This window comes from Malus sylvestris, chromosome 16 (assembly GCF_916048215.2).
Source record: "Malus sylvestris chromosome 16, drMalSylv7.2, whole genome shotgun sequence".
Taxonomy (NCBI): Eukaryota; Viridiplantae; Streptophyta; class Magnoliopsida; order Rosales; family Rosaceae; genus Malus; species Malus sylvestris.
The window spans coordinates 5,530,897-5,600,152 of NC_062275.1; the positions used below are offsets into that span (position 1 = coordinate 5,530,897).

General features: G+C 36.9%; 9 protein-coding genes and 1 long non-coding RNA gene across 20 annotated transcripts in view; 6 read left to right on the forward strand and 4 right to left on the reverse strand.

The window, feature by feature from the left end:
• Positions 1–3,418: 3,418 nt before the first annotated feature.
• Positions 3,419–12,360, forward strand: LOC126607484 (paired amphipathic helix protein Sin3-like 4). 4 transcript variants are annotated; one of them, XM_050275087.1, is made up of 25 exons: positions 3,419–3,668; positions 3,777–3,837; positions 3,943–4,075; positions 4,575–4,739; positions 4,854–5,043; positions 5,125–5,223; positions 5,316–5,477; positions 5,589–5,853; positions 6,187–6,323; positions 6,432–6,507; positions 6,584–6,613; positions 6,837–7,114; positions 7,212–7,366; positions 7,706–7,833; positions 7,957–8,211; positions 8,557–9,252; positions 9,397–9,467; positions 9,729–10,379; positions 10,630–10,733; positions 10,811–10,949; positions 11,046–11,198; positions 11,292–11,455; positions 11,536–11,644; positions 11,811–11,994; positions 12,096–12,360. In XM_050275087.1, exons 3-24 carry the CDS (start codon positions 4,002–4,004, stop codon positions 11,961–11,963), a joined length of 4,254 nt encoding a protein of 1,417 aa, XP_050131044.1. In that variant the 5' UTR covers positions 3,419–3,668; positions 3,777–3,837; positions 3,943–4,001; the 3' UTR covers positions 11,964–11,994; positions 12,096–12,360. The 4 variants fall into 4 exon arrangements, with proteins under 4 accessions (XP_050131044.1, XP_050131046.1, XP_050131045.1 ...); XM_050275089.1 differs by having other exon boundaries at positions 12,099–12,360; XM_050275088.1 differs by having other exon boundaries at positions 3,777–3,833.
• Positions 12,361–13,376: 1,016 nt separating this feature from the next.
• Positions 13,377–13,628, forward strand: LOC126608153 (uncharacterized). Its single transcript, XR_007617756.1, has 2 exons — positions 13,377–13,451; positions 13,483–13,628. It is a non-coding gene; the product is annotated as an uncharacterized LOC126608153 (long non-coding RNA).
• Positions 13,563–18,393, reverse strand: LOC126608152 (DExH-box ATP-dependent RNA helicase DExH15 chloroplastic). The gene is made up of 8 exons (XM_050275955.1): positions 17,782–18,393; positions 17,520–17,695; positions 17,293–17,406; positions 17,065–17,173; positions 16,890–16,976; positions 16,622–16,740; positions 16,025–16,205; positions 13,563–15,919 (listed from the first exon to the last, which is right to left on the reverse strand). Exons 1-8 carry the CDS (start codon positions 18,280–18,282, stop codon positions 13,679–13,681), a joined length of 3,528 nt encoding a protein of 1,175 aa, XP_050131912.1. The 5' UTR covers positions 18,283–18,393; the 3' UTR covers positions 13,563–13,678.
• Positions 18,394–19,786: 1,393 nt separating this feature from the next.
• Positions 19,787–23,934, forward strand: LOC126607883 (pyruvate dehydrogenase E1 component subunit alpha, mitochondrial-like). The gene is made up of 8 exons (XM_050275584.1): positions 19,787–20,641; positions 20,743–20,822; positions 21,077–21,154; positions 21,988–22,083; positions 22,192–22,263; positions 22,462–22,515; positions 22,649–22,714; positions 23,538–23,934. Exons 1-8 carry the CDS (start codon positions 19,933–19,935, stop codon positions 23,580–23,582), a joined length of 1,200 nt encoding a protein of 399 aa, XP_050131541.1. The 5' UTR covers positions 19,787–19,932; the 3' UTR covers positions 23,583–23,934.
• Positions 23,935–35,567: 11,633 nt separating this feature from the next.
• On the forward strand, positions 35,568–37,082 carry LOC126608305 (probable galacturonosyltransferase-like 9). The gene has a single exon (XM_050276168.1). The coding sequence runs from the start codon at positions 35,738–35,740 to the stop codon at positions 36,908–36,910; it is 1,173 nt and encodes a 390-aa protein (XP_050132125.1). The 5' UTR covers positions 35,568–35,737; the 3' UTR covers positions 36,911–37,082.
• A 5,232-nt stretch (positions 37,083–42,314) lies between these two features.
• On the reverse strand, positions 42,315–43,320 carry LOC126608329 (germin-like protein subfamily 1 member 1). Its single transcript, XM_050276193.1, has one exon. It carries the CDS (start codon positions 43,317–43,319, stop codon positions 42,660–42,662), a length of 660 nt encoding a protein of 219 aa, XP_050132150.1. The 5' UTR covers position 43,320; the 3' UTR covers positions 42,315–42,659.
• A 1,228-nt stretch (positions 43,321–44,548) lies between these two features.
• Positions 44,549–48,672, forward strand: LOC126607637 (protein WVD2-like 7). Of its 4 annotated transcripts, none has more exons than XM_050275311.1 (9): positions 44,549–44,995; positions 45,145–45,298; positions 45,496–46,176; positions 46,318–46,929; positions 47,060–47,124; positions 47,296–47,374; positions 47,458–47,529; positions 47,714–47,824; positions 48,272–48,672. In XM_050275311.1, the coding sequence occupies exons 2-9, from the start codon at positions 45,257–45,259 to the stop codon at positions 48,299–48,301; spliced, it is 1,692 nt and encodes a 563-aa protein (XP_050131268.1). In that variant the 5' UTR covers positions 44,549–44,995; positions 45,145–45,256; the 3' UTR covers positions 48,302–48,672. The 4 variants fall into 4 exon arrangements, with proteins under 4 accessions (XP_050131268.1, XP_050131267.1, XP_050131265.1 ...); XM_050275310.1 differs by having other exon boundaries at positions 44,551–44,995; positions 45,496–46,188; positions 47,467–47,529; XM_050275308.1 differs by having other exon boundaries at positions 44,553–44,995; positions 45,496–46,188.
• A 115-nt stretch (positions 48,673–48,787) lies between these two features.
• LOC126607636 (formin-like protein 4) lies at positions 48,788–51,601 on the reverse strand. Its single transcript, XM_050275306.1, has 2 exons — positions 50,326–51,601; positions 48,788–50,204 (listed from the first exon to the last, which is right to left on the reverse strand). Exons 1-2 carry the CDS (start codon positions 51,549–51,551, stop codon positions 48,881–48,883), a joined length of 2,550 nt encoding a protein of 849 aa, XP_050131263.1. The 5' UTR covers positions 51,552–51,601; the 3' UTR covers positions 48,788–48,880.
• A 6,778-nt stretch (positions 51,602–58,379) lies between these two features.
• On the reverse strand, positions 58,380–59,757 carry LOC126606426 (two-component response regulator ARR5-like). Its single transcript, XM_050273817.1, has 4 exons — positions 59,445–59,757; positions 59,277–59,356; positions 59,040–59,188; positions 58,380–58,895 (listed from the first exon to the last, which is right to left on the reverse strand). The coding sequence occupies exons 1-4, from the start codon at positions 59,599–59,601 to the stop codon at positions 58,571–58,573; spliced, it is 711 nt and encodes a 236-aa protein (XP_050129774.1). The 5' UTR covers positions 59,602–59,757; the 3' UTR covers positions 58,380–58,570.
• A 7,701-nt stretch (positions 59,758–67,458) lies between these two features.
• LOC126606427 (uncharacterized) overlaps positions 67,459–69,256 on the forward strand; it is a 2,882-nt gene continuing 1,084 nt past the window's right edge. For 3 of the 5 annotated variants that reach the window (XM_050273818.1, XM_050273821.1, XM_050273820.1), the window contains exons 1-7: positions 67,460–67,618; positions 67,927–68,040; positions 68,156–68,274; positions 68,368–68,414; positions 68,517–68,617; positions 68,844–68,931; positions 69,070–69,178. In XM_050273818.1, coding sequence (XP_050129775.1) covers positions 67,517–67,618; positions 67,927–68,040; positions 68,156–68,274; positions 68,368–68,414; positions 68,517–68,617; positions 68,844–68,931; positions 69,070–69,178 — 680 coding nt within the window. In that variant the 5' untranslated portion in view covers positions 67,460–67,516. Of the gene's footprint in view, positions 67,619–67,890; positions 68,041–68,155; positions 68,275–68,367; positions 68,415–68,516; positions 68,618–68,843; positions 68,932–69,069; positions 69,179–69,256 lie in introns of all 5 variants that reach the window. The other 2 variants (XM_050273819.1, XM_050273822.1) reach the window with 2 other exon arrangements.

The window sequence follows — 69,256 nt, forward strand, 5'->3', positions numbered from 1 at the left end:
TGTGAAATGTACCAATTTTTTAAACACTATGGATACATTATTTTGCCATTTATTATTTCTTATTTTTACATAATTTTTATTCATTTATTCAATCAAAATGTTTGAATTTTTTTATTGTAACCGTTTCTAATAGTATTATAATGAAAGATTTTAAATTTATAGGATTATAAATGCCACATCCTGGCCCGGGGCGGATCACTTCCCGGGCCCGCTCCACCATCGTAGCACGATATTGTCTGTTTTGGGCCTCAACCATGCCCTCACGGTTTTGTTTCTGGGAACTCATGAGCAACTTCCCAGTGGGTCACCCATCCTGGGAATTCTCTGGCCTCCTTCTCGCTTAACTTCGGAGTTCCTACGGAACCCGAAACCAGTGAGCTCCCAAAAGGCCTCGTGCTAGGTAGGGATGGGAATATACATTTAAGGATCACTCCCCTGGGCGATGTGGGATGTCACAATCCACCCCCTTTAGGGGCCCGACGTCCTCGTTGGCACACACGCGGCCAGGGATAGGCTCTGATACCAAATTGCCACATCCCAGCCCCGGGCGGATCACTTCCCGGCCCTGCTCCACCACCGTAGCACGGCCCGGGGCGGATCACTTCCCGGCCCTGCTCCACCACCGTAGCACGATATTGTCCGTTTTGGCCTCAACCACGCCATCATGGTTTTGTTTCTGGGAACTCACGAGCAACTTCCCAGTGGGTCACCCATCTTGGAAATGCTCTGGCCTCCTTCTCGCTTAACTTCCGAGTTCTTACGGAACCCGAAGCCAGTGAGCTCCCAAAATGCCTCGTGCTAGGTAGGGATGGGAATATACATTTAAGGATCACTCCCCTGGGCGATGTGGGATGTCACAATAAATCTCATAAAATATCAAACAATTAATGCCAAAATTATAAAAATATAAATATTAATTGTAATACAATGATGTGTACAAAGTCAAGGGACTTTGATCAAACTTTGAATACCATTAAGGTTTTAGTAAAATAATATTAAGGATTAGGGACCGCATCCAAAGTATTCCTTAAGAAAAACTAGTTAATTAAATGATGATTGTGGTATACAATGAGTCTTTCTCCTTCATTTCCTTGGGTTTTGCAAATTTTTCAAATGATGTAGCTGTCCACATCATATGTCACCTAAGATGATATAGAAATGTGATATAACAACATGATATGAATAACATTACTTTTATAAATGAGAGATTTTTAATTCAATTCTCGTTAAATGCGAATTTGATGTCCATGTATACTTGTTGGACTTGTTCCGTATGCCATAAAGCTGCAAAGATGGGCTAGGCTTCTGTACTATCTTAATGTTCATGCAGCCGTATAGCTCAAATACTACTGGACTCGGACAGACAAAATGTGAATTCGTATCCGGATTCGATATTCAAAGCAACAATTTTTGCGAAAACCGCAAACCGAAAACCGAAAATCAAACCGAATTGATTTGGTTTATTTCAGTTCGGACTGGTTTGATTTCAGTTAAATAAACAAAAAATCAAAGCGAACTTAATTAATTTATACTCATTCAGTTCGGTTTGGTTTAGTTTCTGGAATCTGAAAGCAAAATTGTACCAATATTTTCATTCCGGTTGGATTTCTTCAACCGAAATTGTATCCAAATACCCATTTTTATCTTTTATACACCTCTTTTTATTTTCAATCGTCGAATCAAATGAATTGAAAAAGATTACTGGACAAAATTTAACAAAGTGTGTAAAATGTATAGCACTACCCGCGTTATAAAGGAAGGGCTCACGCATTTCCTTATCACGCAAGATCCGAAAGATGGTGAGAGTCTTGCAGAGGAATCAGTCCATTGGGCTTCTTGGTCAAAACAACAATTTTTGCGAAAACCGCAAACCGAAAACCGAAAACCGAAAATCAAACCGAATTGATTTGGTTTATTTCAGTTCGGACTGGTTTGATTTCAGTTAAATAAACAAAATATCAAACCGAACTTAATTAATTTATACTCATTCAGTTCGGTTTTGGTTTAGTTTCTGGAATCTGAAAGCAAAATTGTACCAATATTTTCGTTCCGGTTCGATTTCTTCAACCGAAATTGTATCCAAATACCCATTTTTATCTTTTATACACCTCTCTTAATTTTCAATTGTCGGCTTAAATGAATTGAAGAAGAATACTAGACGAAATTTAACAAAGTGTGTAAAATGTATAGCACTACCCGCGTTATAAAGGAAGGGCTCACGCATTTCCTTATCACGCAAGATCCAAAAGCTGGTGAGAGTCTTGCGGAGGAATCAGAGTCCATTGGGCTTCTTGGTCAATCCATGACTTTCTTGTTGGGCTTTATCCAATTGCCCACTTGAGGCCTTCTTTTCAATGTCAGATTTTTTGTTTCACACTAAACAATTGGATCAAGACAGCAAATCTTACTTCACATGCCAACAGTCAACTACATATTTGAGTTCAGTTTGGATCCTAGGACCCTGTTTGGATGGCATACTTTCTGCTTAAAACCAAAGCACTCTAAGAACTCAGCCCAACCCATCTCAGCCATATATCTTAACACCAACGATAATTTACTTTAAACAAATTTAAACTGCGGAAGATTAGTAGGGAGAAATACATTCACTCTAACAAATATATATGGTAAAAAACCCTAATGGTAATGTCCTCACTTAGCTAAAATACTATGAGAAGGAGAATCCATTAGATTTAAAGATGGTGAAATGGCAAAAACAAGTTCACATTTCTTTTACACCAGAATTCTAATCGATTGCCACTCTTAAAACGCAAACAAATTAATAAAAACAACAACAAAAGACGATAAGCCAATTGGTACCGCGCGTAAGCGCGCGCTAAGAAATTAGTCGTTGTGATATTCCCGCAACGTACAATAAAAACTGACAATTTCAAAGCTAAGCAAAAATAAATAAAACCTAAATCCGAAAAATTAATTCCAAAGCTATATTACATTATTAATTTGTTGGACGCAATTTCATCATAAAAAATCATGATCTAGTTAAAAACCCACTTCCATTTGCAACAACCACTCCCAGAGTCTTACCAAACCGGCAGCACCCATAAATCAAAACTAAAAAAAAAGAAAAAAAAAAAGAGAGAGATCAAAATCTACGTCCTTAGCCCTAACCCTAAATTGCAAAAAAGCAAAATTCAAAATTCCTTGGACATATTTACCCCCAACACCTCCACTTAATCACCCAAATTGCCACCACTATTTTGTGATTAATCCATGCTTTTGAGTAGTTAATCACCTCCTAATCGAGACAAAATCCCTAATATTTCATTACGAGGGAGAGAGTTAACCGGCTACAGCCGGTAAACCATCCCTAACGTGACCGGAAAAGTAACCCCAATTCTTTCATTGTCTCTGTAGGAAGAGAGTGGCGTTTATATCCCTATATTATATAAACCACATTTTCTTAAACTCGTCTTCTCTCCCTCTCTCTTTTTTCTCTGTGTTTTGCTGTTTGTTTCTGGAGAAAGAAAAAAATAAATAAAAACGTAAGGTGAAAAGTTTTATAATCTGGCTTCGTCTTCCCTCGCTGCGGCTTCAGAGAATCACAACAATCTCCGCAGCGAAACGTTTCCTCTGCGTTTTTTGTTCGGAGTTGGAAGAAAAGCTTGTTTTGGAAGAAGACATCGGCTGTTCGACGACTCGACGATCTCTTCGTAATCTTCGTTTCCTGATTTTCTCGGGAAAATTTGAGATATTTGGTCTGAGCATTGCTTTGCCTTCAAGTAAATGTTAATAACTGTGTGGTTTTGTTTTGTGGTTAGGATTTTGGCGTCGGAGAGGTGATCTGCTCGGAGCTTCGGGATTGGAATTCTGGTTGTGTAGGTAGCTTTTCGTCGAGTTTTGCTTTGGAGTTTTTGGTTTTTGGTTTTAGATCTGCTTTGTGCTTGTTGCTTGTGTTTGAATGAGGGAGTTGGTGTTGAATCGCAGTTTGAAGCATGATTTGTGGCTGAGGAGGGGAAGAGTTGGCGGCGGCGGCGACGACGGAGATGAAGAGGTCCAGGGACGAAGTTTTTATGAGCTCGCAACTCAAGCGGCCCGTGGTTTCCGCTCGAGGAGAGCCGTACGTTCTTCATCTCTTGTATTCTCTTCTCATTATTTGTTTTAATTTTGTTTTTGTATTAATTTTTAATTTTTATTTTAATTTCGTGTTTGATTATCCTAGTACATGCTTGTTAATTATGAGATTAAGTTGATTATTGGTCGAATTTTGTGAGTCGGTGCTTGTTGATTTACTGCGTTAATTTTAAAATTAAACGTTTATTTATCAGTTAGAGGCTACGAAATTAACCGGTTTGGCTTGACTTACCGTGGAAAGATCAGTTTTTTGTTGGATTTTCAGACCAATTATCTCTGAAAGTTTCAATCTTACTCAGGTGTGGACTCGGGAGAAACTTAAATTTGAAATACGGATTTTCTTATCTTTCCTTTAACAAAAAAACAAAATTTAGGATGCTGTTTAATTTTACTTGAAAAATTTGTTTTCTGGCGATTGATCTACTGGAAGAGTTCGGGAATTTTGTACGTTAACTAATTTGTAAGTTTCTTTTTCTGCAATGAAGTTCTGGGCAACCCCAGATGATGGCAGCAGCAGCAGCAGCTTCCCAAAAGCTAACAACAAATGATGCCTTAGCTTATCTAAAAGCGGTGAAGGATATATTTCAAGACAAAAACAGGGGAAAATACGAAGAATTTCTTGAAGTCATGAAAGACTTCAAGGCCACAAGGTTCGATCATGTTATATGCTATACTGAAATACTTTACTTGCTGGATGATGGCTTGGTAATTTGCTTATGCGAGCTTGTGTTTACTTGAGTTTTTGTGTGTTGTGTTGATTGTAGAATTGACACTGCGGGTGTGATAGAGAGGGTGAAAGATTTATTTAAAGGGCATCGAGAGCTAATATTAGGTTTCAATACCTTCTTGCCAAAGGGATATGAAATAACCCTCCCACTTGATGATGACCAACAACCTCCTCAAAAGAAGCCTGTTGAATTTGAGGAAGCCATCAATTTCGTGAACAAGATTAAGGTCGGAACATTACTTTGTATCTTAATCTGGCGTTATTGGTTGCTTTAAAGTTTAGTAACCTAATGAATTCTCTACCTGCAGACACGATTTCAAGGCGACGACCATGTTTATAAATCTTTTTTAGACATTCTGAATATGTACAGAAAGGAAAACAAGTCCATCCAAGAGGTTTACCAGGAGGTGTGTTGATACATCTTTTTCGTACCTTATTGCTTAATTTGATGTTGTTCATTTAGTTCGTGTTCTAAAGAATTCACTTTGAACTTCTGCAGGTTGCTGCACTTTTCCAAGACCACCCAGATTTGCTTGTGGAGTTTACCCACTTTTTACCTGATACTACAGGAACGGCTTCCATTCATCCACCTCACAGAAACTCAATGCTTCGGGATAGGAGCTCTGCAATGCCTACTATGCGGCAGATGCATGCAGACAAGGTTTTGTTTTTCCATTCTCACTCTCTCACACCTTTGTATTACTTATTTTTTTTCATATTGATATCTCATTGTTGTTAATGCTAACATCTGGTACACGTGCATTGTTGCCAGAAAGAAAGGACCGTGGGTTCTTATGCTGACCATGATCTCAGTGTTGACCGTCCTGATCCTGACCATGATAAAGCTCTGATGAAAGCAGACAAAGAGCAAAGGAGGCGTGGCGAGAAGGAGAAGGAGAGGAGAGAAGACAGAGAAAGAAGAGAACGGGATGATAGGGATTTTGACCATGATGGCAGTAGAGACCTCAATATGCAGCGTTTTCCCCACAAACAGAAATCTGCTCGTAGGACTGAAGACACTGAACAATTGCAGCCAGGTGGGGAAGGCCATGAAAACTTTGCTGCAAATCTCATTTCATTCTCTTATGATGATAAAAATGATGCAAAAAGTGAGAATTATATGATATTTTTGAACTGATTTACATAATCATTAATGAAAGTTGGTTTTCATCTGGTAATTAATAACTTAATACGTTATAGCAATCTATCTATCAACAAAATTTGATATGTTCGGTTGTTCCTATGTGCGTTTGTGTGTGCATGATAAGGGTCAGTTGTTTCTGCACTTTTTATTTTTAGATGAGCACTTTATTTGCCTGTTTGGTCTACTTCCTCCGGTAGCTTCTTTTACTTATTTTATATCATCGCAGGTATGTACGGCCAGGAGTTTGCTTTCTGCGAGAAGGTGAAGGAGAAGTTACGAAATCCTGAAGATTACCAGGAATTTTTGAAGTGCCTTCATATTTATAGCAAGGAAATTATTACACGCTCTGAATTGCAGTCTTTGGTAAGTTGTATACATGTAAAACTGTATAAACTGTTTTAATTTATTTACCTGTCAAAAGGAAATTTACAGAACACAATCTCTAATATGTATAGATTTTTGCTTGTGTAGGTGGCTGATTTAATTGGAAGATATCCTGAACTTATGGATGGGTTCGATGATTTTTTGGCATGTTGTGAGAAGAAAGGTATTGATCTAATCTATTCTTTTACCTACACTATATATGTGTGATTAACATTATCTAATTGAGTCCTGTCCTGCAGATGGGTTCCTTGCTGGTGTCATGAGTAAAAGTACGTAACATGATTTGTTCCCTTTTTTTGTTCCATATAAGCTAGTTCCTCCTCTTAGTTTATTATAAGAGTTTGGGCACTGGCACAGGCTTCAACAAACCATTTTTTTCTTCTATTTTTTAATTTGATCTGAGGGTTAATTTGTAGGGTTTTTTTTTTTTTTTATATTTTGTCCCTTGTCAATAGACTTGCAAACCAACTATTAATTCTTAATTCATCACAGAATCCTTGTGGAATGAAGGACATTTACCCAGATCAGTGAAGGTAGAAGATAGGGATAGGGATAGAGATCGTGAAAGGGATGATGGGGTTAAAGATAGAGAGCATGAAACTCGAGAAAGAGATAGACTTGATAAAAATGGTGCCTTTGGAATCAAAGAAGTTGGAGGCCAGAAGAGTTTATATAGCAGCAAGGATAAATATTTGGCAAAACCCATTAATGAGCTTGACCTCTCCAATTGTGAGCGCTGCACTCCGAGCTATCGTCTCCTGCCAAAGAACGTATGTGGTGCTTTCTTAGACAATTATCTATTTTTCCCTTTTAAGGAGGTATTGATGCTTTTACTGATATTTCTATTTTTATTTTCACGTCGTGCAGTATCCAATACCTTCTGCTAGCCAAAGAACAGAGCTTGGTTTTGAACTATTAAATGACCACTGGGTATCTGTTACTTCTGGAAGTGAGGATTACTCTTTTAAACACATGCGCAAAAACCAGTATGAAGAAAGCCTGTTTCGGTGTGAGGATGACAGGTTGGTCGAGATTTTTCAGTATCTCGTATGGTTTTCCCATTATTTATTTGTTTTATAGCAACATTAACTCAAGGTGGTTGTTCCCTTCCCACCTCCCTCAAAATTGTATTTATTGTCATCAAGGTTCATGTTGCCATTTTGGCACTTTGGTTTGCTCATTTACTAATAAGGAAACCTCGGGGTTTTTTTGGCATCTCTGTTTTGAGAGGGAAAGATTTGTGGCGTGCTGTTTATTTCTACATTTTGCCCTTCATTACACTACTAATTGCTTGTAAATATTTCCAGCTATTGGCTTTATTGATTTTGGCACTTGGTAATTCATCTTCTTATATTTCTTAGGTTTGAACTGGATATGTTGTTGGAGTCAGTGAACGTAACAACCAAGCGCGTGGAAGATCTATTAGAAAAGATCAACAACAATACAATTAAGATGGACAGTCCAATTCGTATTGAAGATCACTTCACAGGTTATATTCTTTTAATGACTGAATTGAAGATACCTGGTTATGTGATATAAGCTCAGTTGCTGATTTTCATTTTCTTGGGGATATATTTTTGACGGGACTTTTCCCTTTTCTCTTCTTTTCTAGCTCTGAACCTAAGGTGCATTGAGCGATTATATGGTGACCATGGGCTTGATGTGATGGACGTGTTGAGGAAAAATGCTCCACTAGCTTTGCCTGTCATATTGACCCGTTTGAAGCAAAAGCAAGAAGAGTGGGCAAGGTGTCGTTCAGATTTTAATAAAGTTTGGGCTGATATATATGCCAAGAACTATCACAAGTCACTTGATCATCGTAGCTTCTACTTTAAGCAACAAGACACCAAGAGCTTAAGCACAAAAGGTAATTTAAAAATTGAAATCCCATCTTCTATTTCCTTTATTTCTTTGACCGAGAGTTTTTAGTTTTACAAAATTAATAATGGCGGTTATATAGGCCATGATAATAGTAATAACTGTGTATCTTAATTGACTGCCAAACCATCTATGAGATTGAGATCTACACTGTTAATCATTTTATTGGGCAGGTCATGCTATAAATTTACATTAAATAAAGTAGGCTTTCTCTTCCATTTTAGTTTAGAATATTGAGATTCTGTATTCTTCCATTCTTTTACAATTGCTCTTTCCACTTACGGAATTTATTGCTTTCCACTTTCCTCTCATTGATGAGAACAAACTTTTGCAGCCTTGTTGGCTGAGATTAAAGAGATTAGTGAGAAGAAGCGGAAGGAAGATGATGTTCTTCTTGCTATTGCTGCTGGAAATAGACGACCTATTATTCCGAATTTGGAATTTGAGTACCCTGACCCAGAAATCCATGAAGATCTGTATCAACTCGTCAAATATTCTTGTGGAGAAGTTTGCACAACCGAGCAATTGGATAAAGTTATGAAGATATGGACAACTTTTCTTGAACCAATACTAGGTGTTCCTACGCGGCCTCAAGGTGCAGAGGATACCGAAGATGGTGTGAAAGCAAAAAATCTTGCTGTAAAGAGTGGTTCTTTGAGTCCTGGAGAGAGTGATGGTAGTCCTGATGGTGATGCTACTCTGACGAATTCCAAACAGTTGAATTCATCAAGAAATGGAGATGAAAGCATTCAACCTGAACAATCAAGCTCTTGCAGGACTTGGACAGTAAATGGGGCTAATGGGGTCAAAGAAGAAAGTTGTCTCAACATTGATCATGCTGCATGTGAAGGGGATACATTGTACAATACCTCTCGACAAGGTAAAGTGCAGAGTAACACATCTCCAGCTGAGGAAACGTCTGGAGTTGGCAAACAAGACAATTTCAATGAACGATTAGTGAATTCTAATGTATCACTTGCCACTGGGTTGGAGCAAAGTAATGGAAGAACTAATGTAGACCACTCATCAGGTTTGTAGAATGTTATAAACTACTGAAAGTTTTTATCCGTGTTACTTGGACATATTGCTTTGTTATTTATTTATTTATTTCTTACTATTTCTTTCTGAAATTGCAACTAGATTTCTGAAATCCTTTTTTTTTGTTGGTTACTAGGGCATAGTTCTACTCCGTCCAGACCTGGTAATGGCACTGTTGATGTTGGGCTGGAGTTACCTTCATCAGAGGTATGGTTGACGCTATGGTAATACTTTGATGTTTTGAGAACCCTGGTTGATATGGGCATTATGGGTTGTTGGTACATATCAGCTTTTGATTAGTCAATTCCTTGGTTCTATTCACTACTCATGAAATCATGGCCCTTAGACTAGCTACACCTGACAAACTGTTTGCTAGTGGTCTTTCTGGTGGGTCCTGGATATTATCTCTAATAATATTGTCACGGTAAATGTGTGCTGAAGATAATTGTGTTCCTATTTATGTCATAGGGTGGTGATTCTACAAGACCAGGTATTTCCTTAAATGGAGCAGTAGCGGAAGGCGCCGTAGGTCTCAGATATCTTGAAGAGTCTGCTAGACACTTCAAGATTGATAGAGAAGAAGGCGAGATATCTCCAAATGGAGATTTCGAGGAGGTTAATTTTGCAAATTATAGAGAAGCTGGTTCAGAGGCTGTTCAAAAACCAAAGGATGGTACTGTCAGCAGGCAATATCAAGCCAGACATGGGGAAGAAGAAATATGCGGTGGAGAGACAGGTGGAGAAAATGAAGCTGATGCTGATGATGAAGGTGAGGAAAGTGCTCCGAGGTCATCTGAGGATAGTGAGAATGCCTCTGAGAATGGTGATGTTTCTGGAAGTGAATCTGGTGACGGAGAGGAATGTTCTCGTGAAGAGCATGAGGAAGATGGGGATAATGATGAGCACGATACTAAGGCCGAGAGTGAAGGTGAAGCTGAAGGGATGGCTGATGCCCATGATGTTGAAGGAGATGGAATATCTTTGCCTCTTTCAGAACGTTTTCTCTCGACTGTGAAGCCTCTTGCAAAGTATGTTCCTCCAGCTTTACATGACAAGGAGAAGGACTCTCGGATATTTTATGGAAATGATTCTTTCTATGTGCTATTCAGGCTTCACCAAGTAAGGTTCATTTTAAGACAAGTATACAAAAGTGTACATATGTACTGGTGAATAAGGACTCAAGTACTTGTAGTTCAGCCACTAGATCATATATGGATAATAGTGGGTTGTATGTATCTCAGCCGTCCATATCTAGTCTAATGGATTATATGCAAGTACTCTGGTCAAAATATCTATTTTGCGTCTCTGTCTCTTTGAGTTTAGTAGATGTTGATATACGTGTATCCCAACTGTTTCACTTATTTGACAGACCTTATATGAGAGAATACAATCAGCAAAGATTAACTCATCATCTGCTGAGAGGAAGTGGCGGGCTTCTTCAAATGAGACAAGCCCTACAGACTCTTATGCTAGGTAGTTTTGCTTTGGTCTCCTTGTTTGTTCACAATTAAGTGAGTATATATATCCTAACTCCATATTTTATGGTACAGATTCATGAATGCACTTTACAATTTACTTGACGGTTCTTCTGACAATACGAAATTTGAAGATGATTGTCGAGCCATCATTGGGACACAGTCATATCTTTTATTCACATTAGACAAGCTGATCTACAAACTCGTTAAGCAGGTAGATGCCCGTATACGTTATCTTCTTTCTTCAAGTTTCTTTCCCATCTTCCTTTTTTTACCCCAGAAGTTTTGCTTCATTTCCCTTTTTTTCTAGCTCCAAACAGTTGCCAGTGAAGAGATGGACAACAAACTCGTTCAGCTTTATGCATTTGAAAAATCAAGAAAACCAGGAAGATTTGTAGATGTGGTTTATCACGAAAATGCTCGCGTTCTTCTTCATGATGAGAACATTTACCGCATCGAATGTGTACGTCTTTTATGTGACATTCTAAGTTAATACTGTCTACAATTGTAGAATTTCAACTCCTTAAATTAATTATCACTACTTTCCTTGTTGCAGGCATCCTCTCCAACCCGGGTGTCTATTCAGCTAATGGATTTTGGGCATGATAAGCCTGAAATGACTGCTGTTTCTATGGACCCTAATTTTTCTGCGTATCTGCATGATGAATTCCTTTCAGTTCTTCCTGACAAAAAGGAGAAGTCCGGGATCTTCTTGATGAGGTATGTTTGCTATATTTAGGAGTACGGAGTTTTTTAAGTTGAGTTGTTGTGACTATAAATTCTTTGCTTATTTTTTGCAGGAACAAACGTAAGTATGGCAGCGATGATTTGTCTGCTATCTGTGAGGCCATGGAAGGACTAAAAGTCGCTAATGGTCTGGAGTGTAAGATCGCTTACCATTCATCCAAGGTACTTAATTCACTCCTCTGTCTATAATTAGCTAGTTACATTTTTAATACATTATGACGGTAAGTTTTGAATTAAATCGAGCCACTCTTTGAGTTTCCATTTTACGATTAGGTCTGCATTTCTGGCTGTCTGCATCTGTCAATCAATTAAAATTTTGTGTGTATAGGTCTCATACGTTTTAGATACAGAAGACTTTCTGTTTCGGACAAAGAAGAAAAGGAAAAGTTTGCACCAGAACGGTTCATGCCATAACCTGGCTAGGTCTTCTAACGGTTCTAGTAGAGTAGAGCGATTTCAGCGGTTGCTTTCTGGCTCATGATATGCCATGTTTTTACCATCAAGTAAATATGGTATGTGCTCGGTTTTTTAATTGCGATATTTGATACTTCTATCGTTTAAGGAGAGAACCCTGATTAACTATTTGTGACTCTGTTTACATTTGTTTCTCCAGTAGCATTTTGCAAGCATTACATACAGTGGCGCTGGAAACCCGAAAAACTTGAGTCGCTGTAGCGAAAAACTTTTTGTGGAATTACCTTTGTATTCTCATGGACCTGTCTCTCCAACCTAATAAGGAATTGACGAGGGAGGAAGGGGGGATGTGGATCGAAAGTTGTATACTTTTGAGTTGGCACTCCGAGCCCCGTTCGTGTAAATAGAGGTAATTTGTGTTGTAAACTTGGGATTCATTTTATTGATCAATATTTTTTGTTAAATCTTTTGTAATAGCGTATCGGAAGATCTAATTGATTTTACAGGACAGTTAGTGTGTCGCCGGTCGTTAAAATTGCCTGGCCGATTTGTCTTATTTTAGAAGGCCGGCCAACCAGCCTGCCCGATATTTACTTGCAGAAATCCAATCGTAAACTTTCCATTTTTGTGTGTTTATCCAAGCGAGGCGTTGATGAACGAACTCTTTCAATATGTTTAAAGGTTTGTTTGGGAAAGTTTGATAATCATTTCGTCTTTAGTTTAAGGTCTCTGTCGGTGTTTGATTTAAACCTCGTTGAAGGTCTTACCTTAACACTCGATCATGCGAGAGTCGATCTGTCCACCCGACTACATTCACTGGGGTGGGGCGGAGATTGTCCGGGGGAAAATGTCGACAAAATGCATTGTGAAATAGTGATCCAGGAATTTACGACTGTAGACAACCAAATGCATTGTGAAATAGTGATCCAGGAATTTGCGACTGTAGACAATCAATGGTCGTGATAGAACCGGTTATATTATTAATCCTTACGTTGTTTAAAAACATTTTGACTTCCAACTATTTTGGGTGATTCTCTAATTTGGAACTAATACAAACTCCTGAGCGGCCTTTTGCAATGAATAATTCCCTAATTTAGGGGGGATTAGAAGAGGATTTGTTTTTTAAGCAACGATATATTACACTACGAGGGAGGAGAAATAAATTGAAATCGCTCAATGTGGAGAAAATTCATCCCTTCTAATACAGATACGATTGAAATGGACAGGTTTTCAGTATCCATCTTTCTATCTTTTAGTCCGTCATAATTTTTTTTTCCTCACCTCAACGTGCCTTGAAGAAAAGGAGTAATCCATTTCAATTAAACCTGGCATTTTGGATCCGACCCGTTAATATTAGTATTTGGGTGAATGCGTAATGGGTCGGGTTGCTAACAGGTCACTTTGGGTCAACCCGTTAGACCTGTTAGCACCCGTTAGTTGAAGATGTTTTAGTAATTTTAGTAAAGTCTTAACAAAAAAAAAATAAACTCTGCAAAAAAAAAATTAATAATAATAATTGATAACGGATTAAACAAGTGACCCGTTAGCTTAACAGGTCGGATTCGGATGACCCATTAGCTTAACAGGTCGGATAGAACCCGACCCAAACCCGATAAACCCGACCCGTTTACAGGTCTAGTTTCAATCCAATGTAACGTACCAAACGAGCCCTTAATGTTTTTGTTTTGTATTTATTTTTTCAGATGAAAAAGAATGGGAAGGTCTGATACAATGTCATCAGTTGGGTTTACAAGATTCATTCTGTTATAAACATAACGTTATTCATCCAGCCAGCTCACTAATTGGAGGACGGTCCATAATATTTGACGCCGTCTTTGCATTACTCCGCAGTAGCGGATCAATATCCGGCAACTTGGGAATTTGCGCCAGCAGATCGATGGTTCGCCGTAGGAGGCGGGCTAAATCACCCTCGTCCATCGCGCAGTCCATCATGATTTCCCTCCAAGTCAACCCAGAAACCCAGGCTTCAACCATACCTGAAAACTGTGTGTCCAAATAGCAAGGTTTATTTACCCCATGTTTTTCTTGAAGCTCAAGAAAAGAGCTTCTCTGATCATCCAAGAAGCTGACCACGTCGATTACTTTACTCGAAGGTTCGAATATGTAGCTGTTGTTCTTCCAAGGACGAACTTTGATCCCTTCGGATACTAAACTTGCGCAGACGGCAGCAAGTTCTGGGGGCTTCAAACCTATTAAGATTTTGTTTCGAAGAACCATGGCAAGCCAGAGTTCGTTTTCTCCCCGAATGGCAGCTGCTGTTACACCAAGTGGAAATATGACATGGGTATTGATATCCAATGCTCGAGTCTCGTGTATGACATTGCTGATCTGCAAGAACTCCTTCCAACCGGAGGGCTCAATTTGCTCTATTCGATTAGTCAAACGCCTTGCTCTACTCTTTAATCTTTTAATCTTTTCCTCCGTAAACTTGGCCATGTCAACAATTTTCTTGTATTCTCTGAAGCCTTGCGTACGCGAGATCTTCTTCTTCAGACGTGAAACCTTGTTTCTTTGATCTTTGTAACGTTCTACTGCTTCATTGTATGCTTCTGACTTATGCAAAAGCTCGTCATGTTCAGAAAGACTATTCAAGACTGGAACATTCAAACTCCAAGACCATGTCTCAAGAGATCCTTCCATGTTCCAAAAACCGCCGAGTTCAGACTCGGCAAGCTTCTCCCACTTCAGCTCCGTCTTATCCAGAAGCGTGCTCATAATTTCCCGAGGCAAAGCATCTCCTAGCGCTAAAGCAACATTTGGGAAACCCGTCTTATAAACTGTTTTAATCCACTTTTCTGTAAACAAATACCAGGAATTATCTGAACCAAGAGCCACGTAATATGATGGTTCGAAAACCACATTTGGTTCAAACTCACAGGCCACTGCATTTAGTGCAAATGAATCATCAACAGAAACCAAGTGCTTGAGCTTTGAACTGTTGACCGTGTCAACTTTCCCCAAATAAACAGCCGGGATAGACTGTTGAACTCCTTCAGAATCCTTGTACTGCAAGCACAAAAAGGGTAATTGTCCGTTTTCAAACTCCTCTAACAACGGTCGTAGTGAAGACATTTTTTGAGATTCCATTCTTCTTCGAAGTTCGGTCCTCAGTCGTTTCTCTGCTCTTAATTCCTCTTGTAGATCTGCAATCTCCTTATATGCTGGTCCAGATAATATCTTCCTACTCCTTCTATCAATTGCTTCATCGCTAATCTCTGAAGACAGTGTCTCAATCTCTTTTTGAATTCTAGTAAGCTCCTCTTTTGCGGCAATCATAACATTGCTGCCAACATAGTTTCCGAAACTTTGCTCGACTAACTTTCTAGCTTCTTCCAAAGTTCGCCCTGATAGGGAGGCTTCAGTGTCATCTGGTTCATTTGATCTATGAGTAACTTTCGCACCAGCAAGAAGATTCAGCACCATTCCATATGAAGCTGTAAACTGCGAGACCAAAGGTTCAAGTCCAGCAAAAACAATCTTGCAACCTGCTTCAGCGCCTTCATAAGGACTTTGAACAAGCACTACATGACCCTTTTCATCAATGCCTCTACGTCCAGCACGCCCAGCCATTTGAAACAGTTCGTTTGGACTTAATTGGACACGTCCAGTGTCACCTCTTTTGCTGAGGGATGCAATAATGGCTGTCCTAGCAGGCATATTGATTCCTGCAGCAAGTGTTTCTGTTGCAAAGACGACCTTAACAAGCCCCCGCTGAAACAGCTCTTCTATGAATGATTTCCATAAAGGTAGACAGCCAGCATGATGTGCAGCAACCCCATGCAGTAAACCTTTCACAGCAGTCTCCCTGATAGCATCAGGATACTTGATGCGGAACCTCTTCAAGGCTAATTCAACCTCACTCTTCTCACAGTCATCCAAGAGCGTGATATCTTGAACATACTGAACAGCAGCATCACATCCTTTCCTACTAAAAATAAACCATATTGCTGGAAGCATATCCCGAGTCTTAAGTTGCCATAATGTATCGGTAATTTGAGGTACCTAAAAGGAAAATAGTAAATAGTGAACAGGATCAAATCACCGTGTCCCTAGGAAAAGAAAAGGAAACTTGTTCTGGGTCTCACAAGATTAATGCATGAATCATACTTGCGAACGGTGTATTAAGTTGATGTCATTCTTTGACAGTGGTCGTCTAGACATGTTACCATTACTGTCATCATAACTCATCTCATTTCCACGTCTTCTTGAGCCCCTCCTTCTAGAGCCATCGTCTTTGTAAGATTTTGTTCCTGAAGCATTGAGTTGAAGATAATCGACTGACAACCTCCTGTTTCATATAAAGAAAATGTTTATATTATTAGACGTCCATCATATGCTCAAAGGAAAGAGATGCAGGGAAGAAATTCAGAGCGAACAACACAAGAATAAGATTGAATCCAGTTATTGAGTATAAGTGATAACCAAAACATAATATTGGTATATAAGCATATTCCTAACTGGCAATGCAAGTTAAACCTTCAAAAAATTGCATCAACGGAATAACTCTAAATAGCTTAAAGAAGCGAAAGGGGATCTCATAAGAAACCCCAAGCGAAAAACAGCACCTTAAAGCAGTTAGTCCAATCTACTCATGAAAAAATAAATTAAAATGGAAAGGCATCCCTTCTCAAGCTGAACACTAATAAATAAAAAATAACGAACCTCGAATTTACATTGTAAATGAAAAGAATGTACACAAAGTACCTATTCATGTGTTTTCCCGTCTTGTCAAGAAGATGCAACAAAGAAGTCTTTGTCGAGAAATGCCAAGTCAATGGTACTGGACGCTTTGATGAAGTTACCAATTCAGTTTTACCATGAATCTACAAGAGGATGAAAGGAGTATAAAATTGAACCCCGTATATGTCTCCAAATCAAAATGTAAAAGAAATTGTAAAAACAACGTAGGGGGAAGACAATGTAAGATATTTACAGTCTATGTGAGCATCAAATCAACCAAGGACCAAAATACCTGACCAATCCAACCAGCCAATTCATCTGGGTTTGCTACTGTTGCTGACAAACATATGAGTTGAACTTTTTTCGGGCAATATATAACCTGAAATATATGATAAGATTCTATGACTAAACACTACGGTAGCATTACTGGCAGTAAAAGGAGCATCTTGACAACAAACTGCACTTACGATTTCTTCCCACACTGTACCCCGATACATGTCACTCAGATAATGAACTTCATCCAAGACAATGACATCTACGTGAAAAAGTCCGTCCCCAGAAGAAGCCATTCCCACACTGCATCAATAAGCTTAAATGAAATCCCATCCTTAATCCCAAGAATCCACTCGGATGTTGAAATACAAAGTTGAAATCATGAATGCGTAAAAAGGTATTGTGCAAGATACAAAATGTACCTCTGATACAACATGTTGCGCAAGATCTCAGTGGTCATAACTAAAACCTGAGCATCTTTATTTACCGCAGAATCTCCGGTGAGAAGGCCGACATTGTCATCGCCAAAAGTCTCACTGAAATTACAAGAACGCATAAGCTAATTCGATTCAACATATCACAAGTGCATCACCTACATTGTGAAACCACAAAGTCACAAAGCAATTATATTACTCTCAATCTCTCATACCGAAATTCCCGAAACTTCTGATTGGACAAGGCCTTAAGTGGAGTCGTGTAGAACAACCTCCTCCGCCTAGCCACCGTTGCGACGGCGGCAGCTTCCGCTATCAAAGTCTTTCCACTGCTCGTCGGCGCCGATACCACCACCGACGAACCTCTCAAGAACGCTTGTATCGCTAATCTCTATCCAAAATTATTCAAAAAAAATCATTCCAAAATTCATACGAAACATGAAATCTTCAAATGTGTGATTCGAAATTGAAATTCACCTGAAACTTATCGATTCGGAAATCGTAGATAGAAGCGAGCTCGTGGTCATCTATCATTTCCTCGCCGAACACTTTGACTTCGCCGCAGAGCTTCTCCACTCTCTGCCACTTGAACTCCTCCGGCCGAGTCGACGGCTCTGCGTCAGCCACCGAACTCTCAATTTCGTCGTCGCTCTGCTCGAGTCCGTCCGACATGTCCCCAGTAACGTCGTCGTACTCATCCGCGGCAACGTCCTCGTCGTCCTCCTCCTCCTCTTCGTACTCGTCTTCCTCCTCTTCTTCATCCGCATCGTAGAGCTGAGATTTGGCGGGGAAGGCGGAGCTGGGGCGCTGGAATCTGACTCGGAATCGCGGTGAGGTCGGAGAGTGCGCGGGAGGTGGTTTGGGGGAGCAAAACCCTAGGGTTTTGGTGGGGTGGCGGGGGAGGGGATGGGAAGCGCGGCTGAGAGGAAGGAGGCGCGTGAAGATGTCGGAGGGTGTGAGGATGGAGAGAGTGTCCATGGCGGGAGAGAGATTTTTTGGCAAACCACCCTCTCAGTTGAGAGTGATTTGGCTTATCGTTTTAATTGTGGGATATTTCTCGGAGTCGGACAACCACCACACGACGTCGCTTCGGTTCCGTATGCCATTTTTTGTTTAAGTACCGTTGATTTAGACAGTCTGTTGGTTAGTGTGACCGGGAATTTCAAAGTAAGTGAAACCGTTGAGATTTCAAGATGGGCCGACGAATTTCGGCCCAAATCAACCTCCATGGGCTTTGAGATGTTTTTTTAATAAGTGCTTATTTAGAAAATACTTTTATAACTATTAACTCATAAGCTTTTTTAAAATTTTCTGTTGCACGTGATTATAAGCATATAATTTTATTTTTTTTGCCAAAATAAGTATATAATGTTTTTTTATTCCCAAAAAAATGAATTGAATACCAAATTATTGTTAACTTATTGTTTGAATTAGTTTAAAGAATATGATAAATACAATACTGATTTTAGTCTCTCATGTACTCTTGTTTAATCATGAGTGTTGTCTTTTGATTTATCAATTTGATGACAAAAAATAGAGACGTGTAATAAAAAAATTGTGAAAATTATTTCTTTTAGTCCAACCTCCGCTCCTAATATTATTGTATACAAAAATATCTAGGCTATACTATTTTATACACTTCGAACTAAAGACTCAATGGAGCATATTTTTTTAATTATTTTATACCTTATAAGATGCACCCACCAAACCACATGTAGCACATCTTTGATTACTTCCACCAAACTCCATAGAGAAATGCTTAGGAGAAACTTCATATACTCTCTCACACTTATTTTTTGACATAATATTTTATAATATTAGCACATAAATTGTCATTAAATTATGAGGTAAATTGACGTTAAACTGTGAGGTGACAGAGATCCATGAAGAGTCTCTTAGCATTTCTCAAATGCATTTGGCATTACTTTCACACCAGTACATAAATTTTTAGTCGATGCTCTAAACATATGCACAAATTTAAGAGCAATTTGATCACCTTTTGTTTTCAGTTTCTATTTTTATTTTATTTTCTATAATTAAAAATTAAAATCCTGTTTGGTAACTATTTTCAGCTAAAAAAATTGAAAACCAAAAACTAAATATTATTGAGTTTTTAAAAATCAGTCTTGAGTTTTCACTTTTTAACACTTTTGTTTTCAATTTTAATTTTTTTTGAAAATTTGAAAATTAAAATTAATTACCAAACAAATTTCATGAAAAAAATAGTTATCAAATGATCCATAGCTTTTAGTTCAAATTAAAATTTCGAGTACACTACTTACATGTATTTAAGTCAATCATCATCTCGATGACCAGATGATGATTATATTAAATACATATATTTGTATAAATTATATTTGACTATCTCATAATATATAAATATTATACTTAATGCCGCAAATTAAATAAAAAACACATTAAGAAGAAAAATAGAGTAACGCATACTCAAATTATAAAGTCAAAGAAATCACTCCGCCCACCAAAAACACACGACAGCTTTCATTTTTAAGTTATAAGATATTTTCGATCCCCTGTCGTACTTCGCAAATCGCAACCGAATTCCCCCACTCTCGACTAGTGTCTAAGCTCCCATCGTCCCACACAGCCGGAACGATTCAACGGTCAGAGATGGCTCTATCCCGCCTAGCTTCCTCCTCCGGCTCCAATCTCCTGAGGCCCCTCACCTCCGCCTTATCCCTCACCCCATCTCTCCGCCGTCCGATCTCATCCGCCGCCGATGACTCCACTACCCTCACGATCGAGACGTCTATTCCCTTCACTTCCCACAACTGCGAGCCGCCCTCGCGCACGCTCGAGACCACTCCCAAGGAGCTTATGACGTTCTTCCGCGACATGGCGTTGATGCGCCGGATGGAGATCGCCGCCGATTCGCTCTACAAGGCCAAGCTGATCCGTGGGTTTTGCCACCTGTACGACGGCCAGGAGGCCGTCGCCATCGGCATGGAGGCCGCAATTACCAAAAAGGACTGCATCATCACCGCGTACCGTGACCACTGCACCTTCCTCGGCCGCGGTGGGACCCTCCTGCAAATTTTCTCGGAGCTCATGGGGCGCAAGGATGGCTGCTCCAAAGGGAAAGGTGGGTCGATGCATTTCTACAAGAAGGACGCCGGGTTCTATGGCGGCCACGGCATTGTGGGCGCTCAGATTCCGCTGGGATGCGGATTGGCTTTTGGGCAGAAGTACTCCAAGGACGAAACGGTGACGTTTGCTCTCTATGGTGACGGTGCGGCCAATCAGGGGCAGTTGTTCGAGGCGCTTAACATTTCTGCGCTTTGGGATCTGCCTGCGATTTTGGTCTGCGAGAATAATCACTGTAAGTAATTGTAGAAATGGTTCTTCATAAACCAAGGATTAATTCAATAGAAACTGTCAATTTACATAGACTGAATGCTTTCGGTGTGAGCTTTGATACAGATGGAATGGGTACCGCCGAGTGGAGAGCGGCGAAGAGTCCCGCATATTACAAGCGCGGTGATTATGCTCCCGGCTTGAAGGTCGGATAGATTTTTGTTTACTGAACTGTTGAATTTTATTGGTTATTAACTTGTTGCTAGTGCATTTGCCTTGAATTTTTAGCTTCTTAAAGAAATGATGGTTTGGTGGTTGGTAAAGCATGTAGTTGTAAAGTTCTACCGAATTGAGTCTATCGTGCGAATTACATGGGTGGACGATTGTAGATGATAATAAGATTATTGTTTCTGGTATTAATTTCTGCTCATATTGCTCATGGTTTGTGGCCAATCTTCAGGTGGACGGTATGGATGTGTTTGCCGTAAAGCAGGCATGCAAATTTGCAAAGGAGCATGCTCTGAAAAATGGACCCATTGTGAGTTATTTATTTGTTGTTTTGACATGTGTTTTGAAGTTCTTGTGTAAACCATGGTGACATGAATTGCTATACTGTTAGGACAATCAAAATATTTTTTCTATTGTTTTAGTTCGTAATCCCACATATAAAAGCAGAACTCGATTGGTAGTACTTGTTACAAATGAATTTTTTTGTGGGAAAACCACTAATTCCGTTGTGATTGCAAATGCATGCAATTTGTGCTACAGCAGCCAGAGTATGTTAATCGTATATTAGATTGAAGCTACAATGAGTCATCAAGCATGTAGTCTATGAATTAATCATGTCTAAGCTTCTAGTCCAGGGTCAGTTGTGACAGTAAATGTATGACTATTCTCTTGGTTTTGGGAAATGTCCCTTTAGGATTCTAGTATAAACTTGGGTATACAGCAATTCAGTTCTACTTGTAGAGTTGCCTTTCCCGCATTTGTACACCATTTGTGGAGTAAAGAATGATACAATGCTCTGGGAATGAAAAAGGCATGAAACAAAATGTTTGGTACACGTATTAGATTCTTCCTTTTTGTAAGTTGAAGTTTGTGTGGTTCACTGATGAATTGTAACCTTCATTCAGACCCAGGGTTTTGTTTAGATTGAATTTTGAACCTTAGGAATTAATTGGTCCTTTTGAAATGGTCTGGTTCTGTGTGATATACGAAGTCGAACAATAGCATTTCAGGCTTTTACTTGCATACTTATGATTCATACATTCATGGAACTCGTGGAACTATTTCAAGTGTTATAATTGTTGAATTGTTGTTTCTCTACATGATATTTTTTGCCTGACAAATCTTCCTGATGCTGGTGGTCAGATTCTTGAAATGGACACTTACAGGTACCATGGTCACTCTATGTCTGATCCTGGTAGCACCTACCGCACACGTGATGAGATTTCTGGCATAAGACAGGTTTGATATGCGTGCCTAAACCTTTTCCCCTTTTTCTATTTTGGAGATTATATGCCATAATTTCTTAAGTGTGTCTTTTATATTTTTACATCGTGATGTGATTTCTAGGAGCGTGATCCAATTGATAGAATAAGAAAGCTGATATTTGCTCATGATCTAGCTACTGAGAAGGAGCTAAAGGTATGATTCAACTAGACTCACTTATATATAAAATTTATCGTCATTTCTATTGAGGGCACATTTTAGTTTAATGGTCCCATTCATGTCTATCATCTTGCTGTTGGGGGATTGATCCCTGCTTGAATGCCATAAAGGACTATGAGAAAACTATATATACACATATATATGTATTTATCCCTTTCTTTACTCTTCTTTTAGGATATTGAGAAGGAAGTAAGAAAAGAAGTTGATGAAGCCATTGCTCAAGCCAAAGTAAGAAACTCTGTTGTCATTTAATTTTATTAGTTTATTTTGTTATTATTTTTTTAAACGCTTGCAGTCATTTTTTATTTTTACTAGATATCGTTCTCTCACTGTTTTTGATGTCTGTTGTTCCCTTTTCCAGGAAAGCCCAATGCTAGAGCCCTCTGAACTCTTCACAAATATCTATGTGAAAGGCTATGGAACTGAGGTAATATTTTAATCCCTTGTATTTCACACACAGATAAGCACACAATATTCATTTTCTTGGTTGTTATTATTGTATCTTTATGGGTAGTAAACAAAAGCTTGTTACTGTCAGTTGAGACTCTACCGCTCTGTATGGGTATCTGATGCTAAGTTGTTAACCAATACTTGTGTGATTATGTTTCACTGAATTTGAGCTTAGTTATAGTTTTCTAAAGTGTTTGGTTTTAGTTTTCCTTGGGTATAGAAGAATTTCGACCATCTATATATATCATAGAATCGGTGCAAAACGTTGAGTTATTGTTCATCATCTGTTTACGTGAAAGTGAGATCATGATCATTGGAGCTGTATAGCTTACATTCTGTAAATGTACAAACTTGGAACCATAATCATAAAGAACTTTCGCAACCTTTTTCCTTGTAAAGATAAATTTTTTACATACAGAAATCATTATGCTAATTTGACGGTCAATGTGTTAAAGATAAATAGTTATTGGTCGAGTTGGGTCCCGGGTTCTGGTATAAGCTCTCTCTGATAAATTTTCAAGAAGTTGAGGGTATGATTTGTAAGACTGATAAAAATGTCTGAAGCATTAAAAGGAAAAAAGAGACATAACTGAGATACATATAGTCATTTTTAGTAGCTGATTGGTATCATCACTTGATTAGGTTACGTGACCATGTTTTACTTAACGACGTCTTTGACTATGTTGTAAATGAACGTTACTTGCCCCAGTTGCAGCTAAAATCTCACATCGAATCTCTGCTTAATCTGAATTGGTTACCGTCCCCTTTTAATGATGGAAAGTTTTTCTGTTTAATTGCAGTCATTCGGAGCAGATAGGAAAGAAGTCAGAACTGTACTCCCCTGAATCTAAAGCGGAAAGTTGCCGATGACCAATGGTGTCGTCCTTCGACCCTGAAGGTCCCTCAGTTCACATAATTGGACCGCACCTTCCAATTCCCCGGAAAAGAAAAAAAACACAATAACGGTTCGAGTCAAGATGGCCATCTCTTCCTGGTTATACATTTTGATACTCGCCTTCTTTTTTGTATAGGATTACTGATTTGCATTCATGAGATGTAGGTCTCGAAGCTCGAGAGGTTATACACTTTCGGGATCGATACGAACATATTACTCGTTTGCAGTTTATGGTCATGGGAAATCTGCTTTTCCCAGTTGTATTTAAAGCTTATTAACGGGCATCGCATGCCATTCGATTATCGGGAGAGGTTTTTTGTATGTTGGTTTTAAACTAATCTCTCTTTATTACTAGTTTTCCAAGGTTAAAATCTTGAATCATGAAACATTTAAGCGTGTTGACGGTCTTACATTTGTATGATATTATTAATGTACGTGTTATAATAACGGTGGACAAGGAGTTTGTAATGAGTATGTCAGTGTTATACTCAAAAGAATTCCAATCAATATGTTTGGGAGTGCAAATTTACATGTACATTGTAGTGCGATGTGTAAACACGTTCCGCACTCCAGCTATGCGCGGCAATAACGCCACAAAGATTAGTACATGCAATCACGTCACGATTTTTCGTATCCTACAGTGAGTTTTTTTTTATGTATATGGCCAAATAGATTATTTTATAGGGTAAACTGCCAAATTAGTCCCTAGATTATCATCTTAGTGAAAATTAAGTTCTTAAACTATTTTTTTCAGAAAAATTAATCCCTGAATTATAAAAATCTGCCAATTACATCCCTAATGTTATATTCGAAGCTACTATATTCAATTTTCCGTCAATTTAAGTCACGTTACTTGCATGTGATGCACATTGGAGGGTAGATTGATAGTTTTTCATAAAGAAATAGTGTATGAAGTTAACTTTGGAGGATAAATTTGTAGTTTTTCATAAATAAATAGTGTAAGTTAACTTTTGAGGGTTAATTAGACGTAAATTCGCAACCTATATGAAATGTTAAGGGCTTATACACAATAAAATGATGGTATTACACTCTAAAATGTGTCCAGTGACTTAAGTTGACAAAAAATTGGATAAAATAGCTTTGAATATAATAGTATGGATGAAATTAGTAATTTCCAATGAATTTAGGGACTTATTTTACCGGAAAAAAATAATTCAGATACCTAATTTTTATTGAGGTGATAGTTCAGAGACTAAATCGACACTTCACCCTATTTTATAAGAAGGGATTTTAAATTTTTAAGTGTTGGTTATTGTATATGTAATCAATAACAGCTAAAAACTTCGGCGTGTAGATTATCCCGAAACATACTAAAAAACTCGTATGTAACTAGTTTGGCCTCTATAAACTTGGTTCCGGCACCTCTTCTCTAGTGTCTATCGGTAATGGTCCAGGCAAAATAAAGCCATCACCAAATTATACGAAAGACTGATCTCTCTCTCTCTCTCTCTCTCACTTACCTATGTATGTCTGTGTGGAAGAAGAAGAAGCAGCGTTAGATTAGACAACTTTCCAGAGGTTGCCACTTGTTGTTGCCAAATTGGAAAAGTATGGAGGCCTTACGTACGTAACGAAACAAAGCAATGGATACATGAGAAAACTGTGATTTCTGAGAAGGGAGACATGAAACACGCTTGTTAGTTGTTTCACGGGCCACCAAGTGTCCTGATTAATCTGGATCCCTAATCTTCACAACTGGGCAAATTGGTGAACACCCACGTGGCATTACTTGATAGAAAAGGTCACTTGAGATTGCGATGGGATCCTTATCGAGTTGAGCCCTTTATTTCCGTCTTCTGTTCGTCTCCATTTGGAGAAATACTCATAGAGGACATCACGAAAAATGTGCTCGTAGTCCTTTTCCAAGCGAACAGACAATGAAACCACAACCAAAGCTAAAAAGAACAACACAACACAAAACAAACTCTCTAGAGGTACAATTCCTCAACCGCAGGACACCTAACCAACATAAAAGATAAACTCACAAGGCAACTCTACTTGTCAAACTCAACACCGTCACCATAATCACGTTATTTTGTTCTAGCCCAAACCACAATAGTACTTTTAACCTCGTGGTCATGAAGAGCCTCTTTAGTAGACCAGTTCTACCGATGTTTCTCTCTTGTCCAAGACAAACACAACATTAGCCCGACGTATTCGGATCCCACCAAAATGAGTTCGCATGAGATCCATGTGGATGGAGGAGTCTCCTTGTACGCGTCTTGGCCCTTGGGCGTACCGACAGTAGTACTTGGTAATCTCTACAACCCATGGATTAATTAACGAACAAATTATTTCTCAAAACAAACAAAAAATGGAAATTTTTTATGATTTATTTATAAAATATTGCAACGATGTGGAGGTAGGACCGTAGGATTCAGGTCATTAATAATTTAATACCACACTAACTATTTATGCGACTCAAATGTAAGACATCATATAAATACAGAAGCATAACCCTATAACAGTATATTGTAATACTGGTAATATTAATCAATATTAGTTGGATAACATAAATTGTGTGTAGATAGCAGTTTTTTGTATTCATGCGAATTTCAAGTTGTATAAAATTGTTCCCGACATGCAGTGTTCAAAATATCGATGTGCAAATTTATAAAGACATCGATATCGATATCAGTTGTCTTCGACGAAAATTATGAAAATTTACAATAGGATGAATGTGCCAACTCATTTAGATTTAGTAAGAGAAAAATTTATCAACAAAAAAAAAATCAAAAGTTCAAATCAACAACGAGTTTATACAAAAAATTTATAATGAATTAGTAATATCATTAATATTCATTGATTTTATATATCTCTTCGATATTGGGTGACGTTTGCATTTTACCCTTTCTCTCCCGTTTTCATATCAGTTAATTTTGTGGGTATTTTAAACACGGAACCGGATCTCCTCTGAACCCAAAGGAATTGAGCCCGCTCATCAAATGATCCGGACCATTGAAATTTGACCAAACGACTACAAACAGGGATGTCCTTTAAAAATTATAATTATTGAATCAAATTTTAATGGTCCGAATTATTTGATGAGTAAGCTCAATTCATTTGGATTCGATGAGATTAGTTCCTTTAAACACGGCCTACATGTAAGGTGAATGTGAACAAACAAGACTGTACGAGTGATGAGTCAGCAACTGTGGTGGTTGCATCATTTAACTTGCAACTCAGTGGTGTGAAGCCACCGTCAAAGTCTCAGGGTATCCAATGCACCCCACTTTCCCCACCAAACTTCCCACCTTCCCAATTATTAATCACAATTAAAAATTAACTAAAACCAAATCCCAAATTAAACACGATTAAAATCTTGTTTTGTTGCAAAGTTTTCCTGCTCATTGACCCTCCAACCTCCCACACGTGCAGTCAATTATTCATGTTCTTGTACCCTGACTTCTCTGACCTCCTGGTTTTGCAGACCAATCCTGACCGTCTGATTAATCATGAACGCAGAAACCGAAGCAGACATTCTGATGAGTTTTCTATATAATATTGGAGTTCCAGCTGCTAAATTTGGAATAGGATCCTCTTCGGATCCTATTTGTAAGAATCCAAATAATCAATTAATCATATTTGTTCATTATATATTATACGGTTAAAAATTATTTTAAATTTAAAATTTAAAATTTAAAATTTAAAATTAAATATAAATAATACTTAATGAAAACTAATTGCACGATATACGATAAACGAACACGATTAATTGATCATCTAGATCCTCACAAAGAGAATCCAGAAAAGATCCTTGTCCGCTACATTTGACACTAATTTTTTGTTTTATCTCCAAAGAGTGCCAGAAAAAGATAATCCAACTCCAAAACCGGGAAGCTAATTCTTGTCCCAAATTGAAGGCACCTTCATGTATAGTATAGCTCCTATTAAAAGAAATGTATATGCTCTTTAGCTTTTTTTTTAATTATTTGACACCTACAAGTGAATTTTTGAACATTGATTTTACTTTGCATGTGATCAGTTGGCTCGAGGAATTTTTAGGTCCGACTTGCACAAATACGAAGACGATATGTAAGGAATCTACTGATATTGAGTTTGATATAATGAATCGATCGCATAATTAGAATGGTGTTATCCACACATTTTTCTTAATTTTTTAACTATTTAATCGAATAATTAAAAATAATAAAAAAACAGAAAATAATAAAAGTTATGCAAAAAGTAAAAATCAGGATAGAGATAACGGCATCCGAAATCTATATGTTGCACTTTATGTAGGCCGGAAAACTCTCAAATGAAAAGATGTAAAATTTTCATCTTGATACAATAAAAATATTATAAATAAATAAATAAAAATTACATTTTGTTGGTGGGTCCCGTCAATTCTAGTTCAAAATTTCTGACAATTTTGGGAACAGAAATAACCCGGACTCCCAATCAACCCAATTCCTATATTATTTAAAATGTTAATTAATCGTTTTCACCTGACTGTTGGATTAAAAATTAAAAACATAAATTATAAAGTTCACTTTACAATACCTGTCACGTCTGATTAAATATTATGACTTGTCTTCTATCAGAAACAGATGATTGGGATTGGGTAACGTAGGCCACTCTCCTTATTTTAGTGTTTTATGGACAGCTTTCTAGTTGAAAAGTTTACGGACCAATTCCACAGTTTTTATACGAAACTTTAATGAAAAGCTCACGATATTGTTTATTCTGACGAAAAATCATATTTTTTACATTAAAAAATTAATCATGATACTATTCATTTTACTCTTTATTTTGTCATTTTCGTTAAAATTCAAAGTTTTCAAACATTTTTCATTAGTTTTCCTTTTTTTATATCATTTTTAGTTTATATATTATGCTTCACTTTTGGTACGGTAAAAGAAAATTTATTTTAGGTCAATCTGTTAATAAGTCGGATCGTTATCATGTTGTTCGTTAAAAATTTGTTAACGAATCGGATCGTTATCGAATTACTCATTATGAATCGGATAAGAAATCGTTTCCATTAGGCATGCCAACTAGCATGACTCGTTAATGAATAGAGTCGTTATCGGGTTACATGTTAATAATCCGTTATTATAACGAATTTGACACGACACTACCTGTTAAGATAACATGTATGACGCGAAAACGACATTAACACAATAAACACCATTAGTTTGTTAGGTGCAATGAATGTACATGACTTTCCTTGTATTTTTGTTTTCGTTTTAAAAAATAATAATGAATAGGACTTGATACCAGCTTAATTAAGCCTTGCATTTGTATTTACTCGCAAATTATAGAGTTAACATGTTTTATTGGTGAAGTGCTTCCGTCAGAGGCATTAACAATTAGCATATCATTGTTCATTGATTCTAAGTTGTTCACCCATTAAATTATATTCGTATTTGATATTCATGGATGTTTTATCGGACATCTTAATTGAAAAAGATGTTGAACTTTTGTTTTTTATGCACAAAATCATTTATTTGGTTCAAGGTACATGTTGTGAGTACACAATAGATATGATTAGAAGTACGTTTAAAATGTTTAAAAACATTTTTGATAAAAGTGCTTTTAAAACCAATTCATAGTAATAATAGAAGTGTTTCATGAGGCACTTGAAGTGCTACACAATAAACACGACCAACATTTAAGAAGTATGTTGATGCACAAAATCAGTGAGGACTTTGGTACAACAGAAAGTATTAAGTTTGTGACATTCGCTAGATTGTTCTGGTCACTAGTGTGGATAAGTATGTAAATGAATAGAGACAGGGAAGCAAACACAAGATGTACGTGGTTCACCCAGATTGGCTACGTCCACGGAGTAGAGGAGTTCTCATTAATTGTGAAGGGTTTACACAAATACATAGGTTCAAACTCTCATTTTGTGAGTACTAGTGAATAATTTAGTAGAAATGACATTCCAAAATATTGTGAGAGAATGATCTCTATTTATAGAAGATAATTTCTAGTTTCATTCTAACACTGACATGTGACATGTTGTGATTGGCTTCTAATGTTGACACGTGTCACGCTATAATTGGCTTCTGATGTCGACATGTGTTGCGCTGTGATTGGCGTCCTGGGTGGAGGGAAACTCTTCTGGGTCATTAACGGTATAATGTTGACCGGTGCTCAGTAGTTTCGGGATTAGTCAAGTATGGTACAAACAAAGTATATAACTGGTGCTTTTCAAAGATGCACTTTAAGTGCTTTTAAAACCCAAAACACTTTCACCAAAGTGTTTTCAGTCATTTTAAACAATGTTGCTCGCTCTTATGCATTCTACTAAACGACAAATTCAGAAGCGGACGGAGACATGAGAACTCTCAACTTCAAATTTAACTTGTGCAGAGCATTACCAATTGATTCTAAGCTATGCGACAACATTTAAAAACAATATATATAAGATTTTTAGTGATGCAAAATTGATCATTTTTGCTAAGAAGTTGTGAAATAGGACGGACACCCGCCTCATACGTATTACAAAATACTTAATCAACTCATTTCTCTAACTTGTATAAGAAGGCAATAGTGCGTCGGTTTGGTTTCCAAATCAAATGCCAAGTCAACTTGCTTAGTCGTTAAGGACCGTTTTAATTAACTTTTTAGGCTTACCATCCTTTTGTTGTAGTTCTCTTGGCTTCTTCTTGTGCAACGCAAGCAATGCTTTTAGAAAAATAATGGAATAATTGCAACATTTTGGACGTAAAGAATTTGATACAATAATTGTTGGAGACGGAAAGTTCACTGAATATCCACTTGCAACAGTAGACCAACACACAAGCAAAGAATTGTCTAATTCTTGGATGACACTCAACTAATAATTATTATCAGTATTTTCCAACTAAATCGCATTTGTTTCAAAACAAAATCATATGTTATTTTTGCAAATTTTGTACTTAAATTTGTTTTCAACGACAAATTGATTTGATTTGCAGTGAACGGAATTTTAATTTGAGTGTAAACGAATGAACACACTGAGAATGCCCAGTGATTTGATTTGCAAAATGCATTTGTCATATATTAGTGGAGAAATTTTTCAATGTGCCGAGAACACGATCAAGTATACCAAGTGTGATACTACAAGTGATGAGGATGTTTGTGGGGACTCAACTGGTTTAAGAATTAGGGTTTACGTTCAGATTAAGGATTAGAAATATCATAATACAAATTACTGAAAATATGAGTAGACCCCTTGGAATTCAATTTTCATTAACTAAAACCCCCATTTGTAAAATTTTCTAATAAAAACCCAATGACTAGGCTCCAACTAAGCAATATCCATAATTAAGTATGACTTGGCAAAATTGGTATTTTTGGATGTCTAAATTACCCCTAATATTATTGATTTTGGGTTTATTACTTGTTATCTACATTTATTTGATATTATTTCATTCAATTAAATGTTTTGAAATGTTTATGCAGATTTGGAAAAGAAAATTTTGAGTGTCATGATTTCAATGCATATTAATAACAAAAATTACATGACATTAGAGTTTTGTTTCCTTATATGGTTGTTTTCACATTTATGTAAAAATGAGCATTTTTTTCCTTTCAAATAATTGTAACAAGTAAATTAGCATTTATTCACAAATATACAAATGTTATTTTATTCAAAATTACCAATATTTTACATATATAAAATAACAATATAAGTTCCAGGTAAAATAATACATGCAAAATAATTTACCATGTAATAAATAAATAAATATTGTTTGATTCAAAAGTTATTTAAGCTATTTGCATACACATATATATAATAATATCAAAACGTGCCTAACATATGTAATAATACATGCAAAATAATTTACCTATGTAATAAATAAATAAATATTGTTTGATTCAAAAGTTATTTAAGCTATTTGCATACGCATATATATAATAATATCAAAACGTGCCTAACATATGTAATAATACATGCAAAATAATTTACCTACAAAATAAATGAATGTTGATTGATTGCAAACAACACATAATAATAACAAATGTGCCTAGTATATGTAATAATACATGCAAAATAATTTACCTACAAAATAAAAGGATGTTTTTAGCCAATTGATTCAAAGTTAATTAATTACCTATATTCTACTTAAAAATATAGGTAATTTATTTCACACAGATATAATAATAACAAAATGTGTCTAATGTATACATGCAAAATAATTTACCTACAATGATTGTCAAACAAATATAAGAAATGGAACAGATGATGGTGAGACAAGTATAAGGTGGATATTTTTGTAATTTACCTACTGAATAAATGAATGTTGATTGATTGCAAACAACACATAATAATAATAAATGTGCCTAGTATATGTAATAATACATGCAAAATTATTTACCTACAAAATCAAAGGATGTTTTTAGCCAATTGATTCAAAGTTAATTAATTACCTTTATTCTACTTAAAAATATAGGTAATTTATTTCACACAGATATAATAACAACAAAATGTGAATAAAGTATACATGCAAAATAATTTACCTACAATGATTGTCAAACAAAAAAAAAGAAATGGAACAGATGATGGTAAGACAAGTATAAAGTAGATACTTTTGTAATAATAAAGCACTTATTTGCTATAATTATGGTGGTAATTAAATTCATCAACATAATTAGAGTGTTGTGGCACAATTGTAAATATTTTAAAAATAATAGGTATTTATTTGTTTACATGGCAATTTATTTTAAATTTGGGTTTTATTTGGATGTTTAAAACGAGATGGATTTTTGTCAAGAAAATAAGTGTTGCATGGACTTATACCTAAAGAACCCTACAAATTATTGAAATAATTTTTTTTTAAGTATCCCACAACCTGTATTATAACACTTAACCGACACACTGCAAACTCTCTCATATCGACGACTTTCTATAAACTTTTAATAAGAAGTCGTTTAGGCTGTTCACAAATCATGTCACTCCACCACAAAAGTATTTAAAGAAATAGTTAATATTTGAAAAGATAATTGAAAGTGAAATTTGTCACATCATGTTGCTGCGTTGTAACATTGGTAGATCATAGCGTTTAATGCACACTCTTACTTTTAGTCGTGCCGTGAGCATTTTCTTGTGGTATAATTTTATTCTATAAAAAGGAAATTAAAATAGCCATAAAAGAATATTAGTGACGTGTTCCTATCACACCAACCTATCAAATTATTACAAAAATAAAATATTCAACACACTGTATGATCTAATATGCTATATTGTCAAATTATTAATTTAACCAATTATATAAATTTATTAAAATGTTCAACTCAAATTTATAATCTGACATTCGACATAGGGTGTTAAGTTTCTATCAAGTAGAGCTAGATTAAGACTTAAACCAATTACTAATTGACATGATGGAATATTACAAATTATCATCAAAGAAAACCAATTGCTAGTTGGTACGACGGAATATTACAAATTATTGATAATGAAACTATCATACTTTTATATATAGGAAACCAACTGGCGGCTTCGCTACAATAGTCAACCTGTTTCAGGTTTGGAAGACTCACATAGGCATTTCAGTCTCTCTGGGCACCATCGTGTGATTCACCAGTGTCAGGAATTGAACATACGATGTGCAATGTGGAAGACGTGCCTAAAATTTATCTCCAACCATTGGGCTACTCTATTGTGGTTTCATACTTTTGTATACAAGTGTCTAATGACTCGTTTGGCAAATGCTTTTAAACGACTGAAAGCACTTTTAAACAAAAAATATTTTTGAAATCAAACCTTAGTAAAAATATAAGTTAATTATGGAAAAAACACTTAAAGTGCTTCCAGTAAGAAACACATAACTAGTGCTTCTAATAAGAACATAGGCGGAGCTATTAAGGGACCAAAATAGTCCTGGGCCCATCCTGCCTTTTTTCTTGATACAATAACATATTGTTATTGTTGCTGCTTATTAGTGGAATACCATTAAATTCAAGTGTGCCATTTCTTAATCTAAACTCTCTTTTCCTTTTACATGCCCCGTTTTTCACTCCATCTCTCTTATTTCAGTGCAGACTTCCTTTCCCCTCCTTTTGCTATCAACTTTTCTTTGTCATTTCTTTAGTCCTTTTGTTATATTTTCAAATCTTTCATGCTTAACTCTTACCTTGTATTCAAGTGTTTGAGTTTGTACAATGTTTTTAGTTCTTTGTACTAAATTTGATTGGTTTTCCAAATGTGCAATTTACTACAACTTTTCATATTGTGAGGTCCCTCCTCACATAAAATTCTTGCTCCGCCACTGAGTAAGAAGCACATAACTAGTGCTTTTAGGAGGAAGCAGCTGCTTCAGGTCAAGAAGCACTTCAAGTGTTTTTGAAATCCAAAAATATTTTCTCAAAAACGTTTCCAGCAATTTAAAAATACTTATCAAACAAGCTCCAAATTAATAATATGATATAAATATAACATATATTCAGATTCATTACCGTTTGAGAATTGAACATTTCTCATTTGACTATTCAGCAAAGTTGACATAAATATAGCATATTCCGGACGATTAATGCAAAAATGAGACATATGAGCCGAAGAAAAAGAAGAAAACAAAAGGGATAAAACGGAAAATAGAAACTCCACTTTGGTAGGGGGAGCGCGTGGGGACACGTGGGACACAAGCTGAAAGATGCAACCAGAGAGATGCCAAGGCGAATTTGCCAGGCCGAACGTAGCCGCCAACGAGAGGAACCGGATCCCTTCCGGATTCAAAACGACTGAGTCCACTAATTAATGTATTTAGGCTATTGAAATTTGATCAAATAATTATAAACAAAGAGCTTCTCTAAAGTTATAATAATTGTAATCATTATATCAAATTTTAATAGTCCAGATTCATTGATTAGTGGACTCAGTTCTCATGGAACAAGATAGGATCGGGTTCCCCAACGTGAACAACAACATGAGGAAACAGCTGGCATTTGGGCAGTGGAGCCAACAACGAATATAACTTGTTCCAAATTTCCAAAAAACAAAAATTAAATTACAACGAAATTAAAAAATAAAAATAAAAATAAGGGGAGGTGAATGCCTCACCCTAACCCATGTTGCTGAGCTGTCCATCCCTCCTCCTTGCAGCTTTCTCTGACCTGGCACTTTGACACTTGGTTTCTATCGTGTTCGTTTACAAGGTAATTGCATTGTTATTTGCTAATTCTAATTTTCAAATATAATCCGTTAAATTTGATGTACAGTTGTACACACGACAGAAAAGGAACAAATAAATTGGGTAGAGATAAGTTTAGTGTATTTGTTGAATATTCGTTATAATTTTATCAATTATGTCGTCTATTCGTTAATATTATTTGGATTAATAACATCATGTAACGACGTGACAATCACATTGAAGTTGTCTGTATTGATGAATCAATCTCAGTTCTCCATATACCATCAATTCTCAACCCAAATCCCAACCCTTCCTTCTTCTTATTTCCCAATTAAACGCAAATTAAATTTCACTAATTCTGATTAAAAAAATAAAGGAAAATAATTATATTCCGAAGTTTACGTTCATGCACATAACTCCGCAGTGAAATAGGCCTACAACAAAATTTTCAATTCTACACGACAACTCACGTATTCTGCTAATTAAACCGAAACCCATTTTTTCAAATTTCAAATGTGTATTAGTAAAAATAGAATTCAATTTTTTTACCTAGCAAAAGAAAAATAGAAGAAACCCAGCAAACTATTTACCAGCTGTTACAGAGAGGAGCGAGTCAACGATTACTGTAAATAGTAATACAGTAAAGACCTTTTGTACTCTATCTGTCCGTGTTTGGCATTTCTCACTGTCCTTTTACATTTCGATATTCCTTTTCCAATTTTTTTTTATTTATTTCTTTATGTAATTTCACAAATTAGGATTTATTAAGATTTGATTGCATTGACGTGTCTAATTAATTCGTTAATCCCTTCTTAATTAGCGAAAATATTATATGCTAATTCGCAATTCTCCCACAACCTTCTCCTATCTCTCTCTATAATAACTATCTCTCTCCTCCACAGAGACACACCCAGGCACACACCCCGCCCACCATTTCTACTACTCCTTCTCTCCCTCCGGTTTCTCATAAACCCAGCAAGAAAACAGATAACTAAAACCCCACCACGAAAAGCGGCGAGCAATGCTCCCATTCCGGCTATACGCCGCCGTTTTGTTCGTCTTCAGTATCTCCCTCCTCTTCCCCCCGTTCTGCATCGGGATTCGCTCATTCCCGACGAGGGCGATCGACGGCGGGGATGCCTTCGAACTCGGCTCCGCCCCCTGGGTCCGATTCTCCGAAGCCCCCGACTATCGAAACGGCGCCGGATGCGCCGTTTCGTTGAACCGGGAAATGGTGTCCTCCTGCGACCCGTCCCTGGTCCACATCGCCATGACTCTCGACTCCGAGTACCTCCGGGGGTCAGTGGCTGCAGTGCACTCCGTCATCAAGCACGCTTCTTGCCCGGAAAACGTCTTTTTCCACTTCATCGCCGCCGAGTTCGACCCGGCGAGTCCTCGGGTCCTGACCAAACTCGTCCGATCCACCTTCCCCTCCCTCAATTTCAAGGTTTACATATTCCGGGAGGACACCGTTATTAATCTCATCTCGTCGTCGATTCGGCAGGCGCTCGAGAACCCGCTCAACTACGCGAGAAATTACCTGGGCGATATTTTGTGCCAGTGCGTGGACCGGGTCATTTACTTGGACTCCGATGTGGTTTTGGTCGACGACATTCACAAGCTCTGGAACATTTCGCTCACCGGGTCGCGGGTCATCGGAGCCCCGGAGTATTGCCACGCCAACTTTACCAAGTACTTCACCGACGGGTTCTGGTCCGACCCGGTTCTCTCCCGGGTTTTCTCCTCAAGAAACCCCTGCTATTTCAACACCGGTGTGATGGTGATGGACCTGGTGAGGTGGAGGGAGGGAAATTACCGAAAGAGGATAGAGAACTGGATGGAATTACAGAGGAAGAGAAGGATTTACGAGCTGGGTTCTCTGCCGCCGTTCTTGCTCGTCTTCGCCGGAAACGTGGAGGCCATAGACCACCGGTGGAACCAACACGGCCTCGGCGGCGACAATGTCAGAGGCAGCTGCCGGTCTCTGCACCCTGGTCCGGTCAGTCTCCTCCATTGGAGCGGCAAGGGCAAGCCCTGGGTCAGGCTCGAAACCAAGAACCCGTGCCCGCTGGACCACCTCTGGGTGCCGTACGATCTCTACAAGCCGATCCACCACCTCAACCCGGCCAAGTTTCAATCTTTATCGTCGATTTCCGCATCTACATTGATCGGGTTTTCCAGCTATTTGTCGTGAGATGATTGGGTTTATGATAATTCTTTCGTACTTTGTTCATTCAGACATTCTTTCGATAGCTATTTTGTACAGATTGATTGAAATTTTAGTTGAATTTACAATATTTTTTCTTCTTGTTTCTGTAATTTTCTCGGCGGATTTCACACATGCGATGAAACAATTCAATTTTCCATTTTTGGGGTTCCAATTTTTGGAGCCGTTTTGGAGAATGAACGATTTTCCTTGAATGTAATGTCTGTGGGTCCCAAGAGGAGAAGAATTTTGTCATCTCAAAAATCATACGCTTCCTGTTCTTGCTTCTTTCTCTTCACGATTGTAAATTTTCAAAGTGACCAAAGAATACAAAGGACACTCTTGACAGCGAGATTTGAACCGTGATAAGCTGAAATCAAAGGTGTTAGAGCTCAATGGGTTCACGGTCCTCTCTCGGGAGCTTTGATTGGGATGTCACGATGTCGGTACTTCCAAACAACGGTGTCGGTAGTTTCAAGGAACCGTGTTGATATTTTCAAACAACCCATATCAGTGCGTGATAGGCATAAAAACCCCATTGTTGCCGATCCTTAGTGGTGCGCGATTGACTTACGAACCGGACTGGCTTCCCAAATCAAATCCTAACAGTGCGTGATTGACTTAAAAATCTGATGACGGCGGTGTAAGTGGAGATAAGTCTGCTCTACACTTTGCTCACATTTTTCGATTTCCATCCAATTATAATTCATTTTCTTATTTAGTTCGGTATTATAATTTTTCAAATTATTAGGTTATTTAATTGGGTGGCTAAGAGTAGGAGGAGGGGCTTAAACTCTAGTGCAAAAACCCATCGGTTTTCTGGTGGAAGATGTGCGTCAAGAAAAGATATTAAATGGGTGGCTTGCAGAATTCTTCACCACGTATCATGTCATGATGCCGATAAGCTGCCAAGTCCGTCCCCTTCCCTCTCTATATTTCCTCACATCAAGTTTGGTTGGTTGAAGCTTCTATTCTTTAATTTGGACTTTTTCATTGTCTCATTGGGCTCATTTGCTTGTCCGCATCCAACTCTCTTTTGGCTTAAGAAAATCGAGACTTATTTCACATGTGTTAGTGTTATAGAGATGAAGTGGGGCAGAATTTACTATTGGGACGTCGACATGTCAGTTATCTTAAACTAATTACGCGCTATTGTATGGAAAAGTTAAAACACATGACATTGTTTGATAAGTTATGGATAACAACTAGTTTGGCAGCTCAACCATGAAAAATTCATGTGTTTAACGTTTTACAATTATACTATGTAGATTTTCGATAAACTGGTAAATGGGTACCAAGTGATGAAATGATGTGATGTAGAGCAAATGGCCGAGTGGATTGAAGAGGAAATGGATCGACGGAAGACAAAGGGCTCGGCAGGACTCTGCAGATTTGGCGTCTGAGCTCCAATTTGAGTCCATAATACGTTTTGGAAAGGGAATGACATCGCAATCGTTTAGGCTTCCAAAACAACATTTGAAATTCTATAATAAAATATCGGACCTTTCGATTTACGTCCATATTATGTCGTTTTAATTTTCTAAGGCCTCTGAGTTTCTCTGGGACTGAAATAGTGTCTTTAAAAGTTGTTTAGCCGTTTATGTAATCTCATCAATTTAATCTTTAATCAAATACAACCTTTGAAATTTCTCTAAAAAAAATGTTTGGATTTCAGATTTTGTAAGTTTTAATTTTTAATTTTGGATGCATCATGAGGAGTGTGGTAGGATTTTTACCACCTGCAAAAGTAGGAATAAAAACACTTAAAAATACTTGCAAGAGTACAAGGTTATCGTAGTATAGCAGCTCAAGCAAAGTCGTTTCCACAGGGATTGATTGAATCATTTGTATTTAAATTAATTCTTAATTACTATTTAAAACAAAGTTTCGAAAATGTTGATTTTATGACCTAAAATATTAAAAACTAATTTTAAATTAAAACAATTAAAGAAAGGGAACGATCTTAGAAAAATAATGATAAAATGACACTAGTGTTCCACCATCACCTTAACAATCTTATGTTGTTTTACTAATTACTTATGAATTACACATGCAACTCTAAAGGTTAGGTTTCCCGTATGCATATTCTACTTATGGCATTCAAGCTATAACGTATATCAAACATGTCATCCGTCTGTGGCATTTAGATCAAATATAAACATGCATGACTCATTACGCTTTGTGAAAACCCTTTGATAAACCATGCAACCCTTAAGACGTGACATTTGCCCTAGATGAACTTACAACTATCAATCACAAGAAGCAATGCTCAATCCTCCGGTGGCATTTTGACCGAATTGCATCCGATTACTTATCTAAACATCATAATGGTAGCTAAGCATTAAGATATAAAGACAGTTTAAACACCATGATTAATAATTCAAAGTATGCATGCATAATATAACAAACAACTAAATAAAAACTACATATTCATGCTAAGGCTCAAGGCATCGCCCTAGCAAACGAAAATTAGTTACGAACAACCATAAAACAAAAGGAATTTTATTGAAATAGAAAAGGGATATTTTGGATGCGGTCCCTAATCCTTAACATTCTTTGATTAAAACCTTAATAGTATTCAAAGTTTGATCAAGGTCCATTGACTTTGTACACTTCATTATATTACTATTAATATTTATATTTTTATAGTTTTGACATTAATTGTTTGATATTTTATGAGATTTATAATCCTATAAATTTAAAATCCCTCATTATAATACTATTAGAAACGGTTACAATAAAAAATTCAAATATTTTGATTGAATAAATGGATAAAAACTATATAAAAATAATAAATAATAAATGGCAAAAGAATGTATCCATAGTGTTAAAAAAATTGGTACATTTCACATATAACAAAGTGGTACATTAATAAAGAATAATGGGTACATTAGAAATAAATTAGAGTACAGATAAAAGATTAAAAATTATGAATACAAATGAATTTTTAAAAATATAGGCGCTAAAAGAAATTAATACATGGGTACAAAATAAAACTAAAAAGAAAATACTACAAATTTAAAAAAAAAATGTTGCAAATTAAAAGTGGGTACAAACTAAAAATATATATGATACAAAGTTTAGGCATAAAACATAAATATACCATATGTAATTTTTCTATCATTGATTAAATATACAATATCACGTGACGGTATACACATGGGTACAAACACAAATAAAACTTTAAAAAATATGGGGACAAAAAAAAACTAATATATGGGTACAAATTAAAAATGAAAAGAAAATTGGTACAAATTAAAAAATATTTGCAAATTAAAAATAGGTACAAACTAAAAATAAAAATATATGATAAAAAAATTTAGCCATAAATATAAATATACTAATTGTAACATTTTTAACATTAAAGGAATATATTTAAAAATAAAAATATTTTATTATTCAAATAATTAATGATGTTATTAATACCCAAGGACCTTGATCAAAAATTGAAAATAAATAGGATTTTAATCAATGGAGTAACAAAAAGAAGGATGTGAACCTAATTTTCCCAATAGAAAAAGGATATAAAACACCTTGAAGTACAAATCGTCAAAACCTAGCTAAGTTCTTCAAATTGATGCCTCTTTACTCTAATGGCTAAATAGCCTTATTTATACTACTACAAAATCAAATCCTACCTAAAAAAAGTCTTCTAAAAACTAGGAAATAAAAGGTTTCCTATTTGAACTGAAATTCAGACTTCTTAGTAAATCATACTTTTGACCCATCAAATCAACTCCGATTTGGTCCCAAAAGTTTCTTTTTAAAGCTTGAGATGTCCCTAACAAATCCTCAGAAGGAATATTGCTCAAAATATGTCATCTTGACCTTCAAAATACCCAAAACGTCCAAACACGTCAATATATGAAAGCTCCGCGCTGGGCCTTCTTTTCTTCACCACGGTTAAACGGCTTGGTAGAAAAATCTAAAATTTTGATACAATCATCTTAAAAGACTCACAAACATCCTCCAATTATAATCACTCCAAAATTCATCCATTTGATTACTTTTTGCTTCAAAGGTAGTTGAATGTCTTACATTGAAAATATATAAAAAAGTATCAAAATTCTATTAAAATAACCAATAAACTATAACTAAGAATAAGGTAAAATATCTAGTATATTATGGACTCATCAATGAGTTTAAAAATTGATATTTTTTTTTACCATGCGGAATCAAGTTATTACTACACGCTTTTAAACCTAAGTCATTATTTGTTGGGGTGGTTCGGTATGGGATACCATACCGAAACTAGTATCCCGAATCCCAAACTAAAATTTTTTGGGACAAGAATTTTGAAGACCAATCCCAAACCAAATTTTGGGAATCCCGAAATATTTTCGAGATTTTGGGATAAATCGGGAATCCCAAATTGAAATATGAAATTATAAATTTTCGTTCAAATATATAATTCAAGAACACATTCATGAACTAGGAATGCCATTTCATTCACACTACCATTTAATCGAACACTGGCATGCCTGACTGTTTTTATCATAGTCAAAATTCAAATTAATTAAACCCTTTTTGCAATCTGTTGAGAAACAAAATCAAGCCTTCCGAAATCATCAGCCATGGTAACAGCAATAATAAAATCCAAATGAATATCAAACATAACATGAAAAATATGCAAGGTGCATGGCATTCCAGGTTGCAGAGCATGAATTAGAAACTACTAGCATCAATTCTAAAAGAATAATATTATATATATATAATAATTAATATTATATATTTTGGGTTCGGTATGAGATTCCCGAAATATCGAGAAGCTAATCCCGAATCCCGTACAGAAATTTCGAGAATTTCTGTTTGGGAAATTTTTGGTTTGGGATCGGAATTTTTTCGGTATGGTTCGGGATTTTTTTCCACCCCTAATTACTTGTAAGTTACCCAACGGTGACAAAACCTTGAATACAGACCTAGACCTAGTGATGATAGCTACAAAAATTCCTGACAAAGTTAACTTACAATGCCCTTTTTGTTGTTTTCGTGCCACTTGTTACTGCAGCAGCAGTGAGCACAGTAATATGAGCTGAGCTGGGATCCAATCACTTTATTCTTTCAATTCCTACACACATGCTTCACATTTCCCCCCAATTTTCTCCATCCGAACACTAGATTTGAACTCAAGATTTTCTTCCGTTAAACAAGGATCGATTGTAGCTAGACTAAATAATTGTTTGAATTGGCTTTATTATTCAAACAGTGAAACATATCAAGTCCTTGTATAAAAAAGGGCGTAGGTTTCCTGCTTTGCGAGAGTCGGAGCAAGAACATTAATCATACGCAGTCCTGTCCTTATCTCTTATTTTGCAAAGAGAATATTTATACGACTCAAATCCGTAACCTGTTGATAAAAACAAAAACAAAAAACATTTTCGATACGCCAAGATTTGCCCTCATATTAAGTCCTTGTATATTCATGACTAGAATTCTAAAACAAAGTTTTTGGGTTCTTTAAACAATTACATAATACATCATATACGACCGTTGGCAAGTGCATGTAGGCGAAAACCTAAGCTAACGTTCCACTTTCCTCGCAGCCATATTGGCACAAGCAACATGCATACCCTTTCCAAAATACTATATTCTTTGCCATAAACAAATAAATATTTGCGCTTGGTATGCTCAATCGGGATTTTTCCAGAGACGGAATAGTTACAGGATGTGACTAGTCAGTCAACCGGTACAATATCCGGTTGAGCAGCCGCTCACATCTTGCAACTATCCTGCAAAATCAACCTCCGAGGTTCCTTCGAATCCAGGCAGCGTTTAGGTCACTAATCTGAAACCCTTTCTTCAAAATCTCGACGGGGTTTGAAGGCTCGGATGTGAACGAGGCCATAGACACAATCTGTGCACCAGGGTTTTGGCTCCCGAGCCCGGCCAATGCCACAGCTGGTTCCTCCGAGTCGTAGTTGTACAGAAAATGTACCAAACCCTTGGGGAACACAAAAGACTCACCGGGCCTCAATTGCTGGGTAAAGACCCGGTTTGATGTGTCCACAAAGCCCACAAGAAGGAAGCCCGTGAGGCAGATTGTGACCTCCGAGGCCCTTGGATGCAAGTGAGGTGGCACAATCCCGTTGGCATCTATGTCAATTCGGGCCATGGTCAGGCCCAATGTGTTGAGCCCGGGCAGATTGAACGGGTTGGTGATGGTCACGTTGAACCCGTTGGCTTTAGTGTCGCCTGGTTTGGATAGGACTGATGTGGTGAAGTGGGAAGAGATTGCTAGGTTTGGGTCAATGCACGGCGCACCATTGAGGGAAAATGTCTGAGGGGTTTCCGGGTCCGCTACGCAGTAGTCCTGGAGCGGATCCGGGTCGGATTTGGCCCGGCCGAATAGAGCTAGGTTGAGGAATAATTGGAGAAATAGATAATTGATTGTGTTCATGTTTTTGCCTTTGCTAAAACCTACAAAATTTGGACATTTATATATAGGAAATGTTAGATTGTGATGTTAAGTAAAAATTGGTGGTTTATTGGGTGAGGTGATTGAGTAGCTTAGGGGGTATTGCCTATTGGAGGAGGAAAATACAAGGCAAGTAAAAGGCCCACAAAGGTTAATGATGCAGATTGTTACGATTTTGCTATACATAGACTCTTTGGGCTTGGGCCCATATGTTCACTTCTTGTCCGTAAAACGACACCGTTTATGTTGTTACTTAGGTGGCATTTTTACTTATCGAGATATGATTCATAATTTCTAATACGTTCACTAATTAATCAACAATAATCGGGGTCACACTTGAAAATCAATGATCTGAAACTTAATTGATTAGATAGCATAAGAATTAGGTAGAGTAAATTATCGCATATTTGAACAACAAAATATCGATTTGATTCGTAACTTGCTCAATTCTATATAAGTAAAACGAACTTTTCACCTATTTTAATCCTTACCCAATACATTTTCTTGTATGACCACTTTGGATCCAACTAAAATGGCAACGTTTCTCTTAAGTTTGGTGCATGTACTTCGTATTGTTTGATGGAAGCAACTAAATGAGATGGGGGGACCACATACAGCCTAAGTAGATGGACACGTATTAAATTCAAGGTGTTGGGTGCTTAGAAACTTTAGAAGCTTGGACCTGTCACATGCAACTTTAACTATCATGTCTTTCCACTCTAGTTCTCGCTCTCTCTCTCTCTCTCTCTCTCTCTCTCTCTCAAGTGGTTCAGTTTGAACACTGCTGGAACCTCTTGGATGTTTCTTCGGAGAAATTTTTAGTTGTAACGGAAACACAAGTGATACATGATGTGTTTTATGTTTTAATAGGAGTGGTGGAAATTTTTATTTTTTAAGTTATTAACTTTTTAGCACACATATCCCATCATTTGTATAATGACACGTGATGTACCATCCCGTGTACTGATCACACTGAAAAATCTCTTGTCTCTTTGAAGTACCCAATGAGAAATACACATGTACCAATAATATTAATACTTAGATGTGTGCATAGTCGCATTGCAATTGAGTTTGAATTTCATTTATGATATTTTTAGATTGTTTTAAAATAAATTATTTGTATCACCCAATCTAATAGTATTCTTCACCACTTATAACGTCTCAAATTTGATTTTTATAAATTATAATCTCAGCGTATGATAAACGTAAATAAAGAAACTTTGTTCCTACCAAAAATAATATCTAAAGCTTAGTTAGTTAAGATGGGTAGTCAAGAGTCATATCTTTGTTTATTCAATACGTATACGCCCACTCTGATTTGTTGAAGCTTCATACTTACCCAACTAATCTCTATTTTCCCACTAATTAATCCTCCCATTTACACATTAATCCATCATGCACTTGAGTAAAAGAAAGTCCCCAAACTGTGCAACTTTTTCTGAATCCAGAGAGTAATTGCAAATTTGCAAGTAAAAGCCAAATCTTCCTGGGGAAATAATATTTGGTGTTTGGTGGGTCATCATCTGCAACTGCAAGTTCAAACCTAAGCCTTTATCTCCACCTTTTTAATTTCTCATCATACAATTGGAGTTGTCTTGTGATTGATTACCTTTATCATCTTAGGATTTCCCAGAAGTGCTACAAACAGGAAGAAAAAGGTGAAGCCATGATATGCTAATTTAGAAAGAAAAAAGACCACATGGATGTGTTTTTCTTTTTCTTTTAATTTAATTTTAATTTTAATTTTTTATTCTTTTCTTTTTGTCCATATTCTGGGTTTTTTTTCTCACTCTTGGTATTTTTTTAGTGTGTGTGTGATCCAGTTGATTGGTGATGTGCCCCCATGCTTGCTGGTAGCCAAAGCTCTTGCTCTGTAGCCCTCTGGTAGCATCCAAACACTTCCAATTCTTTTAGAACTCATGGGTGAATCAATAGTCGATTTTGCCAAGGATGCTGAAAAGGTACACACTTTTTACTTTGGATTTGTCGAAAAACGTAACCCTTGTGTTCGATTTTGTCTGCAATTGTTGTCGTTTGGGGATTGTGCTTTGTGGGTTTTGATTGATTCACTGTATAATTGCTAGATTTGCATGTTTTTGCTACTGTATTGTTGTTTCAGAACATGTTTTGGATTTTGGGTTTTGTGTTAAATGAACAGGCGGTGGAGAGGGAGACATTAGCTTCAAATTCTTCAAACCCTCAACTGGAAGTGTCGGTTTCTTTCGGAAGATTTGAGAATGATTCTTCACTGTCCTGGGAGAAATGGTCGACATTTTCGCAGAATAAGTACTTGGAGGAAGTTGAGAAGTGTGCCACTCCTGGCTCGGTGGCCCAGAAAAGGGCTTACTTTGAAGCCCATTACAAGAGGATTGCTGCTCGAAAAGCCGAGGAGTTGATGGAGCAAGAGAAGCAAATGCAAGGTGGTGATACCTTTAGGTCGGAATCTGATCAGAAGAGCGGAGATCAGATGGATTCCGAGGCTCATTTCGAAATTGATTTGGCTAACAGTCAAAGTAATGCCCAAGGAAATGATCGAGAAGCGAATTTCGACAGCGAGATTAGTGAAACTCATGTGGATGATCTCAAGGAGGATGATGTTTTTGCCATAGTGTGTCAAAACTCATTAGCTGTGGGAGAAAAAGAAGAAACAGATGGAAGAACGGATAATCCCGAATTGGACAATCCGGAGGAGGAACTTGTTTTGGTGAAAGAAGTAGAAAATGTCCCTGCTGAATCTCAAGGAGTACAGGAGATTCCAAAGACTTTGGACAATGATGTAGGAAGTGCTCCAGAAGTCAAAGAGGTGAAAGAGGAAAAACCCAGATTGGATCTTCGGAAGGTACCTCAGAAGGTGATGTACTTAACTGTTGAATCTATTAAGGAAAACTTATTTGCAGATACCATGGTCAATATGTCAGTCTCAGAAATTGTTTGCTTGACGTCTGATTTCGTATATCTTTTGCATTTTTCTGTTGAATAGGTTACTCCAATGAGCAAGGAGAGAAATGTGGCAAGTGTTAAGAAGAAGGCAGTTCCACCAATAGCAAAAACACCAGAGAAATCCGCCCCTAGGGTGTCAAAGTCTATATCAACTCCCACCCCTAAAGCATCGAAGTCTACATCAACTCCCACCCCTAGAGCATCGAAGCCATTATCAACTTCCACCCCTAGAGCATCGAAGCCGTTATCAACTTCCACCCCTAGAGTATCGAAGTCTATATCAACTTCCACACCTAGAGTGGCTAAGTCTATATCAACTTCCACCCCCAGAGTGGCTAAGTTTCTATCAACTTCTACTGCAACATCTTCATCGTGGTCCTCGGTAAAGAAGGGCAATGCTTCATCTCTCCCTAGGAGCAAAAATCCTTCAACTGAGGAAACCAAGAAAGCTCCTTCCAAGTCTTTGCACATGTCACTCAATTTGGAATCCAGTCCCACAATGTCAACTTCTGTGACCACTACAACCAGAAAGTCTTTCATTATGGAGAATATGGGAGATAAGGATATCGTCAAACGAGCATTTAAGTCGTTTCAAAACAATTACAACCAACCGAAACCCTCCATTGAAGAGAAACCTCCAACACCAAAGCAGGTTTGTCAATTTAGTACATATTCTCGTTTGGGGAGATGGCCGGTTACGGCAGTTTTATTTATTATGAGGGTTGGCATCAGAGCATCTAATGTCAAATTTTATTTCTGGAAAATTTGTTATGAAAAAGCAGCTCTCTACGAAGGGGAAAGAATCAAGGGTTTCCTCCTCTGTACCCCTGACAAAGGAGAATGGAGGGTAAAGCCTTAAACTCATATTTGACTGCTGATTATGTATCCTGTGTGCATGAGATTCTTGCATAATATCAGTCTCTGCATGATAATATACTATCATGTTTCACATTGTCGATTCAAACTTCTTTAGGTGTCTCTGTTAATTTATATTGCATTAATTTTCTTTTTGTCATAGGTATCTAGAAAAAAGAACTGCTAAGGCCGCTCCATCATCTGTTAGCTTGAGAAGTGATGAAAGCACAGATAAAAGAGAGGTATCCATTAACAAACCCCCAAACTCTTTTTGTTTTAATTTATTAGCCGTACATATGTAATCTCATTAAGCAATATATTTCAGTTTTCACAGAAATTGGCGGCAAAACCCAATGTGAAAGTGACAGAGAGAGCAAACTCCCAACCAAAGTCAAAGGTATCATCTTACAAACAATTATTCTTTTAAGGAGAATAATATTCTACCTGTCTAATTCAAGTTTTGTATGAATGTTCATATGCTAATAGCCTATGACTGTTGCTATACAATTCATAGAAAATATAACTATGTTATATAGCCTGCAAAATTTGAATTATTTCTCGGAACTCTATGCTTGACATAGGATCAAAAGGAGGCAGAGATAAAAAAGCTCAGACAGAGTCTTAATTTTAAGGCTACTCCCACACCAGGCGTTTATCGGGGGCCAAAACTGTCAAAAAGTACTTCAGAAAAGGTATAGTCTAATTCTGTCTGTATCTGGCATAAGATCTGTTCACTCCATTTCAATAGAACCAGACTATACGATCCATCTTAGCGATACTTATAAATCCTTCTTTCATGAAGTGCCTCCTTATTATGTCACTGAATACGCTTGAAAGTCGAGTATAGGGCATGTTTTGGAGATAACTTTTTTCTATATTGTGAAGTTTGTAGCCTCCCGTGTGCTGTGTACTTCAGAACAAGTATAAAAGCTAATTATGCATATGCGAAGAATATGACGAGTTAAACACATTCAAAACACATATGCAAGAAGGAAAGATGCATGTGTATGCCTTAACACTAGCATTTCAATCTGTACAATGTCCTACTGCACTGCATTTCTGAAATTATCGGTGTGATTAGTATTTTTTAATATATTTTTCTTTCCGTATTCTAATGCCAACTCTGACAACTTATGTAGGAGAGTTCCAACAATGAAACCCATCGGTGAAAAAATCTCAGGCGGCTGTAAGGTCACTCGTCGTCCTCCAAGAACCATATCTACTTCAGGGGATCGACAAGGAAGGAGAATATACGTGAAGGAATTGCTTCTTATGGAAGATCCATGCTTAATATTATCGCTTAGATGATGAGAAAGTGAACATGTTGAGTCACAACCTGTATATTTTGATGGCTGGAACAGATCTACTGCATGGTAATAATCTGCAGATGATAAGAAACAGGTCGGGTTTATGCTTTTCATTCCCTGCTCGTCCCAAATAGTATTCGGAGTTAGAAATGCTACGTACGCATTGTTGTATTCGAAGGTATAACTGTTGGAACTGTTATAATTACATGGTAATCCAAAGTTGGTTGCATAAATCTGGACATCTTAAATGGTTACACCGTAATTGCAGACGAAAGAACAACTGAAAGAACAAGTATTTGTGAATGGAACACGTAGTCGTTAGTAGGAAAGATGAAGACGAAGCCACGGTTTGGAATAAACCCTTGAAACTTTGAAAAAACACTCCAGCTATTTTCAGATTGTAATCGAGTTTGTAATCTATATACATTGTAGAAAGCCAACTCAAAAATCATTATCTGAATCACTGTTAGTGCTCGTAGAGTTTTCCGACATGAAATTCTTAGGCAATACTGGGAATCTTACGGGGTTCCTGGGCGGCGAGTCTGCTGACGATGACCCTAAACTCGCTGTAACCTTCTTCTTCCTCCGCTGTACATTTCGAGAAATTTCAACGCACGCTCGATCAACCATGCCTAGAAAATCTTTAACAATGACAAATAGTTGAAATGGGTGAGCCCCTTTATCCTTAGAAGCCCCTGCTTGATAGTATTCTATTGTTTTCTTCACCAACTCCATCACCCTTTTCTGCTCTTCTCCCACCACCTTAAGCTCTTCCTCTGCTGCTTCAAGAAAACCATTCATGTCCCTAACGAATCCTCCACCGCCGTTGTTCTCACATTGGAGCAGGAGTTCTCTGGTTTCCGCCACGCGGGCTGTGAGAGCCGAGCACATCTTTGCAAAGCTGTCATGATCTATGCTAGCCGCCTTCTTCACACTGGAGAACTCGGCACTGATGCCTCCAACCACGGGCAATCCTAGCGTCATGTATTCCTTCTCTCTTTCCTCTTTCGGTTTTATATTATCAACACTCGAGTTTCTGTTATGGCTCTGGCTGTTGCTGCGACTCAAGATATGATCCGTGTTGATGACACACCGTTTCCCCTCAGACCGCACCACTTCTTCCACAACGAAATGCAGCAGCGTTGTTTTCCCATCACTGCTTCTAACGTCGGATAGTTTTCGAAGAGAACTGAGGTTGAATGCTTGTGCATTTCCTCTCGAAGTTCCTGCATTCATGCGGTTTCCAGCCTTGAGAATCGCCTCTAGCAACTTCATGAACAGCCCTCGAGTTCGAAGCTCCTTGCACCCGAGTTCAATCGTTTGTATAGACTCCTTGAGGCTCGCAATCTCTGCGTCGTAGTTGTATCTGAAAAGCATGGCACTGAATCGAGTAAACGCCGAGGGAACAGCTTTGAGAATGTGATAGAGGAAACACTCAGCATCAGCAAGCCTTGTAGGATCTCCGCTGTACTCGAGGATTTGGGATTGTTCTTCTTCCGTTGGAGCAATTGTTACAAGTTTTTCAAGAGTCTCTGCATTTAGCCCCCTGCCTTCCATGAGCACATCAAGGATTTCCTTTCGAGATATCGTCAGTGATTTTATAACAATTGCAATGTTCTGGGATCTCCGGTTATCCAGGATACAAATCTGCGGTAATGGACCGACGTTGGTGCCACTGGGACTCGCTTGGCTGCTGTCTTTTCCGGGGGATAGCCGGTTGGTGGCAACAGTGCCGAAAAGCGCTTCCATTAGATCACCATCAAATCTGAGAGTAGCAAACTTGTTAAGTTTTCAGAAACTTCAAAACCAAATACAATGGAAAACAATACACGGTTAAACCCGAAATAAAGAGTGGTGTGATGGTGTGCGGAAATCACTTTCGTTACCTAAATGAACCATCAATTTTGTCCCACACCATGGAATGCTGAGTATTATGTGTGCTCACTTTGTCCCAATGCAGTGGCTTCAGTTTCACTACAACATTTCCTGCTCCTGCTGAAGACTCCCCTGATTCACCTTTCTGCCCCGGAGACGGTTTTGACAGCGCGTTCAAATGCCGCGCTTTGGGTGGAGGAGGCGGTGGTGCAGGACCATTCTTAGCTGAAACTTTCGGTGGTGGAGGAGGAGGAGGCGCTGAGGAGCCTTTATTGTTTCGAATTGGCAGAGGAGGTGGCGGCGGAGGCGGCGGTGTTGGTGGTGGAGAAGGGGGAGGCGGAGGACTTGATGATCCAACAGTTAGCTCTACTTCTGGTTCCTCCGATTTTTCAACAGCTTGAAGAGCCGTTGATCCATTTCGATTTCGATCATTCACTACTTCTGGCACATCATTGATGTAGGAAGCTGAAGACTTTCCTCTGAGGAGAGGAACATCCTGTGTACGCTCATGCCTTCTTCTTCTGCTACTCCCTTCGTCTTCTTCACCATCTTTTCGAAACACCTCCTTTCGAAAACTCTTCTTCGAGTTCTTTGCTTGGAGTTTCTTCCAGTAAAGCACATCGAGACCGTCCTCATCAACAACGAACCCCTTGAGATTCCCATCATATCTGCCAAACTCACTCTGATCCGCCACAGGAGGCCGCGGCTGAGGCCGGCCACCTTGCGAACCTCCACTACCACCACCACAGCCACCACCATAACCTCCGCCTTTAATTCTCTTGCGCCGGGCAACAAGGTACCTCTGCACAAAAAAGAAAACCAACCCAGAAATCACCAGAGTGGAGGCTGCGGTGGCTGCCACAGCCTTGGCAACCTCACTCTTTGACGAAGATTTTCTTGGCGGCAAAGGAACCGGCAGCGGCCGTGATACCGGTTGCGCCGGAGAGTCTTCGGGAGGCAATGAAGGTGGGATTTCGGGTGGCGGAGCTGTAAACGGATAGAAAGTTTCAATATTTTGAGGGGATTGGCCATGACAAAAAGGAATAATAATAATTAAAAAACCATGAGTGAAAAAACAAGAGAGAAGCCATGGCCGAATCCTGGCAGTCATGAAGCTTTTTGGGAAGATTGGAGAGATGGGTTTTTGGAAACTGAATCGGTTGAAGTTTCTGTAGATTTGTTTGCATCGAAAGGAGAAAAATCTAAAAGTGTAATGGATGGATTTGTCGTGGTGCATTTGGTGGGTGTTGGTTGACGAAAAGCTGAAAGCTTCAAAGATAGTAGTTGTTTGTTTTTCCAAAATTTCTTCCCGGGCTTTTTTGTATATAATTCAACCACTCAAAAACCCTTTTTTGTTTTTATTTTATTTTTTAATTGAAACTCAAAAAGGCTTCTAAATTGGATTAAGTTCACATCCCACTACTAACTACAAATCCACGCTTTAGTAATTCAAGATTAGGGTTTTAAATCATAAAATTAACTAAACAAATGAGAAAAGTGGAGGTTAGGTTTGCTATTTCAAACCAGAAATTGTGGACAGCTTGTTGAAGTGCCAAATCACCCAATTTTGTTTCTATTATGGTGTGGTTTTATAATTATGTTCAATAGATCTTGGTAAACTTGAGTGAAAAATGAATTCAGTTTTTCAATTACGGTTTTTCTCTTCAATTATGTTCAAATACTCTCTCTTCCTTTTATATAAATTAGTGTAGAACATTTTTATTATAAAAAAAAATTAAACTATTAGAAGAAAGTTCAAACTTGGTTTGCAAAGAAAGTAGCATCAATAATAGATACATCCAAAACATTTAGACGTAGTACTTGTTTGAAGGTCTTTCGTGGACACTTCAAATGTTTGGTACAGATCCCTTTTATACTTACTAAGTGTTTGACGTAGTACTTGCTAGGGATATCTCAACATGTTGTGTCAACAACACTAGACAAAATATCTCGATATCACTCATCAAATTGTTTTGGCATATGTCGACATTTGCTGACACGTGCACAACATGATTTGGCTGATGACAACAAGCCTACCAAGTGTCTAATGAAATGCCTCAATGAATAAACTGATTTTTTTTTTTTGCGCGCTTCCGCTCTGTTTCTATCTAAAAACCTTGGACTTTTAACACTGAGACCTCCAAAGTTCAAATCCTGGATCCACCACTGTATCTAGAGCATAAAGCCAACATGTTTGGTGAAACTCCAAGTCTCGTTCCTAACCTTTTATATGATATTTTAATGAAATATAATGGAGGTTACTTAACCTGCCCGACCTAGTAATTAACGATTAGTTAAATCAACGAACAAAGTCAGTGAGAAAGGAACTTTCCCGATCCCCTTCTTCGTTCCCCAATGATTTGTTCAGTTCGAAAGGCATTTGAGTTTTGACGCGTTGAAGAAGAAAACTATGTTAAACCAAACGACGACGAAATAATTTGGTCAACGAGTTCGGTTTCATATTTGAAATTAAGAAATCGAATTTGTAGGTTTGACTAGACGATGAAGAAATTAGAGAAATAGTTGCTCACCAAATTCATTTCACCGACGACATTGGATTATTTTAGGCTTTTTATATTAGCATCCCACAAAATGTTGAATGTACCTCATATTAAAATTTAATATTAATGACTTATTTACTCTACTATGCAATAACAATTTTGACCTTATTAAGTTTAAAAATAATAAAAAAATAACTTTTAACGCATTATTTATCTACTTCAACTCTCAAAACTCCTCACACCCTCCATTGTTGAATAAAACCCTAAGTAATGAAACTACAAACATGTGGATTAAGCAATGAAACTACAAACATGTTGATTAAGCAATGAAACTACAAACATGTTGATTAAGAAAAATTATTTTTAACGAATAGAACACGAAATCGGTGTTTCGAAAGCTTTAAAATCATTATTATTGATATTGAAAAAATATTCAAATGAACCTAAACATTTTTTTTCAAATCATTCAATTTGAAATGATTCGGCAAAATAAAGTTTAGATGGTTTGAAATTATTTGGCAAAATAAAAAATGACTGTTATAAGATTTGAGAAATGTGGGGTGTGTATAGAAAATGTAAGGTGTATATTAAGAATGTAGGGTGTGAGGGTATTATGGGGAAGGAAGTGGGGTGTATTAAGATAATTTTTAATTGAAAAAATAAATGTAAGGTGTATTAAGTATGTAGGGTTTATTCAACAATTTGTGGAGTGCTAATATAATAAGCCTTATTTTGTTTTGTTTTGTTTTGTTTTGTTTTAGAGGTCGATGTCGTAAGTGAGTGTACATGGTGGTTGTAAAATAACCCACAATTTGATTACCTATTTCTCCCCAACCCCTCAAAAAACAAGTGGCAGATTTTGATGGGGTCTCGCTTTGATTCGGGAGGGATTCATAGATCTGGATAAAGTATCGTCTCATACCCTTATAAACAGTGCCGGGTTATTGATAAACTCTGCGCCGAGGTGGTTAAATCAAGAATTTGAAATAAAATTGGATTTTTTTGTAGGACAAATGGTCGTTGTATTATTGATGATCAAAGTGAGATACATTCTCGAAGCTAAAAAAAATATCGTGCTTAAAACATCGTATCTAAATGAAATTTATGAGAATAATATTTTGATTTTAGCTTATATTTACAAGAATAATCGTAAAAATGTTTAAGACATTGTATTCAAATGAGATTTGAATTTATCTAAGGTAATTAGTACTTTTGCTTGGGTCAGAGGTGATATTATGAATTTCAATTTTTGAAACTGAGTGGGATAAATTTTTCATTGTGCTCGGAACACGAATAGTTTATCACTTGACAAGTTGACATTATATAAATAGAGGGAAATTATTTTTTATGTTGTTAATTTTCTAACACAAGTATCTCACCACTTGTATAGAGACATGTGGCGTTGTTCCTTCCGATCACGCTGAAAAATCTATCACCGGTAAAGTCAAAGAGATGTTTGAAAATATTTTTAAATATATGTTGGAGAAAATTAGAGAAAGAAGTGGGGAATGTTGAGAGGTTGATTTGTATTTTATGATATGAAATTCAAGTCTACTTTAGGAAGAAAAGATGAGTAGGAATTTCTCACCCATTTTTGTCTTCAAGTTTGTGGAATATTCCAACTTTTCCTTGAGCATCTAAATGTGGATTAATACAAGAAAAAATATCTTGAAACAAATGTTCTAACTCTGAAGAAGATGAGTAAAGCAAATGAAGCATGTTCAAAATGGCTATTTATAGCAATGATCTCAACAATTATAACTTGATTTGCTTTTTATGCCGCGTGGTTTTTCTAGACGTTGTCATGCCTGAAATTTTAGTCATTTCCTATTATGTCTATCGATCGGCCATTATTAAAAAGATAAAAGAGTCTTTTTATTCCTTCCATTGTACGACCATAGCTTCGGGACAAATATACAGCTTTCCTCCAAGACATTAAGGCCGAGTTCGGAATTGTTGTGTGTGTTTTTATTTTTTTTTCAAAACTGCTTCTATTGTGCTGTGAGAATAAACAGTTGTGAAAAAAAAGATGTAAGTGTGCGGTAAACTATAGTGTTAAAGGGTTGAAGATATTTTTGGAACCAATTCTTTATAAAAATGTAAATAAATTATGGAAAAGCACTTAAAGTGCTTCTTGGAAGAAGCACATTACTGGTGCTTCTTGCAGAAATAACTTAAAATGCTTTTGGAACAAAAAAATATTTTCTCTAAAAGCGCTTTCAGTCATTTTAAAAACACATCCAAACGAGCCCATAGTATCAGAATGTTTAATAAACTATAGTGTTGAATCTTAAAATTACTAAGGAAAAAAAAAAACACTTCTTCTAGTTTAATCATTTCCTAGTATTTTCTCTCACAATTTGTGTCGGATTAGGGCCTCCTCCATACATGGGCTTTATGTTTTGCTGTTTTTCTCTATGGACTTGTATATATTTTTTTTGGGCTGGGCCGGTTGGCTTTTTATGTTTAATTGCGGTTTATAGGCCATTTTCCATAGATTTAAAAACGGCCCAATTTGCAAATAAAAAGGTGACATGGGCTTGCTTTGCTTCAAGCAAAGCGCTTTCTTGTGACTGAGAGTTGATCGAAGGTAGCGGATGGGCATTTTAAACTGCCAGACCGAAAAACCGACATGGACCGGACCGACCTCCGGCTCATACTCCTTTGATTGCAAGCAATATTATGCAGTTAGGAGACGAGGATTTGAACCAGAGATGCAATAAGTTGAAGAAGAAGGTCCTACCTACCATGACAATAATATTATTCTCTTTTATTTCCCAATATCAGAAAAATAAAATGTTCTTCAAGTGTGCTCAAGTTCTTCATTTAAATCATGGTTCCGAAATTAGGTTTGGGAGAAAGCCCAACCACTTTTGTCTATATGCATAGATGGGTGCAGTCGAAGTTAGCATGAGGTTTCACATCAAATCTCACTTAAATCAACGGTTTAAAGTCATTGACACATAACCAACAGGCAAAAGAAAAAAAAAATTAAAAAAGATGATGTCATTTTTTGGGTAGTGTTGTACACAAACTCTTCTTTGACTCTCACACATCTTTATTAATTTCGTCTTTTGATTTTTCTTCATTTCATTTGATCCGACAGTCGGAAATTAAAATGGGTGTGTCAAATGTAAAAATGGTAGTGTAGATAGCACCATCCTATTTTTTTTATAAAAAATTACTACTATCAGGAGGGGAAAATTCAAACCTAAGGCGTCAATATCCTATCAACTAGGATATCGAATCACATTCTGATAGCATTTACCAAAGTCTTAAAAATAAATATTTAAGGGTAAATTAAGAGCAATTTTTCCTTGATTAAATTTAATTTTTTGTTGCTATGGTGGCACCTTGATGGAGATGCCTTTGGTGGCACCAAAAGGCAAACGAGCGACAACCACTGGACCCGCTTCCTCTCTTTTTCTTGATTCACAATAAAAAAGATTCAAAAACAAAACTACAGCTCGGCAATATCCTCTCTCTCTCTCTCTCTCTCTCTTACCTTCCCATGTGGGGTCCATATTATATTTTATCAAAGATTAGCCACACCTATATATGTCACATTATCTCTTCCATTCAATTCTAATTTTTAAATTTTATGTACTATTGTTAATAAATATGGGATACAAGTTCACATACATATGTTCATCACTGTTTATATACGTGTTTACTTACATAGAATGAATATCAAAATAAACTTCTGCACGTGTTTACTAGAACATGAGTACCATAATGATTCGAATTTTTACTTTTTAGTCCCTCTCTAATTTGTGACTTCTCTCGTTTCAAATAAGTAAATTTGTTTTTCTCATATTCCCTCCTAAATTTTTGAAATTGTATCAATTTACACGTTTTGTCTAATGAATTATCTAAATCTTTATTAAATTAATGACATGATGAGTGTGAAATCTGTAATTGAGTTTACATTTAAGCCACATTTAGACTACGTAGCCTATAAAACACATTAGTTCAATAGAAAAAATTAATGAAAATGGTTTGAAAACTTTGAGTTTTAACCAAAATGACAAAAATGTGTTGTAAGTGAATAGTACCAAGATTGACTTTTTAGAGTAAAAATGTCCTTAACGTTAAAAGTGAATAGTATCAGGATTGTTTCGTTAAGACTCCCTTCAATATATAACAGATGTAAATCGATACAATGTCAAAGTTTTAAGGAAAGGGATCATCTTCGGATCCTTTCCACTTAATCAACTCATCCGGACCCTTAAAATTTGATCCAACAACTAAAGTTATTATAATTTTTAAAAAGATTTCTTATTTTTAACCATTTGATCAAATTTTAAAGATCCGAATATATTGATTAGATGAATTAGGTGGAAGAAACTAATCCGGAGACTATCCCTTTCCAAATTTTAGGACTCAAAATTAAAAAGTGAAAAATGTAGTCAGCATGTGGAGCATGAGTGGGTGTCAACTCAAATAACAACTATGGAGGTTTGGGAGCAGAGAATATGATAAGCATGCCACTTCCAAAGAGACAGAGAGACAAAAAACACTGGAGTTGAGCTCAAGGGGCAGGAAAGGGTCCCCCACCCAAGGGGAGGGTCCTAGAGAAAGTCCCTCCCAAAAGGAAGGGCATTTCAAGCACGTCAATTCACAATCCCATTCCAATATTCTTTCTACCAGACAAGATCTTGCATGCTTATCTCTCCAACTCAACCAAATCAAAACCATATCTCTATTCATTTCAACCTTCCAATCCCCACCCCGTGCAATGCATACACCCCCCTTTTCTTCTTCTCCTCCCCTCTATTTTCTTAAATTTTATTTCTCTCAACTTTGAAGCAAAGCTAACATTTCCCAATTGGACACTGCTTGGTTGCTGAAAGTTCAGCAGCAACTCCTGTTGATAACCAATTACATTCGGACATGTGTCCAAATAATTGAAATTGTAAACACTGATTAAACTCGTGCTCAAATATGGTTGGATATCAACAGGAGTTGCTTCTGAACCTCCGGCAGTCAAGTAGTGTCCTTCCCAATTTACATTCTCTAATGCTTGCTTACAATTTCTTTATTTTAACAAAGCAATATTCAAAGTTATTCTAATACACATGGAGAGATATTTGAATGTGATAGTACAACATTTATCGTATTTTTGTACCATGTTTCTTATAAAGATAGGCTCCACTAACATATGTGAATTTCATCTTTATTAAAAATATGTTAATAATAATACAAATGTGATTATAGTATTATTTTTATGAAAAAAAACTAATAAAAATGACTTGAATACGATGAGTTTTAACCAAAATGACAAAAATATATTGTAAGTGAATAGTATCATAAATTATTTTTTAAAGTAAAAATGTCTTCTATGTTAAAAATAAACAATCTCATGAATGTTTCGTTAAGATTCTCTATTTTTATTTGAATTTAGGTTTCATGGACGGACACTATTTTCTTATCCTAACTCGTTTTTTTTTTTTTTTTGAGAAAATTTAGAAACTGGATCCAACCAAACCGATAACTCATTGTTTTTAGTAAAACTACCATAAACCACATATTCAGTAATTCGAAATATAGTTGAACATCAGAAATTTAATCAGTTAATTAGTAGTATTAATATTGTAACTCATAGTCACATATAAACAAACAAAATAAATCAAAGGCAAAGAAAAAACAAAAAACAAAAAAGGAAAGTAATTCATCAAAAACCGTTAAAACGGGTAATTGCAGTTTGGCCCCGAAAAAGAAAAGCGCGATTGCGGTACTATCGGGTCCAATTGATCTAATCAGCGTTGGTCATTTTCAACCGTCGGATCGGAGAATCAAGCGGCGTGGGCGACGACGGAGCCGAGAACGACGATGACAAAGGAGGCGACGGGGATTTAGACGGAGACGATGAGGACGACGACGGCGACGACGGAAAACTGGACGGCGGTGATGGAGCAATCGTCGGATCACACGGCTCGCGTAGCTTTCTCTTGTTCATTCCTCCACCGCTCTCTTCCACTCCGACACCCCTCGCCGTCGTCATGTAATCCTTCAGCCTCTTGACGTCTGCTAACTTCACCGGTTTAACTATGAAGTCCTCCGCACCTTCTTCCAAACACCTGCCGAACACAAAAAAAAAAAAAAAAACCCAAAATTTTAAATTGAAAATCAAAACCCAAACTTTAAATTAAAAATCCAAATTAATTGCAAAAACGCGAAGAAAATTGGATAATTATACATTAATTTTGGGGGGAAATAATTACCTGTCTATGCGCGCCAAAACGTTCTCGGATGACATAATCACGACGGGAGTTGCTTTGAATGTGGAAGATTCTTTGATTTTCTTGAGCAATTCGTAGCCGGTCATCCCAGGCATACAGTAATCCGTGATGATCAGGTCCACCTTCAAGCCCTGCACATAATTACAGAGAATCAAAAAATTTATTCGAAAATAATTGAAATTTAAGAGATGAAAACCAGAAGCCGTTGATCGAACTTACGTCGAATCCGACGGTGGAGCTCTTCTCCTCGTCCAGGCCGAGGAACTGCAGAGCTCTTCTTCCGCTGTCAACCGTCGTCACTTCACCCAAAAAAGTCCAATTCAAAAACATAGAAAACAAAAAAACGACGACGTTTCCAGAAAATGTAACTGTGTTTTCGGATTCTACCTTTGCAGGAGGAAATTTTAAGCAATCGCTCGATGACCTTGCGGTCGACGAGGCTGTCGTCGACGGCGAGAACGTGAGCTTCTTCCGAAATCAACGGCGGCGAGAGATCGAGCTTCTCCGACTTCCTCCGCCACGAAGCGGCACCGTTCCTCGCCATCTTCCGGATTGAAATCGGAGAAGAAAAAAAATACAAAGGTTGCCCTGCTTTCTGTGGCCGAAGTTTTATACAGTGGACAAACGGTGGAGAGAAATGGCGAGGTGAAAGTTGTCTGTCTGTCTGCGTCACGGAGTGTGTGGGTTTCTCTCTCTTAATATAGTATTGGTCTCTCTCTCGCCAAATCAAATCTTTCTCTCTCTTACAAATCTCAAAATCTACTTTATAATATTTGTTTAATTTTAATCCACAAAACGCTGAGATCCTCAAATCCACTATGATGCCATCTTCCCAATCAGACCTTGAAAAATTAATCAAGGGTCCAAATAACATTTTCGATTTTCAATTGTTGGAATAATCAATTTTATCGTTTATAATCATCATTCGCTTTGTTAGGTGGTTGATTTTTTATTTTTTGACAAAAAACATGATAGTTACATTAAAATTAATTTAAACTATATCATTACTTATATCATATATTTAATGGAAGTAATGTTTGACAACGCATGTGAATTCCAGCTTTATTAATGAAATGATACAAATAGAATGTACGAATAACATTTTTGTTATTTTATACTCGTAATTCTCTTCCTTTATTTTTTCAGTTTGAGTTTTTTTTTAAATTAAATGTTTTATCTTAAGATTCTGACTAAGGAGTATTTTTAGGATTATTTGTCTTTTTTGCCCTCCGTTTTTTATATAAATGAGAATTCGAACTTGAATGTTGAAAATGACCCCTTTAGAAACTAAATTTAGTATAGACTAAATTTACAAACTAAATGATGTGTCACTAATAAGAAATGAACACGTTTATCAACGCTTAAGTAATAATTCAATCATCAACTTCCATGTCATTTAGTTTACAAAATTTAGCCTACAAATTTAATCTCTCTACTTTACTCTAATTTAAAACACACTAATGTATTCTTAATCTTTAATTGTTTTGTTGTTCACCAGTTGAGATTTAATATTCATACAAAATTAAAAAAGTGATATAGTGATGGAGACGAGAAAATGATGGTTAATGTAAAGCGAGATTATGGTCAACGTCGGGGTTTGTGCGGAGTGACAGGGCGGCTGTGTTGACCGGCGGTCAGCGGAGGACCGCACCGTCAAAACCTTGGGCGGGTACGCGAGTACCGAACGGGCTGCACGAAGACGCGGGAAAAATTAGGGGACCGGGTTTTGCCGGTGGCGTTGACTGTTGAGTTTGGTACAGACTACACAGTGCCGGTGAGCTTCCCCGTGTTTTGGTGGGTTTTTTACCAAAAAAAGTGTTTTGTTGGGTTGTAAATGTAATAAAAGGAAAGGGATCATTCTTGAATTCCTTCCACCAAATTCATCAATTTTAATTCTTAAAATTTGATCAAATGATTAAAAAAACTTGGTGAATTTGTTAGGTTGTAATAAAAGGAAAAGAAAATACAATTTGATCAAATTTCAACGATCCGAATTGATGAATTTGATGAAACGGATTTGGCATAATAAAAAAACTTGGCAAGCAGTATCTCCTCCCGAATCTTGGCTTGTCCCCACAGGGCCCACACCTCTTCTTTCCACGTGCTACCTCAAGCTCCGTTTCCCCTTTCCATTTTTTTCTTAACAAATAATATTACTATTGGTTTTTTGACTACTTTCTATTGGTTAAACGTTGTCATTAACCAATTTTTGTGGTTAAGGTGTTCAAGAACTTAGAATTAATCAAGTGAATGATTAACAACGGGTTCATAATTTAATTTGGTAAAGAGTATTTGATTTTTAGTTGAAGTCCCCGTTTTGTTTCCAATCTGGAACACAGTCGATTGAAGATGAAGAATTTAACCACTAATGACAGTTTACCACTTGCTGTTACATTAATTGGCATCACTTGGTCCAGTTGTCATAACTATTATAAAAATATGATTATTGAAGGTTTGTTTCTTAATTATTTCAGTTTGTAGGTTTTAAAAAATTAAAAATTGTTATTAGTCGAACAACTCCAAAAATAATTTTTTATTTTAAATAAAAACAAATGTTTATCAAAAGATTTTTAATTATCATACACAAGTTCACAGTTCATATATGAGGTGTCACATCCCAACCCGGGCCCCTACCATAGCACGATATTGTTCGCTTTGGGCCCCGATCACACCCTCACGGTTTTGTTTATGGAAACTCACACGAGAACTTCTTAGTGAGTCATCCATCCTAGGATTGCTCTCGCGCGAACTCACTTAACTTCGGAGTTCCGATAGAACCCGAAGCCAATGAGCTCCCATAATGCCTCGTGCTAGGTAGAGATGGGAATATACATATAAGGCTTACATGATCCACTTCCCCTGAGCGATGTGGGATGTCACAATCCATAACCCTAGGAACCCGACGTCCTTGTCGGCACACTTCCGACCATAGATTGGCTCTAATACCAAATTGTCACATCCTCGCCCGAGCCCCCACCACATCCCAGGCTTAACTCCACCGTAGCACGATATTTTCTACTTTGGGCCCTGACCACACCCTCACGATTTTGTTTCTGGGAACTCACACGAGAACTTCCGAGTGGGTTACCCATCCTAGGATTGTTCTCGCGCGAACTCGCTTAACTTCGGAGTTTCGATGGAACCCAAAGCCAATGAGCTCCCAAAATACCTCATGCTAGGCAGAGATGAGAATATACATATAAAGCTTACAGAATCCACTCCCCTAGGTAATGTGGGATGTCACATGAGGCCACTTAGTTGATGCTTGGGGTACACTAATGAAGTGTACCAAACGTTGGGCTATGTTAATTAAAACTAAATTATTATAAATGATCGATTATGAAGTTTGACCCACTCTCTAAATCTTAATGCAGATAAAATCAAATTTATTTTAAAAAAAAAACTCAAGAAAATAGAAAAATCAAAAAGTTGCTTTTTATTGTGTGTAATCCCGATGATCATGAAACCACAATTTAAAAGAAGAGAAATGCTAGTGGGACTTTTAAAAAATGATTATCTGCAAATCCTATGTCATCTTATATTTTTAACACAATATTTTATAATGTTACAAAAATTAAAGTTAAACGGTAAGATGACGAAAGTATATAAAAATCCTAATTTGAGAAGGTTCTCTCAACATTCCTCTTAAAAGAAGTAATAGTTTGCGAAATTTCCCAACAATTGGTGTTTATTGTTTAAGGCAACGAGACAAGAAATAGAATCGAGGAGATTTGGGAGTCCTAAAATAATGTGGAGGTGGGACCCAACATTTCCCTTTCTAATGCTTGGACTTTTGCTTCCAAAATTCAAAATTTAATTTCACACACTGCATATCAAATCTTTTGGGATATCATCAAATATCGTCATCGCTCGTATTGTCTTTCCGAGATTGATTTCCCATCTCTCTCGTAGTCATACACACACACATACATATAAATATAAAATATATGTATATATTTACAGCTAGCCAGTGCGGATTGTTGGGCAAACGATTTGATTGTTGTCATCAGAATCCCAGCTCCCTCGGTGTCATCCGATTATGGTCCAACGTGTGGCACAATTTCAGCCCAGCATTTGGCACACTTCATTAGTTTACCCAAACATCCACTAAGTTGTTGATACTTCAATTAATTTGTGATGTGTTAGTTACAGTTGTTCACGTGCGCATCATTTTGTGGTTCTGCCATCTATGCGGATTCTCTCCCTCCCTTTTTTTTGCGACAAAAACACAAAATCTTAATTTTTTCTCTCTGGTCATTGGACCCTTGTTACGGCTTGGAGTCCGGCAACAACCTTCCTTCCTCTTCCTTTTAAACTTTTTCTTCTTCCTTCACCACCCACGCCTCCCCTTCCCTATCTCTTTACCCACATTTTGTAAGCAACACTCCATGTTTGAATGGAGTTCATTGGTCATAACTGATGTGAATCTTTATTGATTCAACAATGCTGTAGACCCACGAAGTAGCTAAGTAGCCTTCCATGGCTAGATTAGTGAGGATTCTCCTTGCTTGGCCATGATTGTTGTGGATCTATACGGCAAAGTTGCAGATATCAAGACTATCGTATCTTTTTTTCACTATGGAGATGATCCCAAATGGTGTTTTCCTCCTCGAATTAGTGTGATTTTTGTTTGTTTTAGCCGCCTAGCAGTTTATGTGGCCTCGCTTTTTAGCAATTTAACTTTGTGTTTTAATCGGTTTTGAATATGTCACCATTAATCTATTGTGGTAGATTTGCCCTGCTGGTTATTGTGTAGGTGTTATTGTTTGTTTCTTATGGTGACTATTTAGAAGAGTTATTATTGCTTGTTATCCTTTAATCTATCTAGATCAAAGATTTGGTCACCAGAGAAAATGCACCCAATTGACACGTTATCGTAATCATGTTGTAATCGTATTCTCTATTGATGAATTATTAGCACGTAATGTTTTCATAAACTTATTATAAAAAAAAGTAATGATAAGTAGACCAACTTTTTAGACTAATTTTGCAAACCACATGATGTGTCATTAGTAAGCATTAAGCACGTTAATCAACACTCAAGTAATAATTTAATTATCAACAACTATGTTATATGGTTTACAAGGTTTAATTTTAAAAGTTAATCTCCTTAATATTATCCGTGATAAGAAAGTTAAAGGTATAATTCGCCGACAAAATTCCAAATCGACATGTTACGCGCATCCAAGCTATTAAAAAACTCGGGCTTAAGACGAATGATCTTCTTCCTCTAACTATTTATTTAAAATTGTATAGGATGCATATTCCAACTACTACTAGCCAAGTAGATACATGCATTTAGACCCCCCCCTCATTGCTAAGTTGTCTTAAATTATGGCTTGAAATCTTCGCCTTGAATTTGGAAAGAGGTATTTTTAAGAATTGGTTGACTTCGTAATCATGAAAGCCATTTCCATTAAACGACCTCTCTTTTACAATTAGAGTCAATTAAAATAATACTGCATTTCATTTTAGTCAAACTTAATCTCAATTTTAATGTTTAGGGCATCAATTAGGTCCCACAAAATTATATTGCCCCGACACCTTTACTTGATTATCAAAAGATCGTTAATCATGTGGGGTTGCAACTCGCCATTGTCCCAAATTCCATCAATCGGGTCGGGTTTGCTCGAGAATATAAAGATAATGGATAATCGAGTATTTTTTAAGGAGATGTCAAATTTTAAACTCTAATCAATATGTTACTCTATGTCAAATTATAACTGATGTTTGTACTAAATATAAATTATGAAAATTAATTTTTATTGATTTGTTTTGAAGTGGGTCCTAATAAAAAATTATTTGAGTTGGAGAAAAAAAAAAAAAAACATTGCCACATGGCCCTTCCAATTTACATTTGATATTTTCATTGGAGATATTCTAAGTAGCAATTGATCACTATTTAACTATGTAGTTCACCATAAATAGATCTATGAAGGCATATTCGGTCATGCAATTAAGGTTGAAAACTAATCACAATTGAAACACATCTCTCATACTTATAATTGTTTTTTTTTTCAAGTTTCTTTTATTATGAACCGAAACATACCATAGATTAGGATCCATGATCGTTGATTTTATAGTTATCGGTTCATGCAACGAGGCCGTTGTAGAATTTTTGGTTTGCTTGACATTGATTTTGAAAAGATTAAAAATACTTTCAAATGACATAAAAAAAAGACATACGCGTTACACTTTATTCGTAAAAATATCTATTATTTACCCTAACGAGAAACGTTTTTATCTACAAATGTTATTTATAATACTTAATGAAGATGCATATCTAGAAATTACTTTCATACGTGACTTTTGGAGGTAAAAAAGAGAATCACGGTGTGAATGATCCTTCTTTTTCTTTAAAGATATGGCATCTCACTTTTTGTAATACGAGTGGGATTGTGGCATCTTTTTCTTTGTTGTTATATCTTGTTCTTGTACGAGCAAATTATTTATTGGAGCAATGGATCTCTCTTTACCAAACAGGCAATGAGAACAAATTTTTTTTTTTTTTTTCCAACCACAAAAGGAAGATTTGAGAGGGACAATTGACTCAACTGAGGAATGGGAGATTATGGGAATATAAATATTATTGATTAATAAGATTAGGAAAATGGAATCTCATCATTCCAATGGCGTTTAGGGAAGGTGCTGCTGAACAATCAAGGGTGAAAACATCGTGTGGTAGGCTGGCAATTTTATTTAAATAAACAATGCGTACCAAGCAAACGTTCGCGTAAACTCTTAATAGAGTGGGTTAGTAACGGATTCAGGATTTTAGTATTGGGTGGTCCTAATTAAGGTATGTTAAGTGCTAGTTGGATGACGGGCTGAGGTGTAGCGCCTCTGTGCCTAGACAGGACCTAGACGAACTAGACGAATTTAAATAAATTTATTATATATCATATAAATAATTGCCTATTACACTTAAAAAAACACTAATTGAGATATTGGGTTTATTTAATTAGGTTTATTATTTAATATACAACGTAGAAAAATGTCAGAGTTTTTGCTTTAGTATTTTAGTTAATTTGATGGTAAGAGATGAAAGCTCAAGTGATTACGAGTTCGTAGTATTTTATGAATTGTTTTTCAAATTTCTTATGAATTTATAGTGAATTTACTAGAAATAATGGTGTCAAACATACGGTATAAAAAGTATTGGTTAAATAATACATCACCCCTTTATTAATTAAAATGTTAGGTGACACAAACTGATTGGAGACCACAATTAAAAAGAAGAAAAAAGAAAAATGAGGAGTTTGTCACGTAGGAAGTGGAGAGCGAGTTATTTTCTTTTTCTTTTTCATTGGAACTAAGGTCCAATAACAACAAACCCGTGGTAGTCTTCTATGTGTTCTTCTTCGTCTGAAATTAGATCTTTCTTCTTGGTTCAAAGTTTATGTTGCACATCATATGCACAGCCATGATGCTCTTATCTCTTCCACCACCTGCCCAGACCGTTGCATGGTCCTCACATGCGCTTCTTCGAGCTTCCGAGTGTTCCCGTGACCATCTGATCTCATGAATGGATCCGCCATTGGAGTGGATATACTTTTTTTTTTTTTTATCACTTTGAGTTCAAACTTTCTCTTTGTAAGTAGATCAGATTAAAGTAGAATATTTATTGTCTACCAAAAACACTAAACTCTATCGACTACTTGATACAAACGAACTCATCGCAATACATTGGACGCACACAAGAATATTTGTACCAAACATGATGGCACTAGTGAGATCTAAGGTTTTTTACTATAATGTTCATAAATGGATATATTTTGGGTTGATTTTAATACAAATTGTTTTTTTTTTTTTTTGGTTTTTGTTTTTGGTAGGAAAAGTTAGTGTTCTGTTTGTGCATGCTTAAACTACTAAACTAATTACACTCAAATCAGCGGTTGGCTTTTATGCTTAGGAAAATGACACAAAGCTTAAAACAAAAGCACAGAATCTAACAACAGCAACTAAAATCGAACCCCATTTTTCATTCCTTCATATGGAAATGGAAGCAGAGAAAAAAGTGGGATGTGTATTTTTGCTTACTGACTCATCCTCCTCTCAAAAGGGAATGAAAACGACTGCTAATTAATCTGTTTAGAATTGCTAAAAACGCTTTTAGATATTAAAAAGTGTTTATGACAATGTTTGAGCTGAAAGCTAAAAGTACTTCCGAGTTAAAAAAATCGTTTAAAATGTATCAAACATGGTGCCGTACTACGAAAAAAACATTTTTATTAAAAATGCTTAGGGCAAAAATAATTTCACGACAAACATATCCAGGGTTTCAAACTTTATTACTAAATGGGCTTAGTTACCATTGGGTCGGGTTCGAAAGGCCCATAATTGTTCAGTCCGAGGTCCGTAGTCCGGAGTTCGTACCGTATAAACGTATCCAAGTTCAAACGAGAGAGAGAGAGAGAGAGAGAGAGAGAGAGAGGAAGAGCAGAGTTTTCTGCGAAACCATGGAGTGTGCCGGGAAGGGACTGGGTACTCGGTGCACGGGCCCACCCACCAGACGATGTGCTCGCTGTGGAGCCGTCGCTTACTGCGCCGTAGCTCACCAGGTACTTCTCTCTCCCTTCTCTCTCTCTCTTTCTCTTCGATTTTCTCTGCTTCATGCAAATCACACAGCATAATCACGGTTAATTTAAGAAAATAGCACTTGGGTTAGTCTTAATTTGTGCTGAAATGGCCTGTGTGGAAGGGATGAATTGGTTTAATTTGTTTGTTGAGTTGGGTTTAGGGTGTTGATCTTGGTAATGCTGCTCGCAACAAAATTGTATTGCAGTTGAGCTGAAAAGTTTATATAATTGGTTTGCTTTTCTTTGAATTTAAGCGATTGCCCGTCCTACTATATAACTTTTTGGCCTAGATTGCGCATTGGCCTGAGCACAAAGAAGAGTGCGGAAGGTTAGAACAACATATGAAGCATATGGACACCTTGAATGAGTTTCCATTCACTTTTACTCAAGAAGCTACGGTTCAGGTAGTCCACGATTTCCTTGTAAGACGGAAAACATTGAGTAATGTCGTTTCTATTAGCTGGTTTACTATCCGAGTGTCGTCACTGATAATATCTCTTTCGGGTGTGATCTTGTTAGGTGTGTGAAAAGCAGGAGACGAGGTGTTCAGTCTTGGAAAAAAGAGGGGTCCATCAAATGGGAATGTGGTTGTATGAATGTTGTTGCGGGGATTCAGTTATTTCGTTTGATTGTTTAAGGTTTCGTTCTGCCTGGTACATCTGAATTTCTCTTTATTAGATCGTTTTCCACGTTGATTCTAATTCCGGTCCTTCATATTTTTCCATTGGCAGGTTGAATAGTTCTTGGGATCTCTCGAATACCTTTTGCCCTTGTACTGGTATCGTCTTGTTCATCTTACTAAGATAATTCAAGAGAAGTTTATATTTGTAGATTTATGACATACACTTGCAAACCCTCTATTTATAATATCAACATGCAGAACCTTCAGTTATGATATCAGAGTGTTTAACCAGTTGGAAGGAGTACTATGAGTGGAGGTCCATCCCGCTGCATTCACCTGTTGCATTGCTTCTCCATTGGGTATGATAGGTGTGTTAGCTGAGAGTTAGAATTTGTGTATAAAATCAAACCCGAACAATTTGTAAACAGTTGGGAGAATGCATATTAAGGAAAGATACCTAATTGTCTTGAGTACATGGAAGCCTAATTTAGGTTTTGCTCCCATCCAATTTAAATGCTGTGGACCTGCTTGTTTTTGGATTGTGAATTTGTGTCTAAATATTAACATCTGGTCTTTCATTTAAAGCCTCTTACAATTTACTACGCCACTCAAGTAGCTGGTTTGGGAAGCTGGACTTCTGGAATCAGCGAGAAATTGTACATACATTATCTTGGTATGTGTTTCCTTCAAATTTCTAACTCTGCGACCAATGCAAATTTTGGATAGTCATCCTGTAGGTTGTCGGGTTTGATATCTATGGTTTACTATCTTTGTTATATTGAAATTTCTTTCGTGATCTGAACTTGGTCAGGCCCTGAGAAAGAGCTTCTTCAGCTTTCTCTCTTCTCAGAGTTGCATGCGCTTTTCCCTAACAGGAACGTGCATTTAGAGCTTATTGGGCCTTTGATTCCACAGCATAGGTCAGTACTACAGTTTGAAATGATGTTTTACTTGGTATTCATTTATATTCGCTTTTAATTGAACTTCACTCATGAAGA

Coding starts and splice junctions, on each gene's coding strand:
- LOC126608305 (XM_050276168.1), top strand. CDS start 35,738: ATGCTCCCATTCCGGCTATACGCCGCCGTTTTGTTCGTCTTCAGTATC.
- LOC126607636 (XM_050275306.1), bottom strand. CDS start 51,551: ATGCACCACGACAAATCCATCCATTACACTTTTAGATTTTTCTCCTTT. Junction 50,205..50,325: donor AAAATTGATGGTTCATTTAG/GTAACGAAAGTG, acceptor TGCTACTCTCAG/ATTTGATGGTGATCTAATGG.
- LOC126608152 (XM_050275955.1), bottom strand. CDS start 18,282: ATGGACACTCTCTCCATCCTCACACCCTCCGACATCTTCACGCGCCTC. Junction 17,696..17,781: donor TCCGAATCGATAAGTTTCAG/GTGAATTTCAAT, acceptor AATTTTGGATAG/AGATTAGCGATACAAGCGTT. Junction 16,741..16,889: donor TGGCTGGTTGGATTGGTCAG/GTATTTTGGTCC, acceptor ATCCTCTTGTAG/ATTCATGGTAAAACTGAATT.
- LOC126607883 (XM_050275584.1), top strand. CDS start 19,933: ATGGCTCTATCCCGCCTAGCTTCCTCCTCCGGCTCCAATCTCCTGAGG. Junction 20,823..21,076: donor ATTATGCTCCCGGCTTGAAG/GTCGGATAGATT, acceptor GCCAATCTTCAG/GTGGACGGTATGGATGTGTT. Junction 22,264..22,461: donor CTACTGAGAAGGAGCTAAAG/GTATGATTCAAC, acceptor CTCTTCTTTTAG/GATATTGAGAAGGAAGTAAG.
- LOC126606426 (XM_050273817.1), bottom strand. CDS start 59,601: ATGGCGAGGAACGGTGCCGCTTCGTGGCGGAGGAAGTCGGAGAAGCTC. Junction 59,189..59,276: donor GCTCCACCGTCGGATTCGAC/GTAAGTTCGATC, acceptor AATTATGTGCAG/GGCTTGAAGGTGGACCTGAT. Junction 58,896..59,039: donor GTTTTGGCGCGCATAGACAG/GTAATTATTTCC, acceptor TGTGTTCGGCAG/GTGTTTGGAAGAAGGTGCGG.
- LOC126608329 (XM_050276193.1), bottom strand. CDS start 43,319: ATGAACACAATCAATTATCTATTTCTCCAATTATTCCTCAACCTAGCT.
- LOC126607637 (XM_050275308.1), top strand. CDS start 45,257: ATGGGTGAATCAATAGTCGATTTTGCCAAGGATGCTGAAAAG. Junction 46,189..46,317: donor TTCGGAAGGTACCTCAGAAG/GTGATGTACTTA, acceptor TCTGTTGAATAG/GTTACTCCAATGAGCAAGGA. Junction 47,375..47,457: donor AAAGCACAGATAAAAGAGAG/GTATCCATTAAC, acceptor AATATATTTCAG/TTTTCACAGAAATTGGCGGC.
- LOC126607484 (XM_050275087.1), top strand. CDS start 4,002: ATGAAGAGGTCCAGGGACGAAGTTTTTATGAGCTCGCAACTCAAGCGG. Junction 9,468..9,728: donor TGGAGTTACCTTCATCAGAG/GTATGGTTGACG, acceptor TTTATGTCATAG/GGTGGTGATTCTACAAGACC. Junction 10,950..11,045: donor TCTACAAACTCGTTAAGCAG/GTAGATGCCCGT, acceptor CTTTTTTTCTAG/CTCCAAACAGTTGCCAGTGA.